Raw genomic sequence first — 72089 nt, 5'->3', positions numbered from 1 at the left:
CTAGGCGCATGGGCCCAAGGGGGGGGGGGGCGCCAAGCCCACTAGGGGCTGGATGCTATCCCTACGCAGCCCAAGTGGCCCCCCGGGAGGGGTGGTCCCTCCCGGTGGACCCCCGGAACCTTTCCGGTGGTCCCGGTACAATACCGGTATGACCCCGAAACTTTCCGGTGCCCGTTTAACAAGTTCCCATATATAAAACTTTACCTCCGGACCATTCTGGAACTCCTCGTGACGTCCGGAATCTCATCCGGGACTCCGAACAACATTCGGTAATCACATACTTGTCTTCCTGATAACCCTAGCGTCACCGAACCTTAAGTGTGTAGACCCTACGGGTTCGGGAGACATGCAGACATGACCGAGACGCTCCGGTCAATAACCAACAGCGGGATCTGGATACCCATGTTGGCTCCCACATGCTCCTCGATGAAGTCATCGGATGAACCACGATGTCGAGGATTCGATCAAAACCCCGTATATAGTTCCCTTTGTCAATCGGTACGTTACTTGCCCGAGACTCGATCGTCGGTATCCCAATACCTTGTTCAGTCTCGTTACCGGCAAGTCACTTTACTCGTACTGTAATGCATGATCCCGTGGCCAACACCTTGGTCACCTTGAGCTCATTATGATGATGCATTACCGAGTGGGCCCAGAGATACCTCTCCGTCATGCGGAGTGACAAATCCCAGTCTCGATCCGTGTCAACCCAATAGACACTTTCGGAGATACCTGTAGTGCACCTTTATAGTCACCCAGTTACGTTGTGACGTTTGATACACCCAAAGCATTCCTACGGTATCCAGGAGTTACACGATCTCATGGTTGAAGGAAGAGATACTTGACATTGGAAAAGCTCTAGCAAACGAACTAACCGACCTTTGTGCTATGCTTAGGATTGGGTCTTGTCCATCACATCATTCTCCTAATGATGTGATCCCGTTATCAACGACATCCAATGTCCATAGCCAGGAAACCATGACTATCTGTTGATCACAACGAGCTAGTCAACTAGAGGCTTACTAGGGACATATTGTGGTCTATGTATTCACACGTGTATTACGATTTCCGAATAATACAGTTATAGCATGAATAAAAGACTATTATCATGAACAAAGAAATATAATAATAACACTTTTATTATTGCCTCTAGGGCATATTTCCAACAGCTGCCTCGGTACCGTCGAACAGAGAAACGATGCACATCCTCCCTTTCAGCCGGTGGACGGGATGCGGCCGGATCAGTGACCAACGGTGAGAGAGAGAGAGAGAGAGAGGCCACCACAGCCTTGTGTGAGATACTCTGATGAGAGACAAACCAGGCAGGCAGGCTCCATTGTATATAGTGGAGCGGACTACCTTTTTCTCCATAAAAATCGTTTTATATTCTGTGTACATGCCATTGAGCGATATAACTTTATTTAAAAATAATGCGCCAACGCATCAAGTCGAACTTTGTTTCGTGCATGCGTGGTACACGACCTCCGTAGGTAAAAAAACCGCTACACGCGTTCAAATTATCACGTGGGCTGCCATTTTGTACAGAAATGAGCTCCACCATGTACCCACGCGGGTGTGCCTGGGCACGAAGCGTGAGTACGTGCATGGTGCACCTATTCTCTTCTTGTATACGTACACCACCTACATGGGGTTGTGTGTGAGAGAGATACAAATGTAGAGAGATATAGTGTGTGGGTTCGAGAGAGTTTTTTTGGGGGGTCAATCAAAAAATGTAACATATGCAATGTGTGTGAAATAGAGTCCTGGATATATCATATATATAGAGGGGGCCATCCACGAGAAGAGAGTGGAGGTATCATCGGCTTGAGGTGTCCATAGAATCGAAGAGAGGGATGATGTGTGTGTGTGTGTGCGTGCGCGACCGATAAAGAGTGCCATCGAATTTGTGTGTCCCCACGTCAAAGATATGGAGTGGCTGACCTACTGGAACGTGAGAGGGTACATGTGTAGTTTGTCTCTTTGGCATAGATACCTACCTACAGTGCTCGACTATCGGTGTGTGGTGGGGGGGGGAGGGAGGCCTGATTAACTATAGAGGTACAATGTCTGGTATATGTGTGGAGGAGGAGAGAGGCCTACCTCATGTATTAAGGGAGATCGATCTACCTCATGTATTAAGGGAGATCGATCGGCATCCATGCATATGCGTAGGAGAGGAATAAGGTTGTGAGAGAGACAAAGCTAGAGTGTTGGAGGGGGTGGTAGTGGAGTTGCTTCTAACAAATGGTGGGGTAGGCTTTCTAGACAAATGGAGGGCACGCCTGCAATATCAATAAGAGAGGGGATGGCTGCATGTCTGTGCACGTATGTGTGAGAGACGGTTCAGGAGGCATGCACGAATGATGAGGGGGGATGATATGGCTATGGTATGCAAACGTAACTACATAGGAAGATCAATCGTCCTTTGTCACAGAAAGGAGAGACATAACTTGTGAGGTACGTCCATCAATGGGGGGGGGGAATAGTTAAAGTCGACCTATGTATATGTTGGGAGATCGATCGATATACATGCATGTGTGTGTTAGAAGCAAATGAGGCACGAGGAGAAGGATAGAGAGAGAGGGATGCATCTAGGTGGTGGTGCGAGAGGCATACTATATCAAGGGGGAAGGAGTGTGCGAGCACGAGACCGACGAAAAGAGTGGTGGGAGTGAGGCATGAATGGTGATAAGAGAAGAGGGGAAGCTTGTGTTTGTGCTAGGCACACCTGGCTAGAGAGGCATATCGATCGATGTGTGCCATAAAGAAGGAGCTGGGGGGCGTACACACACCGTGGGTGAATGACCTAAAGTGAAAAGACGAATTTGCGTGATGGAGCTAGAGAATGCTAAGGGAGGGTGAGGGGGATGCGAGCGTGTGCATGCACGAGAGAAAGTTAGCGCTAGCTACAAAGATAAGAGGATTGTGTGGGTGTAAAAGACGAATAGAGATCATACTTCATTATAAAAAGCGAATTCGGATATTTGAAGAATTTATCATAGTGTTTTAAACCAACACATGTGTGAATATATATAACGGTGATACACATGGTGTGGTTATGAACATGTTATACTACATATAATATATTTTATCTCTACTCCTATAAAAAACGGAGTTGTTGATGATGGTGTGCCTGCCATCCTGCAATATAGGCCGTCCGATTTATATCTGACGGATAGGAAGGAAAACTATGGCAATTCTGAAAAAAGATACCCACACCCCTCTCCATATTTGCAAATTAGGCCTCACCTTGATCATGTTGATGTTCTATGGAACACATGGGCATCTTGCTAGTACTACGTATAATACATAGAACATCGATTATAATTTGGGCTAATGTGTGGCTTTTGCAGCTCAGGTCTAAATACTTGTCATAATGTAGGGGGCGGGCCACTATACTTTGTGTGATAAGCACGGTGTTGATAACCCGCAAGTATATGGGATAGTTGTAGCCTCTTTCTATAAGTAAGAGTGTCGAACCCAACAAGGAGCTAAAGGTAGAACAAATACTCTCTCAAGTCCTATCGGCCACTGATACGACTCTACGCACGCTTGACGTTCGCTTTACCTAGAACAAGTATGAAACTAGAAGTGCTTTGTAGGTGTTGTTGGATAGGCTTGCAAGATAATAAAGAACATGCAAATAAAAAGTAGGGGCTGTTTAGATAAAGATGCAGTAAAGTAAATATAGCGAGTGTGGAAAAGTGGTGGTAGGAGCTGTGGAATTGTCCCTAAGCAATTGACTACGTTACTAGACCGATAATCACTATTGCAATTCTATTTGTGGGAGAGGCATAAGCTAACATACTTTGTCTACTTGGATCATATGCACTTATGATTGGAACTCTAGCAAGCATTCGCAACTACTAAAGATTCATTAAGGTAAAACCCAACCATAGCATTAAAGTATCAAGTCCCCTTTATCCCATACGCAACAATCCCCTTACCCGGGTTTGTGTTTCAGTCACTCAAGCAACCCACTATAAGCGAATCATGAACGCATTGCAACACCCTACAGCAGGAATCCCTCACGCTTGCGCGACACGGAGGGCACCATAGGACAGCACCAATAATAAAACATGCAACTCAAACCAATCATAGCAATTCATCAATCACCGATAGGACAACGGAAATCTACTCAGACATCATAGGATGGCAACACATCATTGGATAATAATATGAAGCATAAAGCACCATGTTCAAGTAGAGGGTACAACAGGTTGCGGGAGAGTGGACCGCTGGATATAGATGGGGGAAGGTGATGGAGATGTTGGTGAAGATGATGGAGGTGTTGGTGAAGATCGCGGTGATGATGATGGCCCCCAGCAGCGTTCCGGCGCCACCGGAAGCAAGGGGGAGAGAGCCCTCCCCTTATTCTTCTTCCTTGACCTCCTCCCTAGATGGGAGAAGGGTTTACCCTCTGGTCCTTGGCTCCCATGGTGTGGGAGGGGCGAGAGCCCCTCCGAGATTGGATCTATGTCTCTATTTCTGCATTCCAAGATTCTGCCCCTTCACCGTTTCTTTTATATCCGGAGTTTCGTAACTCCGATTGGGGTGAATCTTTCGCCTAGATTTTTCTCATAAAATTAGCTTTCTTGCGGCAAAAGAAGAGCGTCAACCGCCTTATGGGTGGCCCAGGAGAGTGCCAGGCGCGCCCAGGGGGGAGGGCGCGCCCCCTTATCTCCTGGCCACCTCGGGCACCATTTCACGTTGATTCTTCCTCCGGAAAATCCCAAATATTCCAAAATAATTCTCCGTCCGTTTTTATCCCGTTTGGAGTCCGTTTGATATTGGGTTTCTGCGAAACATAAAACATGCAACAAACAGAAACTGGCACTGGGCACTGGATCAATATGTTAGTCCCAAAAATAGTATAAAAAGTTGCCAAAAGTATATGAAAGTTGAAGAATATTGGCATGGAACAATCAAAAATTATAGATACGACGGAGACGTATCAGCATCCCCAAGCTTAATTCCTACTCGTCCTTGAGTAGGTAAATGATAAAAAAGATAAATTTTGATGTGGAATGCTACCTAGCATAATCTTGATCATATGTCTAATCATGGCATGAATATTAAGATACGAGTGATTCAAAGCAATAGTCTATCATTTGACATAAAAACAATAATACTTCGAGCGTACTAATAAAGCAATCATGTCTTTTCAAAACAACATGGCCAAAGCAAGCTTATCCCTACAAAATCATATAGTTTGGCCATGCTTCATTTTCATTACACAAAATGCTCCCATCATGCACAACCCCGATGACAAGCCGAGCAATTGGTTCATACTTTTTAACGTGCTTCAGCGTTTTCAACCCTCACGCAATACATGAGCACAAGCCATGGATATATAACTATAGGTGGAATAGAATATAATGATGGAGGTTATGTGGAGAAGACAAAAAAGGAGAAAGTCTTACATCGACGCGGCTAATCAACGGGCTATGGAGATGCCCATCAATTGATGTCAATGTGAGGAGTAGGGATTTCCATGCAATGGATGCACTAAGAGCTGTAAGTGTATGAAAGCTCAAACTAAAAACTAAGTGGGTGTGCATCCAACTTGCTTGCTCACGAAGACCTAGGGCATTTGAGGAAGCCGGAATATACAAGCCAAGTTCTATAATGAAAATTCCCACTAGTATATGAAAGTGACAATATAGGAGACTCTCTATATGAAGAACATGGTGCTACTTTGAAGCACAAGTGTGGAAAAAGGATAGTAACATTGCCCCTTTTCCTTTTCTTCTTCTTTTTTTCTTTTTTTTTCTTTTTGGGTGGGCTTCTTTGGCCCCCTTTTTTATTTAGGCTTCTTTGGCCTTTCCTTTTTTTCTTTTTTTTCTTTTTTTCATGGGGCAATGCTCTATAATGATGATCATCACACTTTTATTTACTTACAACTCAATATTACAACTCGATACTAGAACAAAGATATGACTCTATATGAATGCTTCCGGCGGTGTACCGGGATGTGCAATGATCTAGCGTAGCAATGACATCAAAAAATGGACAAGCCATGAAAACATCATGCTAGCTATCTTACGATCATGCAAAGCAATATGACAATAAATGCTCAAGTCATGTATGTGATGATGATGGAAGTTGCATGTCAATATATCTCGGAATGGCTATGGAAATGCCATGATAGGTAGGTATGGTGGCTGTTTTGAGGAAGATACAAGGAGGCTTATGTGTGATAGTGCGTATCATATCACGGGGTTTGGATGCACTGGCAAAGTTTGCACCAACTCTTGAGGTGAGAAAGGGCAATGCACGGTACCGAAGAGGCTAGCAATGATGGAAAGGTAAAAGTGCGTATAATCCATGGACTCGCATTAGTCATAAAGAACTCATATACTTATTGCAAAAGTTTATTAACCCTCGAAGCAAAGTACTACTACGCATGCCCCTAGGGGGATAGATTGGTAGGAAAAGACCATCGCTCGTCCCCGACCGCCACTCATAAGGAAGACAATCAAAGAAACACCCCATGCTTCAAATTTGTCACAGAACGGTTACCATACATGCATGCTATGGGACTTGCAAACCTCAACACAAGTGTCTCTACAATCCACAACCACCCACTAGCATGACTCTAATATCACCATCTTTATATCGCAAAACTATTGCAAGGAATCAAACATATCATATTCAGCGATCTACAAGTTTATGTAGGATTTTATGACTAACCATGTGAATGACCAATTCCTGTCATCTCTCTAAATAGATATAAGTGAAGCAAGAGAGTTTAATTCTTTATATAAAATATATGCCCACTCTCTAACAAATATAAGTGAAGCAAAAGAGCATTCTACAAATGGCGGTTTTCTATGTGAAGAGAAACAGGCAATCCAAACTTCAAATGATATAAGTGAAGCACATGAAGCATTCTATAAAGCCATACTCAAAAGATATAAGTGAAGTGAAATGATCATTCTATAAATCAACCAAGTACTATCTCATACCAACATGGTTCATAAAAGAAAAATGAAAACTAAATGCAAAAGACGCTCCAAGTCTTGCACATATCGCACGAACGAAACGAATACGAAAACATACCGATACTTGTTGAAGAAAGAGGGGATGCCTTCCGGGGAATCCCAAGCTTAGACACTTGAGTCTCATTGAATATTTACTTGGGGTGCCTTGGGAATCCCCAAGCTTGAGCTCTTTCCTCTCTCCCTTTTCCTCATATCGAGACCTCCTCGATTAGACACTTCATCCACACAAAACTTCAACAGAAAACTCGGTAAGATCCGTTAGTATAATAAAGCAAATCACTACTCTAAGTACTGTAGAAAACCAATTAATATTTTGTTTTTGCATTTTGTATACTGTAATATAACTTTTTCATGGCTTAATCCACTAATATAAATTGATAGATTCATCAAAACAAGCAAACTATGCATCAAAAACAGAATCTGTCAAAAACAGAACAGTCTCTAGCAATCTGAACATTCACCATACTTCTGGTACCCCAAAAATTCTACCAAAATTAGGAAAAATAAACAAGTTATACATAAAGATAGTTTAAAAAGAATCAGAACCATTTGACCTTCCAGTTAAAAATGCAAAATCGCGCACTACAGCCAAAGTTTCTGTCCTGCACCGTACAAACCAACAAGCATTGTAAACATCCTAAAGGCAAACCTTGGCACATTATTTTTATAATACAATGGAATTGTACAAGGTAATAATTATTTTTGATGAAAATTTTCTGTAATCAAGATTCACAAAGTTTCTGTGAGCATGAACAAAGTTCAAGGCTAGCTCCCACTTCAACAATGCTTGTCTCTCTCACTTTCACTTTCCTTTTTGAAAAGTTTTTAGGTTTCCCTCTTTATTTTTTTTGTTTATAAACTATATAAAAGCATTCAACAGAAATAAGTGACTCTCTAAAACTTCCGGGTTGTCTCCCTGGTAGCGCTTTCTTTAAAGGCATTAAGCTAGGCATATAGTGCTCAAGTAATGAATCCACTTAGATCCCAAGGTATATCAAAGCCAATTTTAATTAACAATGATTTGTAATTTAGTAGTGAGCACAAAGTAACATATATCAAGCAATGACGAAGTCTAACTCTCTTCCTATGCATCGGCATGTCATAAAAGAACAATTCATGCACACATAGTAAAGGCCAATGCATAGTATAAGCAGTTTCTTGCAATTCTATCGTGTTAGAAACATAGAGAGGTGGAGATATAGTTCCTCTCTCATAATAATTGCAAGTAGGAGCAGAAAGCACATGCATATTACATTCATCAAAATCATCATGTGCAACGGTAAAAGGCAACCCATCAATATAATCCTTAGTAAGCACAAACTTCTCCGATATAGTGTAGTCGGGAGAATTCAAATAGATAATAGGACTATCATGTGTGGGTGCAATAGCAACAATTTCATGTTTAACATAAGGAACTATAGCAAGTTCATCTCCATAAGCATAATTCATATTGGCATCTTGGCCACAAGCATAACAAGCATCATCAAAAAGGGATATTTCAAGAGAATCAACGGGATCATAGCAATCATAATAGCAATCATCCTTCGGTAAGCACGAAGGGGAATTAAACAATGTATGAGTTTAATAGTTACTCTCATTAGAAGGTGGGCACGGGTGATCAATCCGCTCTTCCTCCTTTTGTTCTTCGCTCTTCTCATCATCTTTTTCATCCAATGAGCTCACAGTTTCATCAATTTCTTCTTCCATATCTTCCTGCAAAATATTAATCTCTTCTTGGACAGCGGAGACTTTCTCAATAAATGCATTAATATTGTAATTGTATTCACAATTTTCATAGCAATATCTAAGTATAGATAAATTTCTGGTCTATAAACTGAATCATCAAAATCGTCAAACGCTTTAAACATAGATTCAATCTCATAAGCACCCATAAAAGCAACAAATTCTTCTATTTGTTCCACACCATAGTAATCATATCTACCATTAGCATAAGAAGCTAAGGTTTCATTATCATTGAATTTGCATGAAAAGGGAAGGTGTGGAGCCTTCATTCTAGAGCAACAAGTATAATCATGTATCAAGCATAGTTGACGAGAATACCAACGCAACATAGAAATTTGATCCCATAATAGTTTCCCTTTTTTTGTCAAGCGGTAATCCCTAAAGTATTCACGTTGATCCAACGTGTCTCCCATAACATAATTGAATGGGGTTTTCTCAGGATTATCAAAGTAGTACATAATATCTTGAACATAACAAGCATCGAGGGTTTTAGGAGGTTCCCCATCTCCATGAGTAGCAAGTACACCTATATTTTTTGGTATTTCGTGTTCCATATCCATAACTAAAGATAGAGAACAACTTACAACAGAAAATAAAAATTACTTAGTGATAAAGCAAACAAGCACACACGAGAATATTCACCCCATGCTATGACTCCCCGGCAACGGCGCCAGAAAAAGGTCTTGATAACCCGCAAGTATACGGGATAGTTGTATCCTCTTTCGATAAGTAAGAGTGTCGAACCCAACGAGGAGCTAAAGGTAGAACAAATACTCTCTCAAGTCCTATGAGCCACTGATACGACTCTACGCACGCTTGACGTTCGCTTTACCTAGAACAAGTATGAAACTAGAAGTACTTTGTAGGTGTTGTTGGATAGGCTTGCAAGATAATAAAGAACACGTAAATAAAAAGTAGGGGCTGTTTAGATAAATATGCAATAAAGTAAATATAGCGAGTGTGGAAAAGTGGTGGTAGGAGTTGTGGAATTGTCCCTAAGCAATTGACTACGTTACTAGACCGATAATCACTATGGAAATTCTATTTGTGGGAGAGGCATAAGCTAACATACTTTATCTACTTGGATCATATGCACTTATGATTGGAACTCTAGCAAGCATCCGCAACTACTAAAGATTCATTAAGGTAAAACCCAACCATATCATTAAAGTATCAAGTCCCCTTTATCCCATACGCAACAATCCCCTTACTCGGGTTTGTGTTTCAGTCACTCACGCAATCCACTATAAGCGAATCATGAACGCATTGCAACACCCTACAGCAGGAATCCCTCACGCTTGCGCGACATGGAGGGCACCATAGGACAACACCAATAATAAAACATGCAACTCAAACCAATCATAGCAATTCATCAATCACCGATAGGACAACAGAAATCTACTCAGACATCATAGGATGGCAACACATCATTGGATAATAATATGAAGCATAAAGCACCATGTTCAAGTAGAGGGTAGAGCGGGTTGCGGGAGAGTGGACTGCTGGATATAGATGGGGGAAGGTGATGGAGATGTTGGTGAAGATGATGGAGGTGTTGGTGAAGATCGCGGTGATGATGATGGCCCCCGGCAGCGTTTCGGCGCCACCGGAAGCAAGGGGGAGAGAGCCCCCCCTCTTATTCTTCTTCCTTGACATCCTCCCTAGATGGGAGAAGGGTTTACCCTCTGGTCCTTGGCTCCCATGGCGTGGGAGGGGCGAGAGCCCCTCCGAGATTGGATCTATCTCTCTGTTTCTGTGTTCCCAGATTCTGCCCTTCACCGTTTCTTTTATATCCGGAGATCCGTAACTCCGATTGGGGTGAATCTTTCGCCCAGATTTTTCTCATAAAATTAGGTTTCTTGCGGAAAAAGAAGAGCGTCAACCGCCTTACGGGTGGCCCAGGAGAGTGCCAAGCGTGCCCCCCTATATCCTGGCCACCTCGGGCACCGTTTCGCGTTGATTCTTCCTCTGGAAAATCCCAAATATTCCAAAATAATTCTCCGTCGGTTTTTATCCCGTTTGGATCCCGTTTGATATTGGGTTTCTGCGAAACATAAAACATGCAACAAACAGAAACTGACACTGGGACTGGATCAATATGTTAGTCCCAAAAATAGTATAAAAAGTTGCCAAAAGTATATGAAAGTTGAATAATATTGGCATGGAACAATCAAAAATTATAGATACGATGGAGACGTATCAGGTGTACGTATGGAACATGGTTTAGATTATGAATATATAGTTAGTACATCAAATGTACTATTATTTGGAATCAACATCAAGTGTATTCAAAAAATAGAATTCGAGTTCATGTAGTACACATAGTTCATATCTATCTCTATAGTAATCATGTGGTGTGTTATTAAGGTAATACACGAATGATGGTTGAAGTTGGCAACAATCATGATTGTAGATTCTTATTGAAATAGAGAAACAAATTCAAATTCAGTTCGAATTGCAGCGGTAGTATAGACATTTGGAATGCACTAAAATGTTGCTATGAGTAGGTTACATTCATTATACAGTAAGCAAAAAAAATTAATTGGACATAACATGGATTCATACTCCCTCCTTCCATCTATATAGGGTGTAATGAGTTTTTTAAGACCGCCTTTGACTATTGACAAGATTAATAGTACATGACATGCACAATGTGAAAATTATATCATTGAAAGAACCTTTCACAAACGAATTTAACGGTGTGCTTTGTGTAAGTTGCATGTCATATATTATTGCTCTCATATTTGGTCAAAGTTAGCATAAAAAAACGCATTAGGCCCTATATAGATGGAAGGAGGGAGTAGCTTTGAATAGCATTTGTATAGTAAAACGGGGCAAGATTCTCTCTTTGTGTGGTGTGAATAGTTTTATTTTTTTCGTTTTCTTCTTGGTTGAGGGAAGTGTGAATTGATTTGGTACGTACAAGTACAATATTACTACATGTTAGGCTTGTCCCTAAAATTCAACCCGCGCCTTGTTATATTCCGAAAATTCAGATATCGTGCTCCCAAAACTGGCGCCTTCACAACCCGCGCCTTGCTATCGCGAAATTACAACGCGCGCACAAACTCCCTCCAGCTACCAAATCCCGACACGTGAAATCCCCCTTCTAACCCTGAGCCGAAAGGGTCGCTAGTTCAAATCGGTAGGGGGGGGGTAGTTTTGTAACACACCCTACATTTTGGACAAGCGCGTCCCTAAGTCATGGTTCACCCCCTCCCATCGCCCCCTTTTTGCCATTCGAAATCCCAGGCCGCCATAACCTCTCTGCTCCAGCCGCAAAACCCGACTCTCCTCCGTCTGCCACCTCACCACTACCCAGCCGGAGCCTCTTCCCCGATGATGTCGTCCACCGCAACAGCTCAACGTCCCTTGTCCACCTCCCCGGATGAGGATCCGTCGTCCATCTCATCGTCCGCCAGTTCAGCCGCCCCATCCTCCACCTCCACGGAGCTGCTTCGACGATCACCTCGTCTATCACGGCTGCTCCATCCCCATAGCGCCACCTTAACCTGCTCCACCGGAACCGCATCATCCTCACCAACTCCTCGGACAAAGCCGAGGCCTACTCGGCGCCACCAAAGAGGTTGTACACTCATCGCATCACACCTTCTCCTCAACTCGACCTCCCGACGCTGACTATGCTCCATCCCGCACCCCCATGGAGCGGCTACCTTGAAGCCGGCGTCGCGGGCGACATCTCCATGGCAGCTCTCCCCCAGTGCGAGGCCCCTTCGGCGGCGGTGTCCATACCAGCCGGATCTGCTACTGCTGCTCTGGCTCTCGCTCACTCACTCATGCTGCAGCTGCTCCGGCTCTCAATTGCTTGCGCACGCTGCTGCTGCTGCTCTGATTTAGCTACGCTTCAGTCGACTGAATCAACTTTTGGGTCAGTTGATTTTCAGGGGGGGCTCGCCGGAGTTAATGAAGAACCACCCGCAGCAGGGACGGGGGCTCGCTGGAGAGGTACCCACTATCTATCTTAGGGTTCAGAGTGGGGGCGGGGGGCTAGAGGGCTGGCCAGGGTGAAGGTGGACCGGCGGTGGGGAGTTGTTTCGGGGCGGTGAGGCGGCGCTGGGGCCGGCGGTTTGGCCGGTGGTGGATGGCGGCTCAGGGGGGTGCAGGTTGATGATGAACTGCAGACCCTCCCTAAACTACATGTCAAGTGCCTCTCTGCTACCATTGTGTTCAGTTTCGACAATAACATTCAGATTCCACAGTAAATTTCAGTTTCGACAGTTAAGTTCAGAGTCAACACTTTTTACCTCATCTGTTGTAGTCAAGTGGTTTTTGGTGATGTAAATTTTACATATATTTTACATCATCTATTGGAGATGCTATTAGAATCCCACTTGAGATTGATGATGTCTGTCTTGTGCTGCTTCAGCCCTGACGTCTTCCGGCTCACCGGAGCTGCTCCAACGACAGAACGATCCATCACAACAGAGCAGTGCCTTGGACGCCGTCTATAGATTCCTCCGATATTCCTCCACACCTCCGACAACCACCTCTGCCTCAACTGCTTCAGCGACCAACCCAATGATGCTGAGGTCGACACGGCTACGGCAAAGAGGTTGTACACTTGTTGCATCATTTATTAGTATACATTCATGTCGATCTATTAGGGATATTTTGGTTCAACAGGAAAACATAGCAATAGGGAATTTTCCAATGGCACTCTACTATTCAATTATTCATGCATTTTGTTGAAAGGAATGAAGCAAACATGTACCTGGACCTACTTCTCAAAATCCTATGAATGAAAACAAGACCAAGTGCATTAGTGGCAGAATAACATTCTAATTGTACATGCTTTCATATGGTTTCACTTTATCTTGGCCATGTTTCTTTGCATTCCTCTGCTCTTCCAATTCCTGTAAACCAAACACCCAAGTTGACATAAATCCTGTGTTTACAAATGCTCTGTTTACCATGTGCATTCCTATCTTATTCTGGTGTTTTTCCTATCCCTGCGTTTCTAGAATCATGCAAACCAAATGAGCCCTTATAGAATTACTTCAGTTACAGGTAGGTGTCAAAGGGAACTTTGTGTGGTTTGTCCTGCTCCTGCCGCGACGTCGTCCACCTCACCTGAGCTGCTTCATCGACAGAAGCATCCACCAAAACAGACATCATGACTCCTGACCGTCTTTCGCCACCTCAGATCTCCTTCCCTGCCGCCGGCACCCACCACAATGGCATCACCATCATCGATTCAGCAGTTGAACTTGAGGAGTACATGGGTCCACAAGAGAGGTCGCACTCTTTTGTTTCTGCTTATGTTATGCATTGCTTAAAATTACTTGCTACTTTATCGTCCTGTTCACCTCTTGGACTCCAAGTCAGGTCCAAATTAATGTTCAAACTTGAGTTATAAATTAGTTGTGGGGCACATATCAAGGAAGCAATGAATAGTATCTCTGTCTAATATCTGGTTCACCTAGGTTATGCCTATGTTGTTCATCTTGGGTGGGAAACAAATAGTAAACCAATCATCATCTATCTTTTTATTAAATTAAAGCAATCATCAGCCTGCTATCACTATTTTTGGATCCATCCACTGGTTGTTACCATCACTCTAAATTTCTGCATGCTCTACTTACATAATCTCACCATATTTTTTTCGTATGCATGTCAGATATTGTACACAGTCATGCTAAACATGTAGAGAAAAAGAGAAGAGTTTTGCACGGTAATACAATGTCATGCAGACATCGCTCCATGGTGGGTTCAATGGAAAACCCTCCCCACCCCTCTCCAGATTGTAATCCAGAGGAAGATATCTGTTCTGAGGCGGGTTCAGACACCGCTGACCACTCCTATTTACCCCCAAGGTGTTTGGTCTACCTTGGCATGATGATGTTAGTCATATCATGCATATGTTGCCTTGTAGTGCCTACTTTTGACATCATATATGTCATCTGCTTAGTTTAGACATGTTCTGTAATGCCACCTGTTTAGTTTCTATATCATATATGGGAATTATGCAGTCTCATGTATTTTAGCCAGCCATAATATATGTGAAATGTGCAATGCCATCCTGTTTAACCAGGCATCATATATTTGAATAATATCTTACCCATCCTTTTCTTCATTAAATTTCCATTTGTCGACAATGTTTGTACATTAAACTACTCTTCCTGTGAATCAGCCATTTGGGTGGGAGATGGAAAAATCTAGAGTGAAAACAAGGCCTTCAGAGCAGACAGTGCTACCTGTCGAAGCAGATCTCTTGTTGGGTCCCGATAGCTCCTCAGAGATGGATTCAGAGATAGATGACCAGTCCTATTCCCCCACCGAGGTGTATGCTCTAACTTGGCATGGTTATACTGCTCATATCATGTATACGGTGTCTTGCATTGCATAGTTTAGACATCATATACACAATATTCAACACCATGTTCGTAGTTCAGACATCATATCGAATGCCCTCTGTTTAGCATATAAATCACATATGTGAATTAAATGATGCGATCCTGATTACTTAGATAACATGTAGGTGAATTATGTCATGCGATCCTGTTTAGTCACTCATCATATCTTTGAATTATCCAGTTTAGATAGACATCATATATGTGAAATTATGTCATGCTATCCATTTTAGTTAAACAATATACATGTCAACTATTTCATGCCCTCTTTTTTCCACACTATCTATTGCATCTGTCTCTCGTACAATGTATGTACATTCAACTATGTTTCCTGTTTATCAGCCATTTGAATTGGAGCGGGTGATGCCAGTATCTAGCGGACTAAAAACACGGTCTTCAAATAAAACAGTGCTACCTCTTGGTGGAGATAGCACCCCGGTTGCACATGCACGAGAATCAGCCCTACCACACATAACTCAAACTCTCGCAGATTGTACCCCTACTGCGATGGACAGAGAACCAGCTTCACCCAATCTAACCCCAACCCCAACAGATGGTAACCCAGTTCCTGTTGACACAGCACCATCTCCACCATAGAGCTCCCAAACGAGAGCAGTTAGTAAGGCGGCTCCAGTGCCCAAAGGGCCAGTACTACCATGGTGAACCCCAACTCCACCAGTTAGTACGCCTATTCCCGTGGAGGAAGCACAACTAGATAGTCATAGTTTAGCATCTATCGCATTTGATGTTGTTAAATCGTATGTGCATATATTCCCATCTTGGAAATATTATACTGAAGATGAAGGAAAATGCCAGTTGCAGGTGTTTGTCCAGGAGTTATGTGTAAGTAATGTTATTCATGGCAATTACTTTTCTTTGTTCCATACATCCTACCTCCATGATGGTTATAATACAGCAAATTTTCCCATTTTTCTCTATAGAGAAGGACCAATTTGGAAACTCGGGATGAGGTAACCTGTGCTAATACCTTTGCTATCTTCAAGAATGCTTGGTGACAGTATCGGAATTACCTGAAGAAAACGTACTTCACCGGCAAAGAAACTCATCAAATTCCCTTACGTTCTCCTGAGACACATTTACTGGATGATGGCTGGGAACGCCTTGTTCCGTACTGGTCCCGAACCAAGAATGTGGTAAGGTCTATGAGCTCATTTTGTATTTTTAAGTACTATATTCTTACGTCTTACTGTACTCTATTCATGTAGAACAAGTGCCTAAACCTAAAGAACAACTGCTCTAATTTAAGATTCCGTTGCTATTATAGTTCAAAAAAGCACTAGGCGTTAATTGTGCGTTTTGCCACCGCCTTGTGCTTTATTGACCAAAGCGCATGCTTATGCGTAGTTATGCACAAATTAAGCATAGTTATGCGCAATGCGTTTTGCCAACGCCTAGAGCCTAGGCGTGCTCAAGCGCTCGCTTAGGCGCGCCTTTTTAACTATGATTGCTATCGTGCATACTGCTTTGCTCTTGTATCACTGTATTTACTCATACAAACTTATTTTTAAATTGAAGGATCCAATCGAAACTCCAATGGCACAGCAGGTATGTTCACGCATTTTTTTAACAGGTTTGCTCTTATCAATAGCTCTATTGATTTCAATTTCAATTGTGTGTACAATAGACTTCTCATATCATGCACATTACTAGTATCACAACAGAGCCAATAGTGTTGTTGTACATGTAGACCCGTGGTACCCATATGAAATCTTGTTGTGCCGTGTAGTTTCCCACGCTTTGTATTCTTTCACTTCTGGTTTGTCTTGAACTGATATGATTTGAACCGTGTCTCTATTTTGACTTGGCAAGACAATGCAGTGACCATAGGACATAGATATATGTTTGTTTGATGCTTTTATTATGTACTAGTACTTGGCAATAGTAGACTTGGTAGTTTAATCATGTCCACCTTACTAATGAACTGGTTCACCGAAATGAGTTTCATATACTAGTACATGCTAAAACTGTTATGTGTCTGCTTGTTTCTTCTTTTAGAATGCTCACAGAATATTGGGGAAGAGTGCCTTATTAAGCAAAGGTAAAGGAAGTAATGCAGATAAGGTTCAGGATAGTGACACATCCTTGTTGGTCTCCAACAAAGCTGATAAAACAGCTAAGGAAGACTATCTTGAAGACAGTGAGACAACCCCAAAGTCCTGTCTTGGTTTAGTGTTCGAGTTACTGGCCACTACCGCTTGCACAAGCTATTCAAAGACACTGTGTGAATCAGTTCGGTTTCTTGAGTATCAACTAGAAGCTGAAAGACATCGATCAGCTGTGCTGCGATAAGAAGCGGAAGGACTGCGGAAGTCCCTGGAGCATTCAGATGCATACTTTCTGGTGCAACAACAAGAGTTGGAGGATTTTAGCGCCAAACAGGACAAAGCTAATAAGCTTGCTAAGCTTATTGCCAGCATGGTGGATACCCAAGATAATGTTTCTTGAGCTCTTTTGAAGTTGTTTTAGTTATGCTCTTGTTTTGCTACCTCGTTTATTTGCACTGGTGGCCAATTTTGACGGCCAGTGTATGTAATATGCTGCTTTGTTCCCTATATTTGCACTGGTGGCGAACTTTGATGCCCAGTGGATGTAATATGTGTAATAGCGGTAATAGGCTAGCATTAATTGCTTGCTTATTTATTTCCTTATTGTCTTCTTTAGTTGTTTGCTTGTAGTCACTGCAGTTCTTTTTCTATGTTTTTCTAGTGGCCACAATAGCCTATTTTTGGTAACTAGGACAAAATAATCATGGCAACACATAGACTGTTGTAACCATGGGCCTCCCGCGGGCCGTATGATCCATGGGCCTTCTACGAGCCATAGGATCCATTGGCCTTCTATACAGGCCGTAGGATCCATGGGCCTTCTGTGGGCCATAGGATCCATGGGCCTTCTACCGGTCGTACAATCCATGGGCCTTATACGGGCCATAGGATCCATGGGCCTTCTATGGGACGTATCATCATTTCGCCAATCATGGGCCGTACTATTCATGGACCATAACGGGCCGTTAATAGGCTGTATTTGATAACTCTATTAAACCAACCCAACGGTTTTTTTACATGAAAACGGCCCAACATATTAACGGGCCACAAATGGGTCGACTGTAACGACGGGCTGAATTTGGCCCACAAGCAGAAAATGACAGTAACGGGCCGTAAGTAACCGAATGCTGGAAATGAGCCCAAGAATAAATGGGCCCTGAGAAGGCCGAAACATAACTTGGGCTGGAAACGGCCCAATGGAATAATGGGCCGTTAATGGGTATAAAGTGATACACTGTTCATTACGGGCCAATTTCACCACGGGCCATTAATGGGCCAAGAGTTACAAAGGGCCTCATATGGACCGAAAGACGTCATGGGCCATACATGGGCCGAAAGTTAAAATAGGCTGGAATCATATTGGACGGCCCAGATGATGCTACTGGGCCTAATTCGGAGAGGTCGTAACGGGCCCTGGGTTAGCGGGTTGTAAATGGGCTATATGCGAACATGCCGTTAACATGCTTTCCGTGGGCCAGGCCGCCACCTTTTGACCAAGTCAAACGGGCCGGCCTTTTCACAAGAATGGGCCTCTGTTGGGCCGTGCCATGTGTTGACGTATCATAGGCGCCTTGGGTCCAATGAGTGGATGACATCTGTCCCAACGGTGAGCTGACACGTGTTTCCTCCAGCAAATGATGATTTTACACGTGGAAAATCCCCATTGGTCTGGGCTGTTAACGGGTTATCGGATCCAAAACCGGACCCGATAGCTTAATGGTGTTCCGTTACGGTGGATGCCACGTGTCGGTCACCCTTGAGGAAGGCACTTCTATGACGCGTGATTTATCGTCATGGAAGTGGACACTTCCGTGATGATAATTTTGGTAATGTCATGGAACACTTCTACGACAACACATGTATGACTATCTTGATTCTGTCATAAAATCGTCATGGATGTACATGCATGACAAAAAACATGACCTACTGTGACAAACATGTATCATCACGGAAGTGTATTTTTTTGTAGTGCCTGTCCATGGCTGATGATTCGGTGGGGGCTGCCAACACCCAATCACAAACTGAAGCTAAGGAGGAGGCCCCACGGATTCCGCTGCCAGACAAGACCGCAGATGGGTGGGCACCGGTTTTGGATGCGCTGCAGCTAGCGACAACGAAGATGATCGACCAGCCAGCAGGAGATTCAGTGGACCTGGGACCCATTATACAGGAGTTTGGTGCGGGGTTTGAGGAGGCTGACGTGACCACGTCACTTGCATGGATTGCAAGAGTCGTTGCATGGCGGCAATGCTACTGTTACTGGCGCAATCACCATACAGCGCTGCAAGGAAAACTTATCAGCGAAAGAAATTGTAGCACTTGGGAACATCAAGGCGTTTTACACTGGGTTGCTTAAAAAGCTTGCCCCGCCGCTTCTCAAGGAGTTTGAAGGTCTGCGAGGGGTCATAACAGGACAAGGCCCATTCACCCCATGTCGCACAACTTGGTCCGTCTGTGCAAGTAGCTCTAGAAAGACGAAGGCCTCGGCAGTTGAAACGGTGCTGCTTAGAACTCTAGGCCTGGATTGTGATGACCTGGCAGTCTCAGAAGATGCTCTAGGTCAGCTCTGTACAGTCTTCGACTCACCACTCCAGGAGCCGCAGTTGAGGGCCATTGCAGCTATCTTCGGGAAGGCGATACCGCTCAACCTCGCGAAGGTGACAGGGATGGCAGAGCCAATCTTGGCGCAGTAGGCGCGTTGGTGCCGGTGGTGTTGGAGGCATCTTGTTCTGATGTCGTTCAACACTTTGGAGTTAGTGTATTGGAATGTTAGAGGCCTTAACAATCCGGCCAAAAGGAAGGCGCTTAGGGGTTTTGTGGACTCTACTCGTGCGGTGATTGTTTGTATCGTAGAAACTAAACCAGAGGTGGCGTCGGACACTAGAGGCGGTATCTTTGTGGCATGGGATACCACACGGGTCCTTTTGTCAAATTATGTCAATGACTCCCGTAGCATTTCAGCGTACATCTCGCCCAAGGAGGGAGCGCCACGGTGGCTCACAGTAGTGTATGAGACACAGGAAGATGAACGCAAAATTAACTTTCTTAATGAGATTTCAGAGCGTAGATCGCTATGTCCAGGGCCATGGCTAGTCTTGGGAGATTTCAACCTCATCCTTTATGCGGCAGACAAAAACAACTCAAACTTGGACAGGAGAATGATGGGGAAGTTCAAACGCTTTGTGGATGATAACACGCTCAAGGAGCTCTTTTTGCATGGACGCAAATTCACGTGGAGCAACGAAAGGGTGATGCTCACACTCACAAAGATCGACCGTGCTTTTGTTTCCGTAGATTGGGAGCTAGATCACCCGGAGTGCTTGCTGCAAGCTTTATCTACCGAGAATTCCGATCACTGCCCGCTCCATCTTGCGCTTGAGGAGCACATGCATGCTAGAAGGAGGTTCCGTTTTGAAAAGTTCTGGGTCAAAATGGATGGGTTTTTGGAAGTAGTTAAGGAGTCCTGGGTATGCGATTCGAATATCACCGACCCATTCATGCGCTTAGACATCCTGCTACGAAACACAGCCCGAGCGCTTGCAATATGGGGGCAAAAGGAGATCGGGAACATAAAGCTGCAAACTTCTATTGCGAACATAGTCATCCTACGGTCTGATTGTGCTCAGGAGAGTCGTATTCCGACTGAGGAGGAGAGATGGCTTAGATGAACCCTGAAACAACTTGTACTAGGGCTGGCATCCCTAGAGAGGACTATTGCACGACAAAGGTCAAGAATTACATGGCTTCAAGAAGGGGACGCTAACATGCAGTTATTCCACCTAGTAGCGAATGGGAGACGTATGAAAAACTACATTCCTTCCTTGACCATGGACGGGTGCATCATCAGGATCAGAAAGGCAAGGAGGAAGCCTTCTACAAAGCTTACAAGGATCTTCTAGGCAAGGATGGAGCCCGAGATTCACACTTGATTTGGAGGGGCTTGGTGTCACGCCCATTGATCTTTCGGACCAAGATCGTGTGTTCTCTGAAGATGAGATCAGGGCAGTTATCAAGGATTTGCCTTCGGACAAAGCACCTGGGCCGGATGGGTTCATTGGCATTTTCTTTCAAAAAGCGTGGGAGATAATCAAGGTGGATCTAGTTGCTGCGATTCACAAGTTTTTCCTTGGCAATGGAAGGGGATTTGGAAGGCTCAACCAAGCTTTGATCACTCTGATTTCGAAGACACCGGAAGCATGCACTATGTTCGACTTCTGATCTATATGCCTCGTGCACGGTATGCCCAAGATTGCTTCCAAGCTGCTGACTGCCAGGCTAAGACCACACATGGGAGAGCTTGTACAGACGAACCAGTCTGCATTCATTAAGGGCAGATGTTTGCATGATAACTTTCTCTTGGTTCGGCAAATGGCATGCACGATGCATAGGAGGAAAGCCAAGGGAGTGAACTCAATCTTGACATAACCAAAGCTTTTAATTCACTGGTGTGGCCATTTTGGTTTGAGGTGTTAAGAGCCAAGGGCTTCTCGGATTGCTGGATCTCTTGGATTGCGATCTTCCTTAGCACCGCCAGCTCGAGGGTTCTAGTGAATGGATGTGCTGGTGACAAGTTCATGCACGCCAAAGGACTGAGGCAAGGGGACTCGATATCTCCCTTGCTTTTTGTATTGTCATGGACGTTCTTACGGTAATCATCTCCAAGGCATATGAGGCACGAGTGCTTAGTACCATCAATGGATGCAACCCAATGCAGCGCTTGTCCATGTACGCTGATGATGTGGTGCTCTTCATAAAACCAACATGGCTTGATCTCATGTTCGTTAAAGAAATTCTTGCTATATACGGAGTGGCATCTGGGCTCAAAGTAAACTATTCCAAATCTGAAACAATCTTGATCAGAGTAGAAAATGAGGATGAAGAGCTTGTTAAGTCATGCTGCCATGGAGGATCGACACCTTTCCATGCAAATACCTTGGGCTCTAGCTTAGCATCAGGCAACTCAAAAGGTTAGAGTGGCAGCCGATTGTTGACACGACCCTCCACATCCTGCCACGATGGCAAAGGGGTCTCGTGATGAGGTCGGGAAGGCTCATTCTTGTCAATCAAGTTATGAGGGCGCGCGCTACACATCACCTCATGACAGCGGAGGCACCTAAATGGGCTCTGGAGAGAGTGGACAAGGGTTGTTGGGCATTTTTCTGGGCCGGAACCGAGGCGGTGAATGGAGGCAAGTGTGTCGTCTCCTGGGCTAGGGTGTGCAGGCCTAAGCACTTGGGAGGATTGGGTGTTATTGACCTGTTTAAGCACGGTATCGCTTTAAGACTCAGATGGGAATGGCTCCGACTCGTTGATGATTCCAGGTTGTGGCAAGGCCTCAACTTGACCGCGGACAAAAAGGTGGACCAAGCTTTTGGGAGCCTAGTCAAGTGGAAAGTTGGTTCAGGAGGCAAGACCTTGTTCTGGAAAGACCGATGGATACATGGAGCAGCTATCAAAGATTTTGCACCCTTGGTTGTGGCAAAGGTGCAGACACAAGTGGCAAATAGGAGACTAGTGCGAGATGCGATCTACATGCATTCATGGATGGATGATGTCGTGGGAGACCTATGCACTGAGGGCCTCACCCAGTTCATCAGACTTTGGGAGATACTCTTGGAAGTTCAATTGGACGCTCAGGTCGAGGACTACCCCTTCTGGGCTTGGAACACGTCCGGAGTCTACACTGCATCATCTGCGTACAAGATGTTATGCGAGGGAGGAGTCAGATTCCACTACTTCGGAGCCATATGGAAGTGTTGGGCACCTCTTGCGTGCAAGTTATTCATGTGGCTTGCGGTGCAATATCATCTATGGATATCGGACAGGAGAGCCAGGCAAGGATTGCAAGACCAAGCATCAAAATGTTACATGTGTGACTAGGAGGAGGATATAATCGACCACATTTTGCTGCAGTGCGTGTTCTCGTGGCAAGTGTGGTTCCGCTGCATTACTAGGATGGGTTTGACGACCGACCTTTGCCCAACCAACGACTCAAGATTGGCACTGTGGTGGACGGATGTGAGAAAGTGAATAGATAAGTAGTCTCAGAAAGGCTTTGACACTTTCTTGATGCTAATCTGTTGGACGATATGGAAGCAAAGGAATGTGAGGATCTTTGGCACGGGCGTGATCAATAACGAGTGGGATACGCTAGACTCAATCTTTGATGAGCCGAGGATCTGGGCCAAAGCAGGAGCATTTGGAGGACAACCAATCATAGAGTAGTCGAGTAGAGATAGGGAGTGGTGTGGAGGCTTGGTTATGGTCGGTTTGTGACTCCTAACTAGAGATGTGTAATCTCTTGTACATATTTTCTCCCTTCTATAAAGCTAAGGTACGCCATTGGCGTGCCCTTGAAAAAAAAGATACTCTCAACTGTCCCGATGATGAAATGGAAAAGAATTAGTCAGGGGTGGAAGGAGCACACCTATTGGGGAGCGCGGAGAATAGGTGGGCGGCGACCCTCTGGCCTGTAGGAGCGGCCAATGGCAAAAGGGCAGATGCAGCATTGAGGAACACACTGTCAATACATTATTTAATCAAAAACACAAATTGGTTTTCAAACTTACAGTATAGTGATAGAACAAAGTTGTTTTGAGCAATATGTATGAACACGCGCCACATCTCGACGAATATCCTCACAAAATTCACAAACCCCAATATTTGCAATCGATGCCTTAAGGAGGGACGCTCACCAGAGCCCTCATCATCGGCATCGACCGCCATCGAATCTAAAGCTTTCGCCTAGGGCCTAGAGAAAAGAAACAAAGCAGAGTTTAATCAATTAAGTTGTAGATGAACATTGCGGATAAAGAAGTGTTAAACTTGTACATGTATATTGCGGATAAAGAAGTGTTAAACCAGCGCCGCAAGACCAAAGTGCACCCTCAAAATTGTATCATGGAAGTTTTTTTCACCTAATTTTGTGAAGCATTGCACCCCAGATAATATTTGCAAATTAACTGATATCTGATTTTCTATGAACAATAGAAATATTATTACATACTCTGAGGTGACAATGCAGGCGGCAGGGCTGATTCTCCGGCTGGTCGGACCTATGCCAGTGCGGTGCTCGGAGCCCATGAGCCAGCAGACTGGAGGATCCCTCCCATGGCGCCAGTTTGGCGGGTGGGGAGGGGTAGTGGGCCCACCATCATGGTCCAGGATAGGCTGACGCGGCGCCAGTCTGCTTTTGACCGCCTGGGTGGAGCCGTTGGAAGGGAGGGGGAGACCGCTTTGCCCAGGACGAGTAGTTTGAATGCTCGGGGCGCGAATGCGAGTGAGATGCCTCAGCAGGGCCTGCAGATGGGATTGGTAGAGATCCTTCTAGAGCCGCAGCATGTGGAGACATCAGTTGCCCAGGCTGGGATTGGGCAGGGAAGTGTGCAGGATAAGGTGGGACCCATGGTGGATTATGGGCCGGTGTTGGTTGCGCAGCCAGAGGAAGATCAGTCTGTCATCAGGTCTGGATTGGATGAGACAAACGTGGGGCCTGTGCAGGAGGAGATCTAGTCAGTGGCTGTGTCCTTAGGTGCGGCAGCACTCCTAATGGAGGCGGCTATGGCTAGCTGCGATCGGGAGGCGGGACCGGCCACAGAGGATCCGAGACGACGGGTCTCGGTGGTGGAGACGGCTGTTTTGGAAGTGGTGGGTGGGGATAGCTCGCATCCCGAGAACCTGATGATAGAGACTAACTTGGGGGCACCGGAGAAGATGAGGACAAACTAATCATTGAGGAAGAATCCCCGACATGGGAGGAGGTGCGCGCACAAGTGGCGCGTCCAGATTCGCTGGTTCCAGTTTCGATCATGCAGGATGTAGAATTGGACATGCAAAACCCGGTTATGGCTGGCAACAACGACATGACACAACAGGAGTCGATAGCCTTTGGGAAGCTCAAGTGGTTTTGCAACGCTCTTGTGAGGAAGTTGGCGCCACCACTCCTCCTCGATGTGCAATCCACACTTCGGCCGGAGACTGAGCCATACACGCCGCATAGAGCGACGAGGAGTGCCAAGCCGGCCCCGACTTCCTAGTCCAAGGCCACCCAGGTGGAGAATGTGCTCATGTGGGCTTTGGGAATTGTGCTGGAAGACTTGGAGGGCCATGATGATAAACATTGCGGAGTTGGCATAGATATTTGACTCTCCTTTGAGGGAGCATCACATCTGGGTGATTGCAGCACTGTTCGGTAAGGAGGCGCCCCCGGCTCATGTGATGAGCTCTGGCACGACAATGGTGATTGGGGCGACTTGATCTTTTCCATGAGTGGTTGTGTGAGGCAGGTGATCAACTTGATCCTTATGGATTGGAACCCGCAGGTGCTATGTTGGAACATGAGGGGGCTCAACAACATGTCGAAGCAGAATGCGGTGAGGGAATTCATTCGTGATGCTAAGGTTAATTTGGTTTGTCTTCAAGAGACAAAACTTGATGTAGTCGATACTTTTATGGTAATGCAATGCATGGGGCCATCTTTTGATGGCTTTGCCTACCTGCCGGCTAGATACTAGGGGCGGAATTCTCCTCGGTTGGGATAGATCTATCTTGGATATCACTAACATTAGTATGTATAGCTACTCCTATGTGCGTGTCTTCCCATCATGGAAATATTATACTGAAGATGAAGGAAAATGCCAGTTGCAGGTGTTTGTCCAGGAGTTATGTGTAAGTAATGTTATTCATGGAAATTACTTTGCTTTGTTCCATACATTCTACCTCCATGATGGTTATAATACAGCAAATTTTTCCCATTTTTATCTATAGAGAAGGACCGATTTGGAAACTCAGGATGAGGTAACCTGTGCTAATACCTCTGCTATCTTCAAGAATGCTTGGTGGCAGTATCAGAATTACCTGAAGAAAACGTACGTCACTGGCAAAGAAACTCATTAAATTCCCTTACGTTCTCCTGAGACACATTTACTGGATGATGACTGGGAACGCCTTGTTCTTTACTGGTCCTGAACCAAGAATGCGGTAAGGTCTATGAGCTCATTTTATTCTAAGTACTATATGCTTGCATCTTACTGTACTCTGTTCATGTAGAACAAGTGCTTAAACCTGAAGAACAACTGTTCTCATTTCAGATTCCATTTCTATCATGCATACTACTTTGCTCTTGTATCACTGTATTTACTCATACAAACTTATTTTTAAATTGAACTATCCAATGGAAACTCCAATGGCACAACAGGTATGTTTACGCATGTTTCTTTAATAGGTTTCCTCTTATAAATAGCTATGTTGATTTCAATTTCAATTGTGTATACAGTTGACTTCTCATATCATGCACATTACTAGCATCATAACAGGGCCAATAGTGTTGTTGTACATGTAGGCCCGTGGTACCCATCTGAAATCTTGTTGTGTCGTGTAGTTTCCCACGCTTTGTATTCTTTTAGTGTTGCTTTCTCTTGAACTGATATGATTTGCACCGTGTCTCTATTTTGATTTGGCAAGACAATGCAGTGACCATAGGACATAGATATATGTTTGTTTGATGCTTTTATAATGTACTACTTGGCAATAGAAGACTTGGTAGTTTAATCTTGTCCACCTTACTAATGAACGGGTTCACCGAAATGAGTTTCATATATTGGTACATGCTAAACTTGTTATGTGTCTGCTTGTTTCTTCTTTTAGAATGCTAATAGAATATTGGGGAAGTGTGCCTTATTAAGCAATGATAAAGGAAGTAATGCAGATAAGGTTCAAGATTGTGAGGCATCCTTGTTGGTCTCCAACAAAGCTAATAAAACAGCTAAGGAAAACTATCTTGAAGACAGTGAGGCAACCCCAAAGTCCCGTCTTGGTTGACTGTTCGAGTTACGAGCCACTACCGCTTGCACAAACTATTCAAACTCACTATCTGAATTAGTTCGGTTTCTTGAGTCTCAGCTACAAGCTGAAAGACATCGATCAGCTGTGCTGCAACAAGAAGCGGAAGGACTGCGGAAGTCCCTGATACGTCTCCAACGTATCTATAATTTATGAAGTATTCATGCCATGTTTACAATAGTTTTATATGATTTTGGTATGATTTGATTAGAACTAACCCGGACTGACGCTGTTTTTAGTAGAACTACCGTGGTGTTGTTTTTCTGCAGAAATAAATGTTCTCGGAACGTGCTGAAAATCAACGGAGTTTTTTTTTGGAAAATATGAAAAATACTGGAACAAAAATCTACCGAATGAGAGTCCCATGGGCCCCATGAGGGTGGGGGGCGCGGCCACCCCCCTGGGGTGCGCCCCCTGCCTCATGGACTCCCCGAGGGACCGCCTGACGTGAAATCAACACCAACTCCTCCTATAAATACAGAAACCTTCGGGAAATAACCTAGATCAGAAGTTCCGCCGCCGCAAGCCTCTGTAGCCACGAGAAATCAATCTAGGCCCTATCTGGCACCCTTCCGGAGGGGTCCATCATCACCGGAGGCCATGGAGGAGGATCTCGGAGGGGCCATCATCTCCATGAAGGCCAAGGACCAGAGGGAGAACATCTCCCCATCCAGAGGGGAGGCCATGGAGGAGGGAGCACAAGGGGGAGAACCTCTCCTCCTCTCTCTCGGTGGCGCCGGAGTGCCATCGGGAGGGGAATCATCGCTGCGGTGATCGTCTTCATCAACATCACCATCATCATCACCATCCTCATCTCTTTGATGCGGTCCACTCTCCCGCACCCTGCTGTAATCCCTACTTGAACATGGTTCTTTATGCCACATATTATGATCCAATGATGTGTTGACATCCTATGATGTTTCTTTTGTCTTTGGGTTGATTGATGATCTAGATTGGTACGAGTTGTATGTTTTATTTTGGTGCTGTCCTATTGTGCCCTCCGTGTCCGGCAAGCGTGAGGGATTCCCGCTGTAGGGTGTTACAATACGTTCATGATTCGCTTATAGTGGGTTGCTTGAGCAACAGAAGCATAAACCCGAGTAAGGGGGTTGTGGCGTATGGGATAAAGGGGACTTGATGCTTTAATGCTATGGTTGGGTTTTACCTTAATGATCTTTAGTAGTTGTGGATGCTTGCTAGAGTTCCAATCATAAGTGCATATGATCCAAGAAGAGAAAGTATGTTAGCTTATGCCTCTCCCTCATATGAAATTGCAATGACAACTACCGGTCTTGTTAACAATTGCCTAGGAGGTCGGAAAAAGCGGTAGGCGTAAGCGAGGCGGTTGGCCTTCGCCTAGTGCCTAGGCGGTGCCTAAGCGCCCTAGGCGCGGCCTAGGCGGTAATATAGTTTTACTCATAGTGTATTTGTGATTATTATATGGGTGTTGATATTAGTTTAGGGCATATAAATAAGTTAATTACCATCTACTGCCATTGGAATATAACCCATTTGGCATATTAGTGCAGTATGTGGCATGATTTCTTGCTTGGGTAGTAAATTCCTTGCTTGCCCTGCCTAGACCTCCATTTATGCCCTAGGCGAGGCGTTTTACCATTGCCTAGTGCCTAGGCGTGCCTAAGCGTCTCCTAGGCACTGCCTTTTCCAACAGAGCCTAGGACAATTTCGCACACCGATCCATCATTATTCCACACTCGCTATTTATGATATTTAGTAATATATTCTAACTTTATGATAATAACACCTACTTTTATATTTTAGCTCTCCGATATCATGGAAAGTTATCCTCCCACAACATAGTTTTATTTCTCGTATCTAGTTGGAAGCAAACGTTCGGTGTACGTAGAGTCATATCAGTGGCAGATAGGACTTGAGAGAATATTGATCTACCTTTAGATCCTTGTGGGTTCGACACTCCATACTTATCACTTCCACCTTTGGAAATTGCTACGATGATTCCCTGCACTTGGGGATTATCAGTCCCTGGAGCATTCAGATGCGTACTTTCAGGTGCAACACCAAGCGTTGTAGGATTTTAGCGCCAAATAGGGGAAAGCTAATAAGCTTGCTAAGCTTATTGCCAGCATGGTGGATACCCTGGATAATGTTTCTTGAGCTCTTCTAAAGTTGTTTCAGTTATGGACTTGTTTTGCTGCCTCGTTTATTTGCACTCGTGGCCAATTTTGACGGCCAGTGTATGTAATATGCTGCTTTGTTCCCTATATTTGCACTGGTGGCAAACTTTGATGCCCAGTGGATGTAATATGTGTAATAGCTATAATAGGCTAGCGTTAGTTGCTTGCTTATTTATTTCCTTATTGTCTTGTTTAGTTGTTTGCTTATAGTCATTGCAATTCTTTTTCTGCATTTTTCTAGTGGCCACAATAACCTATTTTTGGTAACTAGGCCACAATAATCATGGCAACACACGTACTGTTGTAACCATGGGCCTCCTACGGGCCATAGGATCGGTGGGCCTTCTAGGGCCGTAGGATCTATGGGCCTTCTACGGGCCACAGGATCCATGGACTTTCTACGGGCCGTATGATCCATGGGCCTTCTACGGACCGTAGGATCCATTGGTCTTCTACGGGCCATAGGATCCATGGACCTTCTATGGGGCATATAATCATTTCGCAAAACATGGGCCGTACTATTCGTGGACCATAACGGGACGTTAATAGGCCATATTTGATAATGCTATGAAAACAGCCCAATGGGTTAACGGGCCACAAATGGGCCGAATGTAACCACGGGCTGAATTTGGCCCACAAATGGAACAGGTCAGTAACGGACCATAACTAACCGAATTCTAGAAATGAGCCCAAGAATAAATGGGCCCTTTGAAGGCCGAAAGTTAACATGGGCTGGAAACGACCGATGAAATAATGGGCCATTAATGGGTATAAAGCGATACACTATTCATTATGGGTCAGTTTCATCTCAGGCCTTTAATGGGTTGAGAGTTACAGAGGGCCTCATATTGGCCAAAAGACATCATGGGCCATACATGGGCCAGAAGTTACAACGGCTGGAATCATATTGGACGACCCAGATGAAACTACTGGGCTTAATTCCGATAGGCCGTAACGGGCCGGGAGTGAGCGGGCCGTAAATGGGCTATAAACGAATAGGTCGTTAACAGGCTTTCCGTGGGCCGGCCCGTTACCTTCCGACCAAGTTAAACAGGCCGGCCTTTTCACAGGAATGGGCCTCTATTGGGCCGTGCCATGTATTGATGTATCATAGGCGCCTCCTTTCCAATGAGTGGATGACATCTGTCCCATGGTGAGCCAACACATGTTTCCACTGGCCAATGAGAATTTTACACGTGGAAAATCCCCATTGGTCTGGGCTGTTAACGGGTTATTGGATCCAAAACCGGGCCCGATAGCTTAACGGTGACCTGTTACGGTGGATGCCACGTGTCGGTCACCCTTGACAAAAGCACTTCTATGAAGCGCGATTTATCGTCATGGAAGTGGACACTTCCGTGATGATAATTTTGGTAATGTCATGGAACACTTCTACGACATCACAGGTATGACTATCTTGATTCTGTCATAAAATCGTCATGGATGTACATGCATGACAGAAAACGTGACCTACCGTGACAAACACGTACCATCATGGAAGTGTATTTTTTAGTGCATGGTTGAAGACAATGTGGAGCCTGAAGCAAATATAAATGATGAAGCCACTGTGACGCCAATCATCACTGATGGCGTTGTTCCTCCACCATGGCCTCACACCATGGAAAAGGCCTTCAATCGTGAAGGTCAGCTTGTCACTGTCCGTTGGCCAATTATGATTCCTCCTACTGCTCCAGGACCCCAATATGATTATCACGTGGAGCGAAGGCCTCAAGTTCAGAAGCCAAAGCCGCGTCTGCCAAGGCTTCCAAGTGCTATCACAACACAAGGCTCATTCAGCATGCTCAGTTTCAGAGAGGACAATACCTTCATTGACAGTGCTAAGAACCCTTATAAGAATCCAATGATCTCATCTGACAGATTTTGGAGCCATCAACAGTGAAGCTATTACTCTTCCATACTGTACAATCAAGACCGGATTTTTCCGCACAGGCGTCTAGATTGTGATGCTATGGCTGGGCTGTCATGTCTAGAAGAAGCCCTTGACTGCTTTAGGGATGTTGGCCTTCTGGCCTTTGTGACTGATAAAGAGCACTAGAATGAAGAGCTCCTCCTACAGTTCTATGCCACCTTACACATTCGAGGCTACAACAGGGATCCAAAGACTTGGAACCTTGAGTGGATGACAGGTAATGTACATCACGAAGCCAAAGCTCAGGATATCATTGAGCGTACTTCCCTGCCCACTCCAGGTGAGTTATACGAATCTAGTTGTTCGCTTCATCAGAATCAGCTGTAGAGCATCTTTCAGAAGCCAGAGCCGAACATGAGCCAAATGCTTAGCATGATGAAGCCATTGCCCCAAGACACTGAATATCCAAAGGAATTCTTTGTTAAGGACCTTGAGTATCTGCCACGCATGGTGTATCACATTCTGAGGCATACTCTCTGGCCCATCAAAGGCCATTCTTCTTAAGCCAAACTTGAAGGCTCCATGAAGACTTTGGTATTCTATATCATCAATGGCATCAAATTCAACACCCATGATTTCTTCATCACACAACTTGCTGCTTCTGGGATTGATTTGTTTGGTCTGAAGTTTTATGCTCCATGGGTAATGTGCTTGATTAAGCGTCATTCAACTATTGACTATTGGCCATCAGCACGCAACCATATTGTCTTTTTGCCTGATGTTGATATGTCTATTGAAGCCATCTACCCTGAGCCTGCCAAGAAGCCCCTCCACCTTCGGAATGCTGAGTTCCAGAGCTTTACACAACCCATTGATGGAGTTCATGTGCCCAATGCTGCAACTCCTTCTTATCCTTTGGCTGGCAACCTGCACCTATCGCACCGTGCAAATACTGAAGCCACTTCAAGCACCATTGCTCAAAGGCCTCAGAAGCGTCCTCGTGTACTTAATGACCATGAGCTTCTAGTGGCTTTACATCAAAACCAGGACAGACATCATGACTGGCTGAAGCGTCAGATGCAAAGTATCTTGGTGGATGTCAATCGCAGTCGCAACTTGGCCACCAAGAACTCGTTTGTAGCCCATGAAGCATGTCGGCGTTCTTGGAAGAGTCTCACCTTGCTTTGCGCTGAAGATGATCTTTGCGTGGATGGCTTCACTGAGAATTTCAAGTTTGACTCTAGGCCTCCTCAACATGCAAGTTGGCGTCGCACACCCTCCATTGAAGATTCTGAGTGCTCATCTTTGGCTGCGATTGTTGTTGCGAGAGTCGTCGATGAAGAAGATGACGCCACTTCGCCTTTTCTAACTGCATTGCATGCTGATGCTGCACAAGGCCCGTCTGCACCACCAAACTCCAATGTCGACCCTGCTGTTCCAACTTCGTCTCCACCAGGGAACGAGTAGATACTCTATGTCTTCAAACCTTTTTGGTCATTACTGAAAAAAGGGGGAGAACCCTATGAGTTGATAGTCTTCAAGCGGGTCCATATGTGTGGTTGCTTAATGTTTGCTAAGTTCTTACAACTCCCGTTCTGAAACTTTTGGTTTTTGAGTTGTAACACTTAAAATTGATGGTCGTCTGCTATTTTTTCTGCCACTTTGTGATGCGATGATAAATTCTGCACGAAGTCATTCTGCATACGTCCATTCTCCATTATGCATATCATTATCTTCATTATCTTTTTATATGCATGATGAATTGTATTCACACTTTGAAGATGGCCTCCACAAAGCAAAACCTGCCATGTGCATTTGCATTCAAAAGCAAACTATTTATGTGCACATCTTCTGGGGGAGCCTCGTCATATGTATGAAGACAATACTCACAATACTGAACTTTCACATCTTTTTATCCCTGTTGAAAACTTCAACCAGTTTTTCATCAATCACCAAAAAGGGGGAGATTGTAAGTGCATCTAGTGCCACGCCTAGTTGGTTTTGGTGTATTGACGAAAAACGTAGTTGAGGGAGTAATGTGTTTGTGAGAATTGCAGGATAACACAGGTAGTAGTCCCATATTGATTCGGTTTACCTACTAGAGATGACCCCTAAAAATGTGTGAAGACATTGAAGACAATGGTGGTTTGTGAAGACATTCACGACGAAGATTATGACACGTGAAGCTATTCACATGAAGACTATGGAGTGCGAAGACATAGTTGTTTCGTAATTTCCTTCTCTTCTTTATTGAGTAATAGGAACCACCATACTGTTAAGTGGGGTCCAAGTGAACAAAGTCAGAGTGACTGATGTGATGCTTAACCAAATCCAACGTCTTCGAGCAAAGACAATGAGAGCAAATCTTATGCAAAGCTGGATGAGTCAGCTTTGCTTGTAGCCCAAGCCAAGCTGCCGCGTGTGTTTGAAATCTGACCGTTGGACACGTGTCAGTTCCTTAGTAACCCAGGGTCATTTCAGACATATCAGGTCGGGTTGCCTCCTGGCTATAAATAGCCCACCCCCTACACCATAAATTGGTGACTGCTCTGAGTTAGTGCACGACTTTTGTCGTTTGAGAGCAACCCACCTCCGAAGCATTTGAGAGAGAGATCCTTGCGAGGACAAAGCCCAAAACACCCAGAGCCAAAGAGTGTTAGGCATAACTGAAGTCTTTCTGTCCGAGTGATATGAAGACTTGTTACACTTGAGGATTATGAATCCTCCAGCCGGTTAGGCGTCGCGTTCTGAGCATCCAAGAGTCATTGTGGATTGCCGGTGAACGAAGTCTGTGAAGGTTTGGAAGTCTACCTCGAAGACTTACCAGAGTGATTGGGCGAGGATTGGGTGTCCTTCTCTCAAGGGGAATAAGGTGAAGACACAGTCTTCTGAGTTAAATCTCAGCCTCCCTAACCAGAAGTACAGATGTCACAGCAACTGGAACTGGTCTACCAAATCCATGTCTTCATCAAGCTACTAGTTCTATCCTTTGACCAAAAACTTAGACTCATTGCTTCTAAGCCACCCCTGAAGATGTGGGTGGTTAAGAAAACTTAACTCTCCTTTGCAGGGAAAGGTCTCCAGCCGGAAATCAAAGCCGTCTGATGCTTATGCTGGGGAATTTAAACATCTTGTGGGACGCTGTCACATCCCTAGTCCGGTATGACCTAGGCTAGCTACTCATGTGTGCATCATGTTTAAATTTCATTTAATTCTGAATTGGGGATTGGTGAAACCCTCAGAATCATTTCTGGAAATGACCCAGATAAAAATTGCTCCAAAAAGGTCCAAGAAAATGTTCATGTTGCTCTCTGAAAATATTGGGCAGAGATAAAAATCAAACCAATATCTTTAGTAGCACATAAGTATTTATTTTGGGCATTTGGAATTAATGCATAATTATTTGCATTGGATATATATATGTTATATATATAATATATGTCCAAAAATTGTGCCATTTGTTGGGGAGCTCTGGAATAATACCACTAGTTCCTACAAAAATTGGCATAAGAAAATAAAATGATTTAGTATTTTTATTAAATCAAAACAAATGTCAGAAAATAGAAAGAGAAACAAAAACAGAAAAAGCTTACCTGACGCTCACCTGGCAGCCCAGCTGGCCCAGCACTGTAGCTGAGGCCCAGCCCACCAGGGCAAAGCGGTCGCCTTCAACCTCTGCCAGTAGGCAGAGGCGTGTCGCCGCGCGCGCGATCGCCGTGGCCAGCTGCCTGCCTGCTTCCTCCACCCCGACTCCTCCAGACGCGCCACGGAGATGCCCAGCACCCCCTGCACCCCTCTCCTCTCTCCCTGGACCTCTCTCCCTCCTCTGCTCTCTCCCTACAACGCCACCGAACACGCCCATCGCCGTTGTTCGCCGTTGCCGCGACCACCGCCGTCCCGACGATGCCCCGAGCTTCTCCCGAGCTCCTGCGCCTCGTCACCAACCCCCTCACCGAGCCACGCGACTGGAAGACCCCCTAAGCGCCGTCCCCGACCCCTTCTTCCTCCTTGGGTCACTGGAGATCGTCGCCGCCGATTCTTTGTCCACAGGGCCTCCCCGAGCTAGCTGACCCCCTCTCCGACCCCGCTGTGAGCTCCTCTTCCTCTCCCCCTAGCTCCCGTGCTCGTTTGGCCTCCGTAGCCGCCGTCTCCACCGCGCCCGAAAGCTCCATGCCGCCGGCCATGGCGTCTTCGTGGCTAGAGCCACAGTGGCTCGAAGCCAAGCTCACCGTTGCGCTCAGCGCACCACTAGGAGTCCGTAGCGCCCACTAGCCCCCCTGCCTTGCACCGTAGCGCCAAACCCGCCACCACCCGAACTCCGGCCGCCGCCCAAGTGGTCGCCGCCGTTGACCCCGGCCTTCCTGCGCCCAGCTGCGTGCACCCCTGGATGCGAGCGAGTGAGGGCTTCCTCGTGGTGCCCGCAGCGCGTTCAGCCACCGCCCATAGCGCGTTCCCGAGTGTCGCCACCGCATTCGCATGCTCGTCGGCATTCAACTCCGGCGTGCTGACGTGGCAGCGTCATTAGCAGCTAATGGCGCCACTAATTGAACCCACACCCACTGACATATGGGCCCCACTGCCTAACTAACCCTGATTTAGTTTTGTTTAGATTAAACTAACCCTGTAGGCCCCACAGGTCAGTTTGACCTGGCCACGTCACCTGTTGACCTGACCCCACAAGTCTGTGACCCAGACATCACTGTGTCACTGACCAGTGGTCCCCACTGGTCAGGTTTGACCTGGGGCAGCCCTGTTGACCCTGCTGATGTAATGGTGTTGTCATGCTGATGCAGTAATATTTTCTGGAATTTAAATAAATCAGAAATGATTTATAAATTTCAGAAAATAGTATAAACTTCTAAAAATCATATAAAATCAACCGTAACTCCAAATGAAATAAATTATATATGAAAAATGATCAAAAAATCCAATCTTTCCATCTGCATTGGTTTCATGCATGTTAGAACACTTTAACCTTGCTGTTTAGGTGAAACAAGTTAATGCACTAATATGACCTCTTAATTTGGGTTTGCATTTGAATCCTTGATTCAAATGAACTCAAACCAATCTGTTCTAAGTTGCATTAGCCAAACAAACTCATTTTGCCATGTCATGATCATGCATCATATTGTGCATTGCATTGATTGTGTTCCCTCTCGTTTGCCGGTGGTTGTCCCCTCTCAGTAGACGATGTTCGACGATGAGTTCGATGACACCGATGAAGAACTATACTATCTTCAGAAGTGCCAGGCAAGCAAAACCTCCTTGTTCATTCCGATACAATCCCACTCTCTCGCTCCTGCTCTCTTTTACTGCATTAGGACAACACCGATTCAACTATTACATGCTGTGGTAGTTGAACCCCTTTATCCTCTGCATGACCTGTCATTGCCACAGTAAATAGATGAAACCCACTAGCATGAGTAGGAGTTGTTTGAGCCCTGTTGTGCCTACTCATTCATGCTTGTTTGTCATGCCTGCTACTGCTTAGAGTTGAGTCAGGTGTGATTCATCGGGCATGAATCAGACGTGTGTGAACATGTCCTACTATGTATGAGCTAAGTGTGTGAACACGATTTGGTAAAGGTAGCGGTGAGAGGCCATGTAGGAGTACATGGTGGGTTGTCTCATTGAAACCGTCCTCAGGAACTGAGTTCTGTGTTTGTGATCCATGAACAGCTACTACCACACATTGGGTTCCGGTAACTCGGCCCCTCTCGGCTTATTAATCAACTTGATCTCTGTCCAGGAGTTGCAACTAGTTTCTGGTGTTTGTAGGTAGTGTTAGTAGTCTACCAAGTGGCACCCAGTACAGGTGGGCTTGGGACAGACTAGGCACAGTGGTACGGTGTACCAAGTGGCACCCGGATGGTGGGCTTGGGAACCCTGCTCACATCATTTGGGGCCGTGAGCGACACCCCGGACGGATCTCCTTGCGGATGGAACCCGAATAGGCGATAAACCTGGATGAGAGACTTGTGTGGTTAGTCAGGTCGTGGCCGACACCCTCACTGGGCTTCCGCTTGAAGGTTGCCGAGTACATGTCTTGTAAACGGCGGTAAGTGGTGAGAGCGTGTGTGAAGAAGTACACCCCTACAGGGTTAACATCATCTATTCGAATAGCCGTGTCCGCGGTAAAGGACTTCTGGGTTGCCTGTACAGTTCATAGATAACTTGAAGTGGATACTCTAAAATACGCAAGATAAGCGTGAGTGCTATGGATGGTGTTCTCGTAGGGAGACGGGAGCGGATCCATAGTGGTGTATTGATATGGTGAATATGTGGACTCGTGTGCGCCACCTCAAAAGAGTTACTTGCAGTCGTAGTTCAGGTTAGCCACCGAGTCAAAGCTGGCTTGCTGCAGTTAAACCCCACCACCCCCTTTGTTGATAATGATGCATATGTAGTTAGTTCTGATGTAAGTCTTGGTGGGTACATTTGTACTCACGTTGCTTAATTTATGTTTTTGCAGAGAGACTTCAGTCTCGCTAGTAGTACCGCGTGGACTTCGATGTTTAGCTTGTTACCTCACCTACGATCTTGTGCCCTCGGCAGGAACTGGTAGATAGTCAGGCTTCTTAGCCTTTTTCATTTGTAGATGTCTGTACTCAGATATGTTAAGCTTCCGCATGTGCTTTGACTTGTATGCTCTGATTGTTGGGTCATGAGACCCATGATTGTAATATCTCGCTCCTCGGAGCCTATTGAATAAAATACTTGAGTTGTAGAGTCATGTTGTGATGCCATGTTGTATTTGCACATATCGAGCATATTGTGTGTATGTTATTGAAATGCTTGGTATGTGTGGGATTTGACAACCTAGTTGTTTATCCTTGGTAGCCTCTCTTACCGGGAAATGTCTCCTAGTGCTTCCACTAAGCCATGGTAGCTTGCTACTGCTCCGGAACACTTAGGCTGGCCGGCATGTGTCCTTCTTCGTTCATGTGTCTGTCCCTTCGGGGAAATGTCACGCGATGAATATCAGAGTCCTGTTAGCCTGCTACAGCCCGGTTCACCGGAGTCCTGCCAGCCCAGTGCTACAGCCTGGATTCACTCGCTGATGACCGACACGTTCGATGCTGGGTCATGGATGCCTGTTCCTGTAAGTTTGTGCCACTTTGGGTTTACGACTAGCCATGTCAGCCCGGGCTCCTTATCATATGGATGCTAGCAACACTATCATATACATGTGCCAAAAGGCGCAAACGGTCCCGGGCAAAGGTAAGGCGACACCCGTGGGAATACCGTGCGTGAGGCCGCAAAGTGATATGAGGTGTTACATGCTAGATCAATGTGGCATTGAGTCGGGGTCCTGACAGCTTTGGTATCAGAGCCTGACTGCCTGTAGGATTACCAAGCCAAACTGGTCGAAGTTGAGTCTAGAAATTCTTTAGTTATATAAGGGAATTGATTGTGGGATGGAACGTAAGGATCTTTTTACTCCTTATACCTTATGCCCTTCTGATCTGAGTCATCTTATCTTTCCTACGGGGATTAAGAACTAGGCTTTCTTTTATTTCTATCAGGATCACGTGTTACTAATCCATAGACTTGTAGGATTGATGGTTCTAATCTTCAGTTCGGTTCCTACTTCTTCCGTGTATTCATAGTTGGCCTCGGAACCTTGATATTGTGCTTCTAAGTGGTTATGCCACCATTTTTGTAGCATGTCCCAAATCTTTTTGAGCATTTACAGCCGTTATGCTGTCCGAGTCATCCCAGGTTTCTAAATAGTCTGATGCATTTGCAAATCCCTTCCTCCTGTTCCCGATGTGCCTTTGGTCAGATTAATCACACAAATCAATGAGTTGAGGTACTTTATTGCCTTGACACATATGTTGGAGCTAGTATTATGACCCTAGGTGTCTTAGGGGATCATCTAGTAATCTAGCCATGTTCGTGTTTCCAGTGTGATGATTCTGGCCATCATTCTCGAAAGCATCCTGTGATGCCAACTAGTTAGTAGGTATTCTACTCCTGGGGTTTTGAACCCGAGATTCACCCTACCTACTTCTTGTTGGTAGTATTTGCTAGTTCCTTTAGGTTATTAGTAACCTTTGCGATAGTCCTTGAGGTCCGTGGTATTTCCTTCTTCCAAATACCATGAACCATTCTTGGCAGAAGTTCTTTTGAACCGAAAGATCACAACAAAAGTGCTCTCGATGAGTTCTCCATTCTATATTGTGAATATGCCAGTCCTTCCTCTTCAGCATGGGTTATCCGGAAGAAATATGTTGAACTTGTTCGACATACTAACCTATGCATCCACAACTCAGAAAGATATATGTTCCTTTGAGTTGTCCCTCCGTAGTTGTATTCCGATCCTTGTCTATCAGTTGATAGCCAAGTTTATGTCATGCATTCGTGTTATCGATGCCTATTATTCTTGTGGTCCACCGAGCCATTCTATTCCGGAATGACTAGGAGAAACAAACTCCAGAACCTCATCCATACCCAGGACTGGGTCAAATTAGTTGTAATCCGCAAATCAAAATGCCAATCCAGCTTTTGATCCGTTCTACCTTGGAGTATTACCATCTTTATATCAAGAATTTCATGGGAATTGCACACCATCCTATGAACTCTTGACACAGTGACACTTCTTGCCATCATTGTTCATTCCTCGGTTACATGTTGTTGTAACCGAAATGCCGACAAGTGAACTGTGATGTGCGAAATCAATACTCCGAGCAACTTGTTGCTTGGTAGTTAATGGACAATACTCTCACTCTTAGCGTGTTGGTTGTTGAACCATCACCCTAAGGTTGATCGTGCCACCTAGTCCATTTTCCCTGGTGCACCCTTCGATCAATGAGTTAGGATTGTGTCAATCCCTCGCTCTGTTGATCATATCGTCTTGCCCTGAAAAGCAAGATTGTTCTCGAGCTTAGTAACATATCGGTGGTTCATGATTTTCCGAATATCTTCTTGGAAGTATCACCAGGTCGTCACCTGGCCGCTATGTTGAGTTTGTGAGCAAGTTGGTTTTCTGTAACCACCCCTTCTCCAAGAATCCGTGTCGGATACCCTGAGCTAGTTGGTTAAGCTAAACAACAACTTGGAGAGTTGGAAGATAAAAGCTTATCCAACTCAGTTCATTCCAAAGGGATATCTTTGTGTGTGTTGAAGAAAGATGATATCTTCATTGATTGATCCTCATGGTCAATTGCTGGATCTATTATGTTATCCAATCTTTGATTTGAGTATGGTCTATCGTCAAATCAAATCAGAACCAACGATATTCGTAATGTTGTCTTACTAGTGGTTGTCTCCTCGAGCATACACCATTACATCCTTTGGTCTGACCAATGCTATCACCGTGTTCACACAATTGTGGAACTCCAATTATATGGAAACCTGGATGAATTGTTGTTGAGCCCATCAGCAACATTATTGTCTTCTTCATGATCTGTGTTGAACATCCAGCTAGTATTGGAAACTTTTGTAAGTGTTATCTTCATGACCCGTTCGTGAAGCATATGTTTGGACGAAAGAAGTGAGTCCCTCTAATTCCTGTGCATTTGATGCAAGTTGCTGCCATGAGTTTGAGAAGGCTTGTTTTACCTCCTCCGGAATCATCCCAAGTCAGTCATGCACGTGCAAGTATTCTGTGGTCTGTTAGACTGATCATCTTTGTTCCATATGAACTTCGTAGCACACTAAGCCACTGATTGATTTGTTCAAGGAAAATAAGTCTAGCGCGCGTAAAGACTTCGAAATCCTTGATGATGGTTCTCCACCTGAACTCGGTAGTGTTTTAGTATAAGACTACTACGTGGTCATGCTTGTCTTGGACAACGTGTTCACATGTTTGTAGCAGAACCAGCTCATATTTTGGAGCTTGCTATCGCAGTTCATTTCCCGAGAATCTCGCAACGTCATCTCGTCGAATTGTGTTGCAAACTTTCATTTTTCTTCCTAGACTCGATGAGTCTGGAATATCCTGACACCAACCAGATCTGAATCTCAGGCAGATATGATGGTTGGAACATTTCCCAAGAACTATAATATTGGTCCCTCGATAACTGGTAAAGTGGATGTCGTGGCCAGCACCACCCAGCCGAAAGACCTATTATTGTAGTATCTTGATTGAAGAAGTTGGCCACCTTCACATAAGGACTTCGTAGGATTTACTCCCTAGTTGTGCCTCATGATTTTTGTGTTCCCGAAGTCTGACCTTTTACTTGATGTTCTAGATATCAAACCATTTCAATAAATGGGTATGCTAGCACATCAAGGAGAACATTAGAAGCGGAGTGCTAAATGTCTCTCGGTCGATCATCCAGATTTTGTTTCCTTGGCTCTGCTAAGGTGAAATCTGAGAAGGTGTTATCTTTTTTGCATCTGCATCATCCATCACCATTCATCATGGTGGTAGGTTGTGTTGCCAGGATCCTTGACACGGATATTGGTAAAACCTTGATGAATATGGAAATGCCTAAGTTCTTGAGAGCACGCGCAAGCTCCAGGTGTTAGCACCGGCACTAACTGGGATTGATCCCAGTTTTGTTCGGTTAGGCTATAACTTTTCAAACAGTGGACCCACTCTCTACTGTTGAGCTTCTCCCCAGTTACTAAAATCATCCCCTATGTTGTCTTCAACAAGGTAATCCACATCATCCATTCTAGTATGAGTATGCCATTCCTTTGAACTCCGCCAATCGATTGCTGTGATTTGCCTTAGGCTGATATAGAGAGTCTCAATGATCTCTATATCAAAGGTAATTCTTTTTGCCACTTAAGGTAATAATCTACGAATCACCCTCCTCCAGGATGTCCCGCTGTGGCATCATGGCAACTCAACTCCTCGCTACGTTGACAATCGTTCACCACCCCTTTAAGCGTGGAATTGTTGTCTACCTAGTGAACCCTTGTCATTTGTTCCACTCCATCCCTCTAGATGTGTGTTTTGTGTCTCAGCTCGAGTGGTGTTGCTATGCCTCATTCCGCGAGTTGATCCTAAGTTGTTCGATCTTCGAGAAGATCGGTCCTTCTAGAGTCTCCTTCTCCTCTCGTTGTCATGTTGGCTGGAGTTCTCAGAGCAAGACGACAAGACAAAGAAGGTGATTGAATCAACATTCATTTGAAGTGCAACCTGGATCGGGAAGATTTCGTTAGTTGCGTTTTCCCCTTCATCTTACCCTACGGCTGAATCTCGGGACGAGATTCTTGTTTAGTGGGGGCGAGTTGTCACATCCCTAGTCTGGTATGACCTAGACTAGCTAGTCATGTGTGCATCATGTTTAAATTTCATTTAATTCTGAATTGGGGATTGGTGAAACCCTCAGAATCATTTCTGGAAATGACCCAGATAAAAATTGCTCCAAAAAGGTCCAAGAAAATGTTCATGTTGCTCTCTGAAAATATTGGGCAGAGATAAAAATCAAACCAATATCTTTAGTAGCTCATAAGTATTTATTTTGGGCATTTGGAATTAATGCATAATTATTTGCATTGGATATATATATGTTATATATATAATATATGTCCAAAAATTGTGCCATTTGTTGGGGAGCTCTGGAATAATACCACTAGTTCCTACAAAAATTGGCATAAGAAAATAAAATGATTTAGTATTTTTATTAAATCAAAACAAATGTCAGAAAATAGAAAGAGAAACAAAAACAGAAAAAGCTTACCTGACGCTCACCTGGCAGCCCAGCTGGCCCAGCACTGTAGCTGAGGCCCAGCCCACCAGGGCGAAGCGGTCGCCTTCAACCTCTGCCAGTAGGCAGAGGCGTGTCGCCGTGCGCGCGATCGCCATGGCCAGCTCCCTGCCTGCTTCCTCCACCCCGACTCCTCCAGACGCGCCACGGAGACGCCCAGCACCCCCTGCACCCCTCTCCTCTCTCCCTGGACCTCTCTCCCACCTCTGCTCTCTCCCTACGACGCCACCGAACACGCCCATCGCCGCCGTTCGCCGTTGCCACGACCACCGCTGTCCCGACGATGCCCCGAGCTCCTGTGCCTCGTCACCAACCCCCTCACCGAGCCACGCGACTGGAAGACCGCCAAAGCGCCGTCCCCGACCCCTTCTTCCTCCTCGGGTCACCGGAGATCGTCGCCGCCGGTTCGTCGTCCACAGGGCCTCCCCGAGCTAGCTGACCCCCTCTCCGACCCCGCTGTGAGCTCCTCTTCCTCTCCCCCTAGCTCCCGTGCTTGTTTGGCCTCCGTAGCCGCCGTCTCCACCGCGCCCGAAAGCTCCCCGCCGCCGGCCATGGCGTCGTCGTGGCTAGAGCCACAGTGGCTCGAAGCCAAGCTCACTGTTGCGCTCAGCGCACCACCAGGAGTCCGTAGCGCCCACTAGCCCCCCTGCCTTGCACCGTAGCGCCAAACCCACCACCACCCAAACTCCGCCCGCCGCCCAAGTGGTCGCCGCCATCGACCCCAGCCTTCCTGCGCCCAGCTGCATGCACCCCTGGATGCAGGCGAGTGAGGGCTTCCTCGTGGTGCCCGCAGCGCGTTCAGCCGCCGCCCGTAGCGCGTTCCCGAGTGTCGCCACCGCGTTCGCGTGCTCGCCGGCGTTCAACTCCGGTGTGCTGACGTGCAAGCGTCATTAGCAGCTAATGGCGCCACTTATTGAACCCACACCCACTGACATATGGGCCCCACTGCCTAACTAACCCTGATTTAGTTTTGTTTAGATTACACTAACCCCGTAGGCCCCACAGGTCAGTTTGACCTGGCCACGTCACCTGTTGACCTGACCCCACAAGTCTGTGACCCAGACATCACTGTGTCACTGACCACTGGTCCCCGTTGGTCAGGTTTGACCCGGGGCAGCCCTGTTGACCCTGCTGAAGTAATGCTGTTGTCATGCTAATGCAGTAATATTTTCTGGAATTTAAATAAATCAGAAATGCTTTATAAATTTCAGAAAATAGTATAAACTTCTAAAAATCATATAAAATCAACTGTAACTCCAAATGAAATAAATTATATATGAAAAATGATCAGAAAAATCCAATCTTTCCATCTGCATTGGTTTCATGCATGTTAGAACATTTTAACCTTGCTATTTAGGTGAAACAAGTTAATGCACTAATATGACCTCTTAATTTGGGTTTGACTTTGAATCCTTGATTCAAATGAACTCAAACCAATCTGTTCTAAGTTGCATTAGCCAAACAAACTCATTTTGCCATGTCATGATCATGCATCATATTGTGCACTGCATTGATTGTGTTCCCTCTCGTTTGCCGGTGATTGTCCCCTCTCAGTAGACGACGTTCGACGATGAGTTTGATGACACCGATGAAGAACTATACTATCTTCAGAAGTGCCAGGCAAGCAAAACCTCCTTGTTCATTCCGATACAATCCCACTCTCTCGCTCCTGCTCTCTTTTACTGCATTAGGACAACACCGATTCAACTATTACATGCTGCGGTAGTTGAACCCCTTTATCCTCTGCATGACATGTCATTGCCACAGTAAATAGATGAAACCCACTAGCATGAGTAGGAGTTGTTTGAGCCCTATTGTGCCTACTCATTCATGCTTGTTTGTTATGCCTGCTACTGCTTAGAGTTGAGTCAGGTTTGATTCATCGGGCATGAATCAGAGGTGTGTGAACATGTCCTACTATGTGTGAGCTAAGTGTGTGAACACGATTTGGTAAAGGTAGCGGTGAGAGGCCATGTAGGAGTACATGGTGGGTTGTCTCATTGAAACCATCCTCAGGAACTGAGTTCTGTGTTTGTGATCCATGAACAGCTACTACCACACATTGGGTTCCGGTAACTCGGCCCCTCTCGGCTTATTAATCAACTTGATCTCTGTCCAGGAGTTGCAACTAGTTTCTGGTGTTTGTAGGTAGTGTTAGTAGTCTACCAAGTGGCACCCGGTATAGGTGGGCTTGGGACAGACTAGGCACAATGGCACGGTGTACCAAGTGGCACCCGGATGGTGGGCTTGGGAACCCTGCTCACATCGTTTGGGGCCGTGAGCGACACCCCGGCCGGATCTCCTTGCGGATGGAACCCGAATAGGCGATAAACCTGGATGAGAGACTTGTGTGGTTAGTCAGGTCGTGGCCGACACCCTCACTGGGCTTCCGCTTGAAGGTTGCCGAGTACATGTCGTGTAAACGACGGTAAGTGGTGAGAGCATGTGTGAAGAAGTACACCCCTACAGGGTTAACATCATCTATTCGAATAGCCGTGTCCGCAGTAAAGGACTTCTGGGTTGCCTGTACAGTTCATAGATAACTTGAAATGGATACTCTAAAATACGCAAGATAAGCGTGAGTGCTATGGATGGCGTTCTCGTAGGGAGACGGGAGCGGATCCATAGTGGTGTATTGATATGGTGAATATGTGGACTCGTGTGCGCCACCTCAAAAGAGTTACTTGCAGTCGTAGTTCAGGTTAGCCACCGAGTCAAAGCTGGCTTGCTGCAGTTAAACCCCACCACCCCCTTTGTTGATAATGATGCATATGTAGTTAGTTCTGATGTAAGTCTTGGTGGGTACATTTGTACTCACGTTGCTTAATTTATGTTTTTGCAGAGAGACTTCAGTCTCGCTAGTAGTACCGCGTGGACTTCGACGTTTAGCTTGTTACCTCAGCTACGATCTTGTGCCCTCGGCAGGATCTGGTAGATAGTCAGGCTTCTCAGCCTTTTTCATTTGTAGATGTCTGTACTCAGATATGTTAAGCTTCCGCATGTGCTTTGACTTGTATGCTCTGATTGTTGGGTCATGAGACGAGAGTGGCGTTTTGGCTCCTAGGTGCATATGCACCCATTGTCGAAATCCAAATTCCTAGAAGTTGAAAAATTCGAAACAAAAATCCCGCGTGTATATCCGGACATTTTATGTGCGTTCACAAGGTTTCGGTGAAAAACGACGTTTTTTGTGGCTTGTGTAAAAAAGACAATTTCTGATGCTTCATTCTAACTATTCACGAGGCATTTCTTTATCTTTTTTACACAAGCCACAAAAAATGTCGTTTTTCACTGAAACCTTGTGAACGCACATAAAATGTCCGGATATACACGCGGGATTTTTGTTTCGAATTTTTTAACTTCTCGGAATTTGGATTTCGACAATGGGTGCATATGCACCTAGGAGCCAAAGGCAATTACCGGTCATGAGACCCATGATTGTAATATCTCGCTCCTCGGAGCCTATTGAATAAAATACTTGAGTTGTAGAGTCATGTTGTGATGCCATGTTGTATTTGCACATATCGAGCATATTGTGTGTATGTTATTGAAATGCTTGGTATGCGTGGGATCTGACAACCTAGTTGTTTATCCTTGGTAGCCTCTCTTACCGGGAAATGTCTCCTAGTGCTTCCACTGAGCCATGGTAGCTTGCTACTGCTCCGGAACACTTAGGCTGGCCGGCATGTGTCCTTCTTCGTTCCTGTGTCTGTCCCTTCGGGGAAATGTCACGCGATGAATATCGGAGTCCTGTTAGCCTGCTATAGCCCGGTTCACCGGAGTCCTGCTAGCCCAGTGCTACAGCCTGGATTCACTCGCTGATGACCAACACGTTCGATGCTGGGTCATGGATGCATGTTCCTGTAAGTTTGTGCCACTTTGGGTTTACGACTAGCCATGTCAGCCCGGGCTCCTTATCATATGGATGCTAGCGACACTATCATATACGTGTGCCAAAAGGCGCAAACGGTCCCGGGCAAAGGTAAGGCGACACCTATGGGAATACCGTGCGTGAGGCCACAAAGTGATATGAGGTGTTACATGCTAGATCGATGTGGCATTGAGTCGGGGTCCTGACAGACGCAAGATAAAATGTCCAAATGGTCTTACTATGTATTTCGTCCTGGGATTCCTTGACAATCATCCTATTTATCCTAACCAAGATCTGAACTTTCATTTTCCGCTTGTTCGTCAAATGTTTCTGCTTCACAATACCCTTGGTGAAGCCTATCCCCCAAACTGTACTGTAGTATATGACACCAAAGGCTTTAGAATGGATTATGGATAGTGGATGCACTAACCACATGACTGGTGATCAAAGTCTTTTGATGGATTCAACCCTACGCCGTCTGACAAAAGTCACATCACATTTGCTGACCCTGGTAAAAGCAAGGTATTGGGTCTGGGTAGAGTTGCAATCTCAAAGGATCAGCACATGGATAAAGTGATGCTTGTTGAATCCCTTGGTTTCAACTTAATGTGTGTCTCAATGCTTTGTGATCTGAACATGATTGTGATATTTGGAAAATACCGTTGCCATGTGCTTATGGAATCTGACAAGTCTCTAGTCTTTGAAGGGTATCGAAAAGATGATCTGTACATGGTAGACTTCTTAGCAGGACCACAGTTGGTCGTATGTCTTCTAGCAAAAGCTTCAGAATGCTGGCTCTGGAATCGGAGGCTAGGACATGCTGGCATGAGGAGCTTGTACACTCTCGCGAAGAAGAAGCATGTCATGGGCATCAAGGGCATCAAGTTCAAGAAGGATCATCTGTGTGGTGCTTGTTAATCTGGGAAGATGACTAGGGCCAAGCATCCCTCGAAGACAATCATGACAACATCAAGTCCCTTCGAGCTGCTTCACATGGACTTATTCGGCCCTACTCACTACTCTACTCTTACTACCACTTCTTGTCTCTATGCCTTTGTCATTGTTGATGATTACTCAAGATATACATGGGTGCATATAATCCTCTACAAGACTGAAGTGCAGGATGTCTTCAGACAATTCACTAACCGTGCCATGATGAACTATGGCATCAAGATCAAGCACATCAGAAGTGACAATGGCATAGAATCCAAGAACACCGACCTCGACACTTATCTTGATACACTGGGCATCACTCATGAGTTCTCAGCTCCTTACACACCTCAGCAGAATGGCATCGTGGAGCGCAAGAATAGAACCCTCATTGAGATGGCTCGGACGATGCTTGATGAGTACAAGACTCCAAGGAAGTTTTGGCCTGAAGCCATTGATACTGCATGCCATGTCATCAACCGTGTTTATCTTCACAAGATTCTAAAGAAGACATCAGATGAGCTGCTAACTAGTAAGAAGCCAAACGTTAGTTACTTTAGAGTATTTGGTGTGAGGTACTGGATCGAGGATCCACATCACACTTCAAAATTTGCACCGAAAGCACATGAAGGTTTTATGCTTGGATACGGAAAGGATTCGCACTCCTACAGAGTCTTCAACCTCTTTCACTATAAAGTGGTTGAAACTATGTGCAGTTCGATGAGACTAACGGCTCGCAAAGAGAGCACCTGCCAAATGTGCTAGATGAAGTCCCTCCTAGTGAACCTATCAAGCTTATGTGTACTGGAGAAATCATACCTTCAGAAGCTCAGGCTGAAGAAGAAACCATCATTGCACCAAATCAACCTAAAGACAGTGCTCAGCCTAAAGTCAATGCTGAAGCTGAAGATAATGATCTACAAGGGCAAAATCTTCATCCAGTTCATCCCCGTGTTGCAAATGAAGTATAGATTGACAAGATAATTGATAGCATCAATGCACCTGGTCCACTCACTCATTCTAGAGCAACGCAGCTAGCAAATTTCCGTGGGCACTTTGCTTTTGTCTCTTATTATGAACCCAAGAAAGTTGTTGAAGCCTTCATGGAACTTGAATGGATTCAAGCTATGCAAGAAGACCTTCATCAGTTTGAGCTGAACAATGTATGGGAACTGGTCAAGCGTCCTGATCCTCGCAAGCACAATATCATTGGCACCAAATGGATCTATCGCAAGAAACAAGATGAGCATGGTCAAGTTGTCAGAAACAAGGCTCGTCTAGTTGCTCAAGGGTACACTCAAGTAGAAGGGATTGACTTTGATGAAACATTCTCTCCCGTGGCAAGGCTTGAAGCCATTCGCATACTGCTAGCCTATGCCAACCATCACAACATTCTTCTGTACCAAATGGATGTGAAGAGTGCCTTTCTCAATGGCAAGATTGAAGAAGTGTATGTTGCACAACCACCTGGCTTTGAAGATCCAAAACATCCTGATATGGTATACAAGCTCAACAAGGCACTGTATGGCCACAAAGAAGCTCCTCGCGCTTGGTATGACACACTCAAAGACTTCCTAAAGAGCAAAGGCTTCAAACCTGGTTCTCTAGATCCTACACTCTTCACGAAGACATATGACGATGAACTGTTTGTGTGCCAAATCTATGTGGATGACATTATCTTCGGCTGCACTGAATAAAGATACAGTGATGACTTTGGGCACATGATGCAAGAGCAATATCAGATGTCCATGATGGTTGAGCTGAATTTTTTCATCGGTCTTCAAATCCGCCAGCAGAGCAATGGCATCTTCACATCTCAAGAAAAATACCTCAAAGATTGCCTGAAGAAGTTTGGAATGTAAGACTGCAAAGGATACATGACGCCAATGCCAACCAAAGGTCATCTGGGCCCTGATGACAATGGTAAAGAGTTCGATCAAAAGGTATACCACTCCATGATTGGTTCTTTACTTTACTTATGTGCATCTAGGCCAGATAAATGCTTAGTGTTTGCATGTGTGCCCGATTCCAAGCGGCACCAAAGGAGTCGCATCACCTAGCGGCAAAGCGAATACTTTGATATTTGGCTTACACCCCAACAATAGGATTATGGTATCCAAAGTTCTCAACATTTGATCTGATTGGATATTCTGATGCTGATTATGCTGGTGACAAGGTTGATCGCAAGTCCACTTCAGGAACATGTCACTTTCTCGGACAATCTCTTGTCTGTTGGTCTTCAAAGAAGCAGAACCGTGTATCACTCTCCATTGCTGAATCTAAATACATTGTTGCTAGATCGTGCTATGCTCAGCTCCTCTAGATGAAGCAAACTCTCAAGGACTATGGCATCCACATGAAGAATGTTCCACTCTTCTGCGACAATGAAAGCGCCATCAAGCTTTCCAAGAATCCAGTTCAGCACTCGAAGACAAAGCACATTCAGATCCGTCATCACTTTCTCATAGATCATGTAAACAAGCAAGATATTGATATCATTCACATCAACACTGAAGAGCAATTGGCAGATATCTTCACAAAGCCCTTGGATGATAAAAGGTTTTGCAAGTTGTGGTGTGAGCTAAATATCTTAGAAGACTCAAATGTCACGTAATTGGACACACATCCTAACACTTATGCATGTTGATGACTTAGATGTGCAACACAGGAAGTAACGTATATCTTCAATCAATGAAGACATGCACTCTAAGTGTGAATACATTAATGTGGAATTTGACTTTGGAGCGCCATGATAATTGTGCATCGTGTCTAGGTCTAATACTTCCTATACACCACCACCAAAATTCTTATTGAAGTGTTTCTCTGGGCGTCATGGTTGCATAGTCTTTGCATTTGGTTTGTCTTCAACATTGATTTGACTTCAAGGTTTATCTTCACAATGTTGAGATATATATATATATATATATATATATATATATATATATATATATATATATATATATTTGTTTGTGTTCTATCCTCTATAGCATTTACTTATAGCTATGTCTTCATTCTTGAATCTTTATTGATCTAAGTGAATGTGATCGGACCCTAACCTATTCTGTGCTTCTTCCTCAAATTCTATCTGTCCAAATCATATGCATTCTATTGAAACCTGTCAATTGTATTCTCTGAGTCGTTGTCAACAGAAGACAGTGTGACAAACATTTAAGTCTGGTTTTAATGTTGTATCCTTATTGCCTAAATACCGGAGAAGCCGGAACGACCACCCGACAATCCAGGCGTGCATGGGAACATGGAACAACTTTCAATGAGTTGCATGCATTCCATGTGTCTCTCAGATGTGAACCGCCTGGGGAACTGCGTAATTGTGCTGCGTCGCCCTCCTCCTTCCTATAAATACTCACCCGTGCAGTCAATATTTGTTCTTACACCTTGCCACCTCTCACAAACCCTAGTGCCTCTGCTAGCTCGCGTCGACACCGGAGATGAAGCGCTTAGCTACCGCGACTTCTTCGACACTGTCCTCACGCCGATCGTGGACCTCGTCCTCTCCGCCGCCGCCGTAGGTGTCTTCTGCCGCCGAGTTAGGGCGCGGGAGATTGAACTGCTTGGCCTCTCTTTCGACCTCGTCTAGTAGTTCGTCAGCGGTAATTAAATCTTACTTTTTACTGCCTTTTTGATCTGGATCTGCCCTCATCTGCATCTCATATCATGCCAAGTATATTCACTTATGCTTCATAACTAGTTAGATTCCTCACTTGTACTTATTCATGGATTCGTACAAATCTGGAACCAACTCTCTCCAAATAAGTGAATGTCTTTGCACTATGAGGTCAATGTCTTCTAAACTGATTTATCTTCAAAATCTTCTGAGAATGCATATGACCTCTCCCCCTTCCCTCGCATCTCTAATGCTGTCACAGGTACATGTCCGTGGGAGAATCCCTTGGTTCTCATAGTCTGCATTCATTTGCAGAATACTTACACGTCACATCGAATCTCCTGAAGCCAGTTCTTGTCTGACCAACAAACATTAGCGTTTCACTGTGTTGAAGCCAATCAGCCTGAATATTATGGCTTCAAAAAAGTTTGCACGGAAAGGTGGCAAGCAACGTTGTGGCAACACTACACTTGATTTGCCTCCTGATCTGTATGAACTTTACAAGTCAGATCCTGAGGAACATTACAACCAGCACAAGAACCAGATTCACTGGATCAGAAGATATCGGGCTGAGGAATGGTTCAAATACAGGTTTGTAACACCTAAATATGCTGAAAAGAATTCCATCGAGCTCCCATGGGGTGATTGTCTGTACCGCGGCTTGGTGCCAAAGAGCAAGGCTGAAGCCATCGAGCAAAAGTTCTATCCTTGTATGGTCAGAGGACCACAGCCTGAGAATGCTGACCCGTCTTCTCTTTTATGGTGTTGTAAAGACAATCTTTTCAAGCGCAACTATCAGTTTGCTAAAGATTCTGCTGGGAAGAACCAAAAGGATTTTGGCCTCAACTTCAACCCTGGCCCCTCCGCTCCAAGATCTGATGGGACACGTGAAGCTAATGAGAACAGAATTGGCCCCTTCGCCAATTTTGATGGGCTTCTCTCTCACATTGCTGCTCAGAGAGCAGCTGTGGAGCAATCTGCTGGAGAAGCTGATTCTGATGATGCTCCCTCACCTCCAAAGGAGAAAAAGAAGAAGAAGGCAAAAGCTTCAAAGCCATCTGCTTCACAAAAAGCTTCAAGCAGGAAGACTCTAAAGTCTGCACCGCCTGAATCCAGTGTGTAGTGTGAAGATTTATCTCGCGTGTCCAAGAGGACCAAGAAGCCATTGCCCAAGAAGGCCACTGGGCAACCCCTGACTCCGTTTGCTGTTCTGCACAACGAAGATGACACCATTGATCTGTCCAACAATGAAGATCTTGGTGATGATGCTCTTGAGATGCTTATCAAGAGCAAGCAAGAGGCAGAAATCTTCAATGATCTGCCCCTCTTTGATGTTGACATTCTGAACAACTTCATTGATGAGTGGTTCGATGACCAGCGCATCAGTATTGATGATCTTCAGCTTCTAGTGGACATCAGCGTCACATTCCATGGAGCCATTGCTAGTGAGTTGGACTTGGCTCAGAAGATTGTTGAGCTCAAGAACAAAATTTATTATGAGAAGGCTCACATCAAGAAGAACATGGCTAAGCTCAGCATGGCAGGTGTTCAAATCTTCAAGAAGATGCTGCATGACCTCAAGGAAGAGTTCCACAAGAAGCACAATGAAGCTAAAGGCTCACGAGAGCGCATGAAGTACTTCGCTCAGAAATGTGTTCAAGCACACAATGAAGCTGAGAAGCGCAAAGCTCTTGGGCGCCCTGGCATTGATCCCGGGATGGCTGACAAACAAAATAAGCCTGCTGTGTCCCAAACTGAAGCACCAAGGCAGGAAGAACCTCGCATTGTCTTCCCTGCCAGCATGACAGGCTCGAAGCCTAAGGTCCCCTCAGCAGCTTCAGAGCCGAAGAATACAAGGGCTGCTGAAGCCGAAGCCAAGAAGCACAAGCACAAGGATGCATCTGACGATGCCCCTTCCAAGAAAAAGTTGAAGACTAAGGAAACTAAGTCTTCAAAGAAAGAGTGTGCTGCAGCCTCTCAGCCTCTCATTATTGAATCCATCTTTGTCGCTCCTCCAGCTGCCACCAACACAGATCGACGTGTTGTGATCCACCAGCCTGCTTCCACAGAGGCTCATGAAGATGAACAAGTTCCAGTTATTGACCCCAATGCAACTGAAGACATTGGTCATGAAGACAATGTTGTTGATGATGAAGTCCTTCCTCAACTCGAACACCATTTGGTATCATCGCCTGCTCCAACAAGTAGTGAATACATTAGCATTGGTCGTCCATTGAAGCCAACCGCTCAAGATGATTCTTGGGCTGAGCGCCCTCAAGAAGAAACCCCTGTTCAAGCTGCAACACCCCATACTCCAGCAGCACAAGTTACCAATCTGGTACTTAATGACGACAACTACATGGAGACCACTCCATCTCCAAAGGCATCACCCGTGTTTCAACGGCTTCGCAAAGGTCTCAGGCCATCAGTCTCCATGTCCACCATCCCAGAAGAAGATTCACAACAATCTAGTTCAGTGGCACGTCAAGTGTTCCCTGAAGAGAATCCTTCTGTGATGGTTCCAGAGTCTGAAGCTAAAGCTGCTGAAGACATTCCAGCTGCATCAGCCGAAGAAGAAGAAAAAAGAGAAGAGATAGAAAGAGTTGCGACAACCCCTGCCACAGACCAAGTCATTCTCGAGGAGAATGTGATTGTGCCAGACCCTTCAGTCATTCAGCAAATGGAGGTTGAGAACAATGTGGCTGCCACAAACACCGCTAAAGCCAATGACCCTGTCTTGGTTGAAGACTATGTGGAGCCTGAAGCTAATGTTGTGCCTAAAGTCAATGTGAATCCTAAAGCTTCTGTGACACCGGTCCCACTGACAGCATTGTTCCTCCCCCAAGACCTCTCACTATGGAAACGACTTTCAATCGTGATGGGGAGTTGGTCATAGTTTGCTGGCCAATCATGGTTCCTCCCACTGCTCCCGGACCACAATATGACTATCACGTGGAGCAGCGACCACAAGTTCAGAAGCCAAAGCCGAGGCTGCCAAGGCTTCTCGGTGATGCTACATTGCCAGGATCATTCAGCGTAACCAGCTTCAGAGGACACAATACGTTCTTTGACAGTGCCAAGAACCCATACTCGAAGCCAAAGATCTCTTCAGATCGCTTTTGGAGCCATCAACAGCGCAGCTACTACTCTTGTACCCTCTATAACCAAGAGCGAATCTTTCCTCACATGCGTCTTGATTGTGAAGCTGTTGCTGGGCTGCCCTGCCTTGAAGAAGCTCTGGACTGCTTTTGGGATGCTGGCCTTCTACAATTTGTCACTGCCAAAGAGCACTGGAATGAAGAGCTTCTACTACAGTTCTATGCTACTCTTCACATTCGTGCCTACAATAGGGATCCGAAGACATGGATCCTTGAGTGGATGACAGGAGATGTGCACCATGAAGCCAAAGCTCAAGACATCATCGAGCTTACCTCGCTGCCCACTCCAGGTGAGTTGTATGAGCCTGGTTGTCAGCGTCATAGACAAGAACTGCAGAGTATCTTTCAGAGGCCTGAACCCAATATGAGTCAGATGCTCAGTATGATGAAGCCATTGCCTCAAGATGCAGAATATCCAAAGGAATTCTTTGTCAAGGACCTCGAGTACTTGGCTCGCACAGTCTATCATATACTGAGGCGTACTCTATGGCCAATCAAGGGACATTCTTCCGAAGCCAAACTTGAAGGAACAATGAAGACTTTGGTGTTTTATATTGTCAATGGCATCAGATTCAACTCCCAGGATTTCTTCATCAGACAACTTGCCGCATCTGGGATTGATCTATTTGGCCTGAAGTTCTATGATCCATGGGTGATGCGCCTGATCAAACTCCCATTCTTCTGTTGACTATCAGCCCTCAGCATGCAATCATCTTGTCTTTCTGCCTGAGGTTGATCTGTCAATTGAAGCCATCTACCCCGAGCCTTTCGAGGAGCCTCTATACCTTCATAATGTTGATCATCAAAGCTTCACTCAACCAATGGAAGGAGTTCATGTCCCCAATGTTGCTATTCCTTCTTATCCCCTGGCTGGAAATGTGCGTATGCCTCATCATGCAAACACCGAAGCCACTTCAATTGCACAAAGACCTCGAAAGCGTTCTCGTGTACTCAATGACCGAGAGCTGCTCATGGCCTTACATCAGAAGTAGGACAAGCACCACGATTGTCTGAAGCGTCAGATGCAGAGTCTCTTGGTGGATGTCAATCGCATTCGAAACCTGGCCACCAAGAACTCATTCGTTGCCCATGAAACATCTCGGTGGTCCTGGAAGAGCCTCACCCTACTATGTTCTGAAGACGATCTTCGTGAAGATGGCTTCATCGAGCGCTTCAAGTTTGATTCCAAGCCTCAACAAAATGCAAGCTAGCGCCACACTCCCTCACTTGAAGATTCTAAATATTCATCTTCGGCTGCAATTGTTGTTGCGAATGTCATCGATGAAGAAGACGACGCCACTTCACCGACCATGGCTACACTTCATCTCGACACTGCATCAGGCCTTTCTGCACCACAAAAATCCAATGTCGACCCTGCTCCTCCATCTGCTCCTTTTGGGAATGAGTAGATGCTCTATGCCTTCAAACCATTTTGGTCAGTACTGACAAAAGGGGGAGAAGCATATGAGTTGATAGTCTTCAAGTGGGTCCTTATGGGTGGTTGCATTATTTTACCAAGTATTTACAACTCTCATCTTTTGATACATTTGGTTCTTTGAGTTGTAACACTTAAACTTGATGGTCGTATTCTACTTTTTCTGCTACTCTGTGATGCGATGATAAATTCCGCATGAAGTCATTCTGCAGACGTCCATTTTCCATTATGCATATCATTATCTTCATTATCTACTTATATGCATAATGTATTGCCTTCACACTACGTAGATGGCTTCCACAAAGCAAAACCGGCCATGTGCATTTGCATTCAAAAGCAAATCACTTATATGCACATCTTCAGGGGGAGCCTCACCATATGTATGAAGACAATAATCACAACACTGAACTTTCACATACTTTTATCCCCGTTGAAAACTTCAACCAGTTTGTCATCAATCACCAAAAGGGGGGAGATTGTAAGTGCATCTAGTGCCACCCCTAGTTGGTTTTTGAGTATTGACGACAAACTTGGTTGAGGGACTAATGTGTCTGTGAGAATTGCAGGATAACACAGGTAGTAGTCCCATATTGATTCGGTTTACCTACTAGAGATGACCCCTAAAAATGTGTGAAGACATTGAAGAGAATGGTGGTCTATGAAGATATTCACATTGAAGACTATGACATGAGAAGACATCGCATGAAGACTATGGAGTACGAAGACATAGTTGTTTCGTAGTTTCCTTTTCTTCTTTGTTGAGTCATAGGAACCACCGTACTGTTAAGTGAGGTCCAAGTGAACAAAGTCAGAGTGACTGAAATAATGCTTAACCAAATCCTATGTCTTCGAGCGAAGACAATGAGAGCAAATCTTATCTAGAGTTGGATGAATCAGCTTTACTTGTAGCCCAATTCAAGCTGTCGTGTGTGTTTTAAATCTAACCGTTGGACACGTGTCAGTTCCTTAGTGGCCCAGGGTCATTTTGGACAAATCAGGTCGGGTTGCCTCCTGGCTATAAATAGCCCACCTCCTACACCTTAAATTGGTGGCTGCTCAGAGTTAGTGCACGACTTTTGTCGTTTGAGAGCAACCCACCTCCGAATCCTTTGAGAGAGTAATCCTTGCGAGGACAAAGCCCAAAACACCCAGAGCCAAAGAGTGTTAGGCATCACTGAAGTCTTTCTGTCCGTGTGATCTGAAGACTTATTACACTTGAGGACTGTGAATCCTCCAGCCAGTTAGGCGTCGCGTTCTGAGCATCCAAGAGTCATTGTGGATTGCCGGTGAATAAAGTCTGTGAAGGTTTGTAATTCTCCCTTGAAGACTACCAGAGTGATTGGGCGAGGACTAAGTGTTCTTAGCTCAAGGGGAATATGGTGAAGACACGGTCTTCTGAGTTCAATCTCAACCTCCCTAACCAGACGTACAGTTGTCACAACAATAGGAACTGGTCCAACAATCCCTGTCCTCTCCGAGCAACTGGTTCCATCTTTCACCTCTCTTTACTTACAGTTTGTCTTCGATTGTCCATTTGTCTGATCTGATTGACTTCACTAAATGAAGACTGTTTACTGTTGGCTTCATACTATCTTCCATCCTAATCCTTACTACCTAGCTGCTGATAGTCTTCGTGCTTTCACTTCATTGCTTACTTGACTATGGCTTGTCTAGTGTCGTCTACCTTCTGCTGCATATCAATAGGTTCATTTCTATTGTTTGTCTTCAAAGCATTCATGTTTTGAAGACTTTCATGAAAATCGCCTATTCACCCCCCTCTAGTCGAATACTAGCACTTTCAGGTGGGTAACGCTACCACCACAACTTTTCAAAGATTTTCATTTGGTGTCCTGATTGCCTTATCTTCACTTTTGGATTTTCTTCAGGATTGGTTTATCTTCAAAGTCTATATCTTCGCAATGTTGATTTATGTTCAATGATACTTAAGTATATCTGCACATGTGCTCCGTCCTCTATAGCATTCACTTATAGCTATGTCTTCACGTTGCTGTTTTTCTGACCTAAGTGAATGTGATCGGACCCTAATCCCTTCTGTGCTACTCCCTCAAATTCTTTATGTCTAAGTCATGTGCATTCTGTTGACACTTGTCGAATATCTTCTGTGTGTCCTTGTCAGCAGAAGATACAAAGACACACTTTTAAAACTGCTTTTAATGTCTTATCCTTTGCCTGAAAACCAAAGAAGCCAAACGACCACCCGACAATCCAGGCGTGTGTGGGAATATTGATCAACTCCTGATAAGTTGCATGCACCCCACATGTCCTTTAGATGTGAACTGCCAGGGGCACCTACGTAATTGCGCTGCGCCGCCCTCCTCCTTCTTATACATACACACCCCTCGCAGTTAATATCTGTTCTTCCACCACGACACCTCGCTCAAACCCTAGCTCCACCACTAGCTCGCGTCGATGCCGGAGACGAAGTGCTTAGCTACCGCAACTTCTTCGACGTCGTCCTTGATACGTCTCCAACGTATCTATAATTTTTTATTGTTCCATGCTATTATATTATCTGTTTTGGATGTTTAATGGGCTTTACTATGAACTTTTATATTATTTTTGGGACTAACCTATTAACCGGAGGCCCATTGCAAATTTTTGCTTTTTGCCGATTTCACTGTTTCGCAGAAAAGGAATATCAAACGGAATGAAACCTTCGGTAGAGTGATTTTTGGAACAAACGTGATCCAGAGGACTTGGAGTGAACGTCAAGAAAGAAGCAAGGAGGCCACGAGGCAGGGAGGCGCGCCTCCCCCCTGGGCGCGCCCTCACCCTCATGGGGCCCTCGCAGCTCCACCGACCTACTTCTTCCTCCTATATATACCCATATACCCCGAAAACATCCAGGAGCACAATAGATCGGGATTTCCGCCGCCGCAAGCCTTTGTAGCCACCAAAAACCAATCGGGACCCTCTTCCGGCACCCTGCCGGAGGGGGGGGATCCCTCACCGATGGCCATCTTCATCATCCCGGCACTCTCCATGATGAGGAGGGAGTATTTCACCCTCGGGGCTGAGGGTATGTACCAGTAGCTATGTGTTTGATCTCTCTCTGCCGTGTTCTTGATTCGGTACGATCTTGATGTATCGCGAGCTTTGCCATTGTAGTTGGATCTTATGATGTTTCTCCCCTCTACTCTCTTGTAATGGATTGAGTTTTCCCTTTGAAGTTATCTTATCGAATTGAGTCTTTAAGGATTTGAGAACACTTGATGTATGTCTTGCATGTGCTTATCTGTGGTGACAATGGGATATTAATGTGATCTACTTGATGTACGTTTTGGTGATCAACTTGCGGGTTCAGTGACCTTGTGAACTTTTGCATAGGGGTTGGCACACGTTTTCTTCTTGACTCTTCGGTAGAAACTTTGGGGCACTCTTTGAAGTACTTTGTGTTGGTTGAATAGATGAAAAGATTGTGTGATGCATATCGTATAATCATACCCATGAATACTTGAGGTGACATTGGAGTATCTAGGTGACATTATGTGGCACCCCGACTCAGAGAAACCGGAACGCCCCGTATTCCAGCCCAGAGATCGAGGAGAAGTCTCTGGAATACGACACTGCTTGACATAGAACAAATCAGCTCTTATTACAAGAATAAATACAAAGGTATGATGTTAGAAAGGTTCACATCAGCACGACAACACTACGCCTGTGATACTACACTTGCTCTATGCTAGCAGCAGAACAACTCGTAGCAGCGGAAATCTTCTAGCAGCGAAACAACGACAAAGGTGGTGAACTCCACTCCGCAGAGACTCTGGCTGGGACACGATCTAGCTTGCACAAATGGAAACCACAACAAGCAATCAAGCAATCACGACATCACCTGTAATCTGACATGACATGCCAGGTCAGTACATTGAATGTACTTGCAAGCTCACAACAACCAAAAACATCAAGGCAAGACAACAACATAGCATTAAGCAGGTTAATTAAATTAACAGCTACCATGATATAATAGCAACTCCCAAGCATAATATGAAACTACTACAATACAAATAAATCACCATCTCTGATCTCCATAACCATATCTCTCTTGGCTAACCGGCCAAGCAATATACCATCTTGATCACCTTGTGATCAAAACAAAACTGTAATCATGATCCTTACGACGATCACAACCCGACCAATGAATGGCCCGTGATCCTTACGGCGATCACAACCCGACCAATAAATGTCTTGTGATCCTTACGGTGATCACAACCCGACCAATGAATGGCCCGTGATCCTTACGGCGATCACAGCCCGACCAATAAATGGCCCGTGATCCTTACGGCGATCACAACCCGACCAATACTTGGCCAATCTGTACTGCTCCAAATATCCACATATCCATCACCTATAAGTAATTCCGTTATGTGAGTGTTGATCGAACAGTGTACCCTAGTACGAACCCATGCCCATGACCGAGGACGCGGCTATCGATAGATTAAACACACACTCTGCAGAGGTAGCGCACTGTACCCACACCACAAAACCCATGGCCTCGCACTCCCATTTGGGTGGACCAATGGTATTCCGACAGAACCGATCTAATGCCATGACACTCTCCCGGTCACTCCGACTCACTCCCCACTGGGCTAAGTCATGGGTGGCCCCGTGTCTACCTCAAGACACATCGACCACCGTCGTGGCCCGTCCCACACGGCGACATGGATCCAAAAACTCAAACAACGGGCACACAAGGCTTGTGTCCGCCTACCTGATCAGGGTAGCATGCACCCATAACCTTCCCTCATTAGAGGCACCGGCGAAGGGCACGACAATAGACCACATTAGGGCCGTCCCAGACCAGCAAATGTGGTTGCACTGGAAAAGTTCGATTCGGCGGCACCTGACCAACTTACTGACGGAATTTATCCCCAAAAATATAACCATAATAACTAATACTCCGATGTCAACCATCAAACTATAATCCAAGTCATAGCAATATCCAACAAATAATCCAAGCATAATATCATCATCTCAAAATACTCCGAGGATAGCATAACACTACTATCATGATGAATCCGAAACAATAATCCTACTACTCCAATAACAAGAATACAGCTATCTAGCTAAGATCCACATGTAACCATCATCTTCGAAAATAATACTCCAAGCAACAGAACATCAACTAGCATCATGAAAATAATCATACTAACCACTAATAATCCAAAGTTAGCATGATATCCAGAGTAATAGTCCAAAACTTACTAACAAATATCATCCCGAAACAAACATAATACCAGTCACTAATACTCCAATGGCAACATGATACTCATCAACTACAAACATAGCTCCTAGTAATCCATACAATATCATCGCAACAACAAGATCAAAATAATACTCCGAGAAAATGCCATGCACAAAGTCATGTTGCTAAAGCAATATCTTAAACAAGTTCAAAATGAATTAAACCATGTCACTGCATTACAGTGATGCAAATAGAGGGTGTGGCTTGCCTGGGGCGGAAGAAATCACCGGAAGAAAGTGCAAGAAGCTCGCAGAAAGAATTGCCAGAAATCATTCTCTCTCGAAGGGGGCTGATTAAGGGCAGGGGCAAAATGGTCATTTTCATAGTGTCAAACCATAGTGAAAATGAAACCAACAAAACGGGCTCGACGAAATGAAGAAGTGAGCGTTGTTTTCACCTTAAACGGAGTTACGGTTAAAAAGTTATGAGGGTTTGACTGCCAGGGACCTATCTGCAAAAAAAATATTCACAAACAAGTCCCTGAGTGGATAAGGCAGAGGCGCAAAATAGAAATACGCTTTCGGTGGAGGAAAACTTACTCCGAGGAATACACTTTCACTTATCCACCTCAGCACCTCAGGTCAACGCATGAGACTTACAGGTGGGGTCGGGGCTTGGCGGGTCCCGCGGGGCGGGGCCCATCACTTAACCACGTGGCGACCAGGGTCAATGCCCTGTGCGGCTGACGAGTGGGGCCCTCGGCCAGCTAGCAGGGAGGAGGTCAGCGCCTTCATCTCCTTCCTCTCGCCCGCACCTGGCCGTGGCAGAGCCGGCCCCGACGAGGCCTGCCGGAGCTACACGGCATCTCCGGCGAGGCTCCGCACATGGACGGACTCAGCAGACTACGGCGCATCTCCCGGGCCCATCCACGAACGGCGGGGTGGACCAGGGCGATGGCAACACGGGCGCCGGTGGACGAGGCCTTCGGGCTCCGGCGAACTCGGAGAACAGAGCCACCGGGGAGGTAAGGGAAGTGCTGGAGAGGATCTAGGGCGGTGGAGGAGACCTTTGGTGGTGGAGGAAGGGAGGGAGCAGCTCGCCATCGCCGGAATCATGGAGGACAGAGACGGCGGCCATGGCGGCCAAACGCGGAGAGGAGAGCTCCTGGAGCTTAGAGGAGAGGTTGGGCGGGGTCAGAGGAGGGTGGAGAGGCCAGGGGTGAGCTCAAATGGCTCGAGGGAGGCCATTATATAGGCGGGTGAGAGGGATGTGCTCGGGTGCCGCCGGGCATGTCCGGCCAATGCTCTGGCGAGGCCAGTGAGCACGAGGGGCACGGGGAAGCTGACGAAGGATAACGCAGACGAGGCACAGGGATCACGGAGGGGGAGACAACGCGGGAGAGCAGAGGAAGAAGCCGAGCACCATTAATGCGCTGTCGGCCACAGTGCTCCCGTGGGCGAGCGTCGGCGAGCGTCGGCGAGGAAGCTACCGGAGGGGGATAGGGGTCCAGAAGGACGGCGACAATGAGGGCTATCTACTGGATATCATCACGGGCGTGAAGCCGACGAGAGGGGGAGGGGGTCTAGCACAAACAGCCACTGGACGCGCTCATGGCATACCAAAATGGTGGTCACCACCAGTGCTGGCATGTGTGGGAGGCAAACAGCTGGCAATTGATGTCTAGTGGTAAGTCCTTCAAAGGGTGGTTTCAACTCAGGTGGTAACTTGGTGAAAACGGCTAGGGTTAAATGGGAATCACCCTCTGAAGTTTACTGCAGTAAACTTGGGTGAGCACTGGTGATCAACACGAAGGGTTTTGGGAGCAATGGAGTTGTCTGCAAGGTTGAGGTAAAGAAGGACTTTAATCCTGGTAAGTTTTGTGGAGAAATGGACCAAGAATGAATATAGTTGCTTCACAACTGCATTTTTGGTCCAGAAATGAAGATCAGCAAGATGCACTCACATGGAGTGTCAACCTGAGCTCAAATTGGGCAAGGCAGGGTCATTTGGTCGTATGAAGTTGCTGTAAAAAGCTCATGCCAAATGGCCAAACCAAAATGGCACTTGCTTCACAAACATCTCTGCTGACCAGAAACTTGGAATAATTTTGGTGGTCAAATGGCTCAATGAAATTATGCCAAATTGGGTGGAGAGATGTTTTATGGGTAGAAGAATGATCTGGTAATTTATCAGGATTTTTGAAGCAATATAAAATACACTTGCTTCACAACCTGAAAATAAGGCCAGAGTCAAGATTTTCCTTGTGCTCACATATATGATTGGATGGGGCTGCAAATGGGTGCAGTGGGTTAATATGAGCACATTAAGGAGTGTGCAAAAGTTCAACTCATTTGGATACTCCTAGCTAGTACTTCGCTCACAAAGCCTTCTGTCTGACAGAAACTTTGAAAAATCACTCAGGAAGATTGGCTAGGCAAATAAACTTGAACTTGTGCATGGGGCAATTATTTGGACATATAATCATGCCCAAAAAGTTTGGGAGGCACTAGGAGAAATATAAATGACACTTCCTTCACAAGGTGCCATTCAGGGAAGAATAGAAAAAGAATTATTGGGGAATTATTTTTGGAATGGCCAAGGCAATGTTTGGGCATATTTGAGCTAGACCCAAAGGAATTATGTGAATTATTTGGGAATTTTTGGATGGACAGAAATATAGGTTGCACCACAACCTAGGGCAGATAGGGCTATTCCTTTAATGAAAAAAGGAATATTCCCTAGAAAAAGAGTTTAGGGTTTGGTCAAGGAGTGAAGTGACATGATCTTGGCAAGGTTTTGAGAATGAAGAGACACTTGGGAGGAGGAATGAGGATGATTTTCCCAGGTGGCAAGGCCACAGAACCACTCCAAAAGAAAAACATAGCAAAAACCAAATAAATCAGAAGAAAAAAGAAAAGGGACAAAATCCAGGCTGTTACACATTAGGGTTTTGGTTGACTTGTGTCTTAAGGTGTTATTTTAGTATGAACTCTATGATAGATCAAACAAAAATAATAGCTTCGTGTTATTTTACTACAGACTCTTGAATAGATTGATCAGAAAGGATAACTTTAAGGTGGTTTCGTACCCTACAATAATCTCTTCGTTTGTTCTCCGCTATTAGTGACTTTGGAGTGACTCTTTGTTGCATGTTGAGGGATAGTTATATGATCCAGTTATGTTATTATTGTTGAGAGAACTTGCACTAGTGAAAGTATGAACCCTAGGACTTATTTCCTAGCATTGCAATACCGTTTACGCTCACTTTTACCACTTGTTACCTTGCTGTTTTTATATTTTCAGATTACAAAAATCTATATCTATCATCCATATTGCACTTGTATCACCATCTCTTCGCCAAACTAGTGCACCTATACAATTTACCATTGTATTGGGTGTGTTGGGGACACAAGAGACTCTTTGTTATTTGGTTGCAGGGTTGTTTGAGAGAGACCATCTTCATCCTACATCTCCCGCGGATTGATAAACCTTAGGTCATCCACTTGAGGGAAATTTGGTACTGTCCTACAAACCTCTGCACTTGGAGACCCAACAACGTCTACAAGAAGAAGGTTGTGTAGTAGACATCAGTCCTCACGCCGGCCACAGACCTCTTCCTCTCCACCACCGACGTAGGTGTCTTCCACCGCCAAGTTAGGGCGCAGAAGATTGGACTGCTCGGCCTCCCTTCCACCTCGTCTAGCAGTTCATCTGTGGTAAATTAAATCTTCTTTTTACAATCTTTTTGATCTGTCAAATCCATCCACTTCAGCCAAAAGTGGTTTATTCACTTCCAAATCTGGATCTCATGTATTGCAAAGTATGTTCACTTATGCATCAAAACTAGTTAGATTCCTCACTTGTACCTATTCTTGGATTCGTACAAATCTGGAACCAACTTCCTTTAATAAGTGAATCGCTTCACACTGTGAGGTCAATGTCTTCTAAACTGATGTATCTTCAAAATCTTCTGAGAATGCATATGACCTCTTCCCCTCCCCTCACATCTCTAATGTTGCCATAGGTACATGTCTGTGGGAGAATCCCTTGGTTCTCATAGTCTGCATTCATTTGCAGAATTCTTATAGGGTCACATCGAATCTCCTAAAGCCAGTTCTTGTCTGACCAGCAGACAGAAGCCTTTCACTGTATTGAGGCCAATCAGTCTGAACATTATGGCTTCAGAGAAGTCTGCACAAAAAGGAGGCAGGCAACATCGTGGCAACACTGCTTTGGATTTGCCTGAAGATCTTTATTAACTTTACAAGTCTAACCCAGAAGAGAGCTACACCCAGCGCAAGAACCGGATCCAGTGGACCCGAAGATATTGGGCCGAGAAGTGGTTCAAGTACAAGTTTGTAACACCTGAATATGCTAAGAAGAATGCCATCAAGCGCCCGTGGGGTGATTGTCTGTACCAAAACTTGATACCAAAGACTAAGGCTGAAGCTATTGAACATGAGTTCTATCCTTGTATGGTTAGAGGACCACAACCTGAGAATGCCGACCCATCATCTCTCCTATGGTGTCGTGAAGACAATCTCTTCAAGCACAACCTTCAGTTTGCAGAAGATTCAGCTGTTAAGAACCAGAAGGAGTTTGGCCTCAACTTCAACCCTGGCCCCTCTGCTCCAAGGTCAGATTGAACTCGTGAAGCTAATGAAAACAGGATTGGACCCTTTGCCAATTTCGATGGGCTTATGTCCCATATTGCTGCCCAGAGAGTTGTTGTGGAGCAATCTGCTGAAGAAATTTGAAGAAGTTCATGAGCCTACTCCCACAGAGGCACCAGAATCTGAAGAAGTTCCAGCTGTTGACCCCAACGCAGGTGAAGACATTGGTCATGAAGACAATGTACTTGATGATGTAGTCCTTCCTCATCTCGAGCCCCAGTTGGTATCATCGCTTGCTCCTACGAGTAGTGAATACATTAGCATTGGTCATCCATTGACGCCAATTGCTCAAGATAACTCATGGGCTGAGCGGCAACAGGAACCTACCCCCGTCCAAGATGAAACACCACAAACACCACCTGCTCAAGTCACCTCATCGGTGCTTGATGATGACAATTACATGGAGACCAGTCCATCTCCAAAGGCGTCGCCAGCGTTTCACAGGCTTCGCAAAGGTCTCAGGCCATCTATCTCCATGTCCACCATTCCAGAAGAAGATTCAAAACAATCTAGCTCAGTGGCACGTCAAGTGTTCCCTGAAGAGAATCCTTCTATGACTGCTCAAGCGTCTGAAGCTAAAGCTGCTGAAGACATTCTGGCTGCATCAGCCAAAGAAGAAATAAGAGAAGAAGAAAGAGAAGCCACACCCCCTGTTACCGATCAAGTCATTCTTGAAGAGATTGTGATCGTGCCTGACCCTCCGGTCGTTGACCAAATGGAGGTTCGGAATAATGAGGATGCCACCAACAATGCTACTGAAGCCAATGACCCTGTCATCACTACAAAAAAAGACACATCCGTGAAATTTTGGGTCGAATGAAATTGTTTTCTGTCATGCTTATGACACTTCTATGATGATAATTGTGACAAAACCCGTATCATCATAGATATGGTGGGCTCCTACTTCTGTGACAAAAAATCATGACAGAAATGGGCTTTTCGTCCTGGGCGGGCTGGAGACTCAGCTGCATGACATTCTTTGGGCCGTCCATGACGGAAAAAACCCATGGTAGAAGCAAGGGCGAGGAAAATATCAGGGAGTTCCCGGTTATGGTCGGTGGTCGGGGGAGAGTGATGCACTAAGGTTTGCGTGTTTCTCTCGTACACGTACGCGCGTGTGGGTGCGAGGCATTGGGATCTAACTGAACTAGAGAGAGGCATTCGCCTACTGAACCCGAGCAATTGCACTGCAGGCTATGCGTTACTGAACCTGATCGAGCGATTCCTTCATTCGCTACTGCTGCTAACTGAAGCCGATCGAACCTGCTGCCTCCTTCCCATGATGAATAGTGAGCGTTGTTGGGGGGTTGGATGAACAGTTCCCGGTGGGGGGTTGGATGAACAGGACCCCGTGGTGTTAACGCTGGATGAACAGGACCCCGATCGATCGAGCCGGTTGGGCATGGAAGAATAGGACCCCGTGGAGGGCTGGATGAACAGGACCCCGTGGAGGGAAGGTTGAATAGTAGCCGGTGGAGGGCTGGTTGAATAGTAGCCGGTGGAGGGCTGGATGAACAGTAGCCCATGGAGGGGTGGTTGAACAGGACCCCGTGGAGAGGGCTGGTTGAACAGTAGCCCGTGGAGGCTGGATGAATAGGAGCCCGTGGATGAACAGTCGCAGGTGGAGGCTGTAGGAGGTCGATGGTGGATGAACAGTAGCCTGTGGAGGCAGTCGACGATGGAGACAAACAGTATCCCGTGGAGTCTCGTTTTGCGATATGCCACACCCCTCCCGATGAACAGGACCCTCGTTTTGACCGTAGTGCTCCAAGACAAGTCCGTTTCCTCCATTTTGTGGTACGCCACACCCCTCCCGATCAACAGGATCCCGTTTCGACCGTAGGAGGTCCAACAGAAGTCTGTTTCCTCCGTTTTGCAGTATGCCAGACCCCTCCCGATGAACAGGATCCTGTTTCGACCGTGGCTGGTCAAACACAAGGCCGTTTCCTCCGTTTTGCGGTACGCCAGGCCTCGTTTCCATCGGATGTTCCGTCCAATCCGGTTGGCTCCCGATGAACACGATGATGCATTCTGTTCTGACCCAGACGGTTGGCTCCCCATGTGCACGACGACGATGCAGTTTCTCCATTCCGACCCAGCCATGTACACGAGCCCTGGCCGTACGTATGCACGAGTAGGCATTCGGGACCCCGCCCGTATGTACGTACGTGGCCCTATTTAATTTCTTGCACCCTTGCCGTTGTACGTACGTGTACATGCTACGTGCGCGCCTCTACTACGACACATGCGCACCTTTACATCGACTAGTATGTACGTACATGTTCGAGACCCCACCCGTATGTACACATACGTGGCCATATTTTCTTTCTTGCACACTGGCCGCTATACGTACGTGTACATGCTACCTGCACGCCTCTACTACGACACGTGCGCGCCTCTACATGACACGTGCACGCCTCTACATCCACTAGTATATATGTACGTACACGTTCGTGACCAGAATGACAACGCTACGTACGCTTCGACTAGGTGGGTCCCGACTGTCAGGCACTTCCTTGCGTGCGAAGATGTAGCTGATTGGTCCCAGCAGTCAGGGGGCGAATCATTTTCTTTGCCCGTAATATGGACGCACTTCCTTGCGTGCGAAGATGTAGCTGGTGGGTCCCAGCAGTCAAGGGGGGAACTTTTTTTTCCGCAAAATATGGTGGCCCGTCCGGTGGGTCCCTATTGTCAGCTGGAGGAATCATTATTTTCCGCGTAATAAGGAGACACTTCCTTGATGCGCCCGTGGACCCAGTTGTCAGCCTCTCCACGTACAGTACTCTTCCGATGGAAGTCGTTCCTTGATCATGTTGACCACACCGCGCCGAGAGCACAAGGGCGGTTGACGATGGTGAGGCCTAGGAAGGGGACGACGCGAAGCCGGGGAAGACGAGGCAGTGGATGCCCACGCAGAGAGGAGTACGAGGGTTCACTGGTTCGGCTTCGGTGCGAGGCTGCCATCGTCGCAGAATAACAGGAGGTGTGGGTGAGTGGAGGGATGGCCTGGCCAACGGTGGGAGTAGTAGGGGGTGGTGAGGCCTCCATGGAAGCACAACCGGCCACAAGAGGCAGGAGCAGGCGGCACGACCGACGCTGCTTTGGGCGACTGGAGCAAGAAGACCAGAGGTTGAAGAAGCACGACGGCCGTTGGATGGACATCGTATGGTCATTGGATCTAGAATCGTTCATATTGACTAAGTTGACAAAGCCCTCCGTCCCTTTCAACTTCGTAGGCCCACAAGTCAGCCTCCCACTATGCTGGGTCCCAGCTAGCAGGGGGAGTATTCATTTTTTTTGTGCGTAATAAGGAGGCACTTCCTTGCATGTGAAGATATAGATGGTGGGTCCGACCTGTCAGCGGGGGGAACGTTTTTCGTGAAATACAGAGGTCCTTCTGGTGGGTCCCAAATGTTAGGTGGAGGAATCATTATTTTGCGTGTAATAAGGAGGCATTTCCTTGCGTGCGGCCGTGAACCCAGCTGTCAGCCTCTCCACGTACAGTCCACATCCGATGGAAGTCGTTCCTTGACCACGTTGACCATGCCGCGCCGAGAGCACCAGGGCGGTGGATGATGGCGAGGCCTAGGAAGGGGATGACACGGAGCCGGGGAAGACACGACAGTGGATGCCCACGCGGAGAGGAGTACAAGGGTTCACTGGTTCGGCTTTGGTGTGAGGTTGCCGTCGCCGTAGAATAACAGGGGGTGTGGGAGAGTGTAGGGATGGCCTGGCCAGCGGTGGAGTAGTAGGGGGCGGTGAGGCCTCCGTGGCAGCATAGTCGGCCATGAGAGGCAGGAGTAGGTGGCATGACCGGCGCTACTTTGGGTGGATGGAGCAAGAAGACCAGAGGTTGAAGAAGCACGACGGCCGTTGGATGGACATCGTACGGTCGCTGTAGCTAGAATCATTTATATTGACTAAGTTGACAACGCCCTTGGTACGCGTCAACTTAGTAGGCCCACAGGCCAGCCTCCGAAATGGTGCGCCCCAGATGTCAGGGGGAGGAATCATTTTTTGGCCGTCTGAAGCTAGAAAATCCGAGATTGAAGAAGAAGCACGACATCCGTTGGATGGACATCCAACGACCACTGCTGCTAGAACCGTGTGTTGACTATAAGTTGACAAAGCCTTGCATACGCGTCAGCTTACTTTTTTTAGGGGACGCATCAACTTAGTAGGCCCACAGGTGTGTGGCAAAGAACTTATAGCCCATTTGCGATTTGTAAGAATGTGCGACCCATTTTTGAATTCTGATGGAATTTACTATAGCCCATTTACAATTTGTCTAAAGTACAACCCATTTTCTACCTAGGGCAATGATTAATAATTTCAACCAACCGTTCAAACAAAATTCAATAAAATTTCCCAAATTTTGATGGGATCCAAAATATTTTTATCCCAAAATTTCTAGTCAGATTAAATACAATTTCGATATAAAATTGTATTGCGTAAAATCCAACGAAACATTGCACGCGCAACAATTAATGAAAATGAAAATTTCAAAATCCAAAAATAATAGTTTACAAACTAATTACGTGTTTGGTGCATTTTTTTTATAATTACCGCCCAGTTTTTAGAAGTACATCCCATTTATTATTTCTTAAAGCCCATTTTCCTGTTAAGCCTAATGCATCTCTCCTAGGAAAGATTTGCAGCCTAGCAGGGCAGAGAATAACAAGTTGACCTTGCCTGGGTTTTCCTCAAAAAAAGTATAGCTGGGCTAGCCATTTTCAGCTTGAAAAAAATTAATAGCCGGGCTGGATATCTGGCCTGGGCTAGACGGGCCACAACCCACCCAGTTAATACCCTGCTCTCCTCTGAACAACAATGAAAACATCGCTTAAGAAAAACTCGGCAGTGCTCACACCTCAAAAACACAAATACTGCTCGAGCTGCTTGGTCCCAATTGTCGGTCGCTCCTTGTGCAATTCTCTCGTTTATTGACTACATAGGTTGACAATGGTGTGCGACCGTGATGTCAGGAAACCAGGAGGAAGCAAAAAAAATATAGTTGTACATAATAAGAAGGCACTTGCGTACGTACGGCTACGGCCCTAGTGGGTCCCTACTGTCATCCAGTCAAAGTAAAGTCATCTCCTGAATCCTCATGTTCGTTGACCATGTTGACAATGCTCGGCGCCACGACGAGCGCAACAACTCGAAGGATGACGGAGATGGCCTCGCAGGCCCTACAGATGATCTGATACAGCGCCCGCTGCTCATTCAAGAAGCCAGGATCATCGGACACCTATGAGCACCTTTGAGAGACTGAGATGGCATGAAACGGTAAGGCCGCGCTTGGGAGCTCTGGTATATTTCACACCTATATTAAGATACAAGTGTAATTTACTCATCATCGGAAACAACGCGTAAAATACAGGCATAATGAAACCGAGGGCCCGAGGTCTGTAAGTAAAACCAGCGGGTTACGCGTGTAATTTGAGAGACCAGTGTATATTTTACTAGTCGAAATCGACCAACCAAGCGCTTTGCCCGAGACATTCTGCTTTTATTTACAAGCGTCAGTTTTACAAGCAGTTTTGGTTGGAAAACGACGATCCAATCACGGCCTAAGATGATGAGTTGGTCGGAAGATCATATGGTTTCACCTCTAACCTACCCGAGTTGTCATATAGGCTATGAATGAAACATAAGACAATGAACTTCTTAAGCACAGAAACAACAAAACAGGATGATCTTCATAACATGCAAATCACAGGCATTATCTCAACATGCAAAACAATATGAAGCATTATTCTCAGGAGGCACGGTGAACAGCTCATGATGCCGCATGCCACAACATTCCAAGCTCAACTTTGCAATCAAACTCACAAGGCCAGGCATTACATAGACAACATTCAGAACAAACTCTTAAAATACCTTACATAACTCAACATTCATGTGACTATGCATCTCAGCAGAGTAAATATTTCTGAACTAAAGACAGGAATAGGAAAAAACAATCGACATTGCTCACAGCAAAGGGCTTCCCACTCAAAAATATCGAATGCATGTCTTCTGGCTAACATCAATGAGCAAAATTTGACAAGCTTTTCCAATTCCAATATATTAAACTAACGTCTACTTGCTAACATCAATGATTAAACTTTGACAAGCTTTTCCCATTCAAAATATGTAATGCCTATGATTGTGGAACAGGCAGGGTTTGTCATCAGTTTGTCAACTGATAGTCCAGTGGCCCAAGGTGACAACGAATGATTAGAGAACCATTCGATGTATTGTGCATGATGAAGTATTATGGAGGACACAAACCATCTGAACATTTTGTGTAGTTCCACTAAAATCAAGTTGAGCATCCCTGTGGATTTCGTATTTATATGCTGCAAGAAAACAAAGACACATCAGCACACACATGAATATTGGCCCCAGTATCAACGCACCAATCGGTGGACTAACAAACTGAAAGTACGGTAAACAGATTACCATACCCAGATGCCCCATCATTGTTGCT

This window comes from Triticum dicoccoides, chromosome 1B (assembly GCF_002162155.2).
Source record: "Triticum dicoccoides isolate Atlit2015 ecotype Zavitan chromosome 1B, WEW_v2.0, whole genome shotgun sequence".
Lineage (NCBI taxonomy): Eukaryota > Viridiplantae > Streptophyta > Magnoliopsida > Poales > Poaceae > Triticum > Triticum dicoccoides.
The sequence above is the reverse complement of the archived record's forward strand: the minus strand, read 5'-3'. Positions refer to the sequence as shown.